The sequence below is a fragment of the Homalodisca vitripennis genome, chromosome 6 (assembly GCF_021130785.1).
Source record: "Homalodisca vitripennis isolate AUS2020 chromosome 6, UT_GWSS_2.1, whole genome shotgun sequence".
Taxonomy (NCBI): domain Eukaryota; kingdom Metazoa; phylum Arthropoda; class Insecta; order Hemiptera; family Cicadellidae; genus Homalodisca; species Homalodisca vitripennis.
This window is the reverse complement of record NC_060212.1, coordinates 90,324,261-90,396,349: the sequence shown is the minus strand read 5'-3', so window position 1 is coordinate 90,396,349 and position 72,089 is coordinate 90,324,261. Positions and strand designations below refer to the sequence as shown.

The 72,089-nt window shown below is 28.9% G+C and overlaps 1 protein-coding gene across 1 annotated transcript; it reads right to left on the bottom strand.

The window, feature by feature from the left end:
• Positions 1-22,052: 22,052 nt before the first annotated feature.
• Positions 22,053-67,914, bottom strand: LOC124364547. The gene is made up of 2 exons (XM_046820107.1): positions 66,100-67,914; positions 22,053-22,346 (listed from the first exon to the last, which is right to left on the bottom strand). The coding sequence occupies exons 1-2, from the start codon at positions 66,167-66,169 to the stop codon at positions 22,084-22,086; spliced, it is 333 nt and encodes a 110-aa protein (XP_046676063.1). The 5' UTR covers positions 66,170-67,914; the 3' UTR covers positions 22,053-22,083.
• Positions 67,915-72,089: the final 4,175 nt, after the last annotated feature.

The following is a 72,089-nucleotide window of genomic DNA, read 5'->3' as shown; positions in this document are numbered from 1 at the left end:
TAAATCAAACTTTATTCCTCTTTTTATGGTTACAATAAACGTCGTAGGTGCGAACGGTTTTAACTGTGACCAGCTGACAGGTAGTTACATCAGCTGTCATTGTATTTTGGTGTCTGTCTAATTTATTTATTTTTTGTTTATGTTTTGTTTTGGTTATTATTAATATAGCCAATGAAGTCATACTTAATTTTAGGAATAACCTGTAGAGGTTGGTATCGAGAATGGGCTGTGTATCCAACCATGATTAACTCACGTGAGACCTTGTGTTTATTTTACCAAGTTGAAGTTTGATAATTTATTTAATAGAATAACCAGTTTAGTCTCACAACCGAACAAATTCAACTGCAACATAAGCTGCAATTTGTATTCATAGCAGGTCCTTACCATAAAGTCCACAACCTCAAGGCTTGCCTTATTGTTTCAGACCGTATTGTTAGTGCTATCTTAACAATAACTTTGATAATTTAAAAAATCCGCAAATGGGATATTAGTACAAAATGGAATTTGAGAGTGCAAGATATAATGATTCTAATAATTAATATGTATGTATATATATATATATATATATATATATATATATATATATATATATGTATATGTGTATATATATATATATGTGTGTGTGTGTATATATATATATGTATATATATATATATATATGTATATATATATATATATATATATATATGTATATATATATATATATGTGTATATACAATACAAAAATAAATATGACTTGGTATATTGTATTAATTATAAAAATTATGAGTTTTATTTACATTTGGCGCAAATTTATACAGCTGCATCCTTTATAAAAAAAAAATATTTTTGGTTCTGTTATTTTTATTTAGTGGTTTCAAACAATGACTGTTAAGTATTAATTGTTGTTCTATTTAACATTTAAATTTCAAATAAATTTATTTATATAGCTGTTTTATAACGTATACATTCTTAAACTTGACTGCTCTGAGTTCAGTATAACGGTGTATTCTGAGAATGGAAATAAATCAATATAAAATTTCTAAATCCAATATTTATAGTGATTCCAAAGAAGTAGAGAAAGATAGGGTGCTATTAGTCGAACAGCAATGGAGCCATGTCCCGCTTAATTTTTAAGCCGTACTCACTCAAAAAATCTCTAGTTTTTGCACGTGGAATAACCATGTTCCATCACTTATGTGACAATAGAAGATAGAAAATGCGTGCCATAATGTAGAGGAAAATTGTGTGGGACTTGATTTCATGGAATAGCACAGGGTCAATGAATTCTTATCTTTCCTGATGGAAGCCAAATCTCTAAAAACACTTAGTGAAGATGAATATAGACATATCTGAATCCAATTCTGCATATCACAATACTCCAGAATCGATTGTGGACATTCTCGATAGAGGCTTTCTAGCCAAGATTTTAGTATTCGAAATAGGAGAACAGTAACTAAACAGAGACTTTGAAATGGACATGAAGGCAGCTATTGATAACTCTAGAGATATGCCAGTAAATATAAGCATGGAGTTGATACATGATCAATGTAAGCACCATGTTAATGTGTAAAAGGCATCACGAAGCAAAAATTCCTGATTAGATGTATTCCTTCCTACACATTACCATAAAGTCTATAATAAAAATTTCCTTATATTTGATCTGGTAACAGATACAACTTTATTCATTTAGTTCCATAACATTGCCTAAACGCTAAGCATGATGTATTCAACTAAAGACGGTAGTGTTGGAGCACACAGCATGAAAATTATTAATGTCATTGACAGTTAGTACGAGTTTAACACATCAGGAGCTACTGAAATCTTACACTGGAGGATATGGTAGACAGGGGCTATACGTAACTATATGTTACTCAATGATTACTACTGAATTAAATTTTATAAATAAAAAATTAATTTCTCCCGGTTACTTTAAAGAAGGTAGAAGGTTGTAGGTTCATTGATATTTTCATTCATTAGGTTCATTATTATTATTTGCTTATAATGTTGGCAATCGTCTTCATTGATATTCGTATTTTGCTGAAATTTGCTAATGCCAATGTTTTTCCTGTAGTCAGTTCATATAAGACTGAAAGTGATAAGGTTAATTGGGTGAAAAATGTACCTAAGCAGTATTAACTGAAAGAATTTTACGTTAATTATCATAGAAAAAGTGTGTAAAGAAGTATAAAACTTTCCCTTTAAATGAATTAGAGCTGAAATACTTTAAAATGAGAAGTGAATGAACCCTTAGAAAAATCGAAGAAAAGTTTTACTCTTACACGGAAAGTGCATTAGGCATGTGAACCGAAACATCTTAAAGGAATAACACAAACTTTCAAGCTACGTAATATTTTTACACATTGACAAGTAAAAGTATTTTTTACACATAAAATGCATGTATAATTCAGAGTAAAACGTATCTTTGAACTTAAGTTTTGAACATTATCGTTCTACCATGCTCAAAGCTGCTTTATAACATCAGGGGGCTCTACTACAGAAAACTTTACTTTGTAAAATTTGCATTAAGTTTTCGTTACAAACGAATAGAAAGAAGGAAAACATTTTAAATTTTAATACTTACATTAGTATAAGATCAAATATCTATAATGTAAAATTCCAGCACCAAACAAAGTCGTTAGTTAAAATTAAATCCTACATATATAACTATTAATAATTGATGCATTATCATTTATATTTAGATACATTTATTTATGGTGTACATAGTAATACAAAATTTTGCACGATCTTTCTCCTCGGCGTATTCGAAGATCACATTTCAGCTATATAGGAAATAAATATTGCTTTTCTTTACTTCAAGTAGCAAAAGCAACATTGGTTTTAGTTTGTACCCTAAATCACTTTCATATTATTCACATCCAGGCACCCCAGCGACTCGTATTGTTAGTAGCAGGATAAACGGAAAACTATAGCATATTCTCAGTAATATTTTTCCATCTTACTTGATTTTGTTACTTGATTTTTTTTAGATGAAAAGTAATTATTTTCATTGTGCCACTTTACAGTATGAACTCAGTGTAAATAAAATAAATTACCACATTACTTAAAGTGAGTTTATGAGATAAATAATGTTGTTTTTAGTTATTTAATCACTATGTATTGAAACTGTAAATTTTCTCGTTAGTTATACCTCTTTTAATTTGCTTATACTTTATATCTTTATACGAGTGGATTGAATTACCTTAAAACTGGTAATGATAGCAGTGGGTCTAGGTACTTAATTTATTTAGGGTAAAATAAAGTTACCGATTTGTTTTATATATTATCAATTTGTTGTGTTATTACTCACCCTAAGGTCACGGATGCTGACTGACCTATAATCTTCTCCTTTTGAGGAAGTTTTCTAGCCTAAAATTAAAACACCTATCAGAAATATTTGTCAGTATTAAAAGCAAGAATATATTGCATTTTATTGAAATAGTATTAGATGGTGATTTATATATTTGAATCAAAGTTTAACTATATTATTACTTGAAAGAATAATATCAACATTATTCTTGATACATAAACATAGCTAATAATAATAAATGTAGTCGTTGTGTTATTTTTTTATATATTTGAAATCTTGTTATTTTTTAAATGTTGCTCAAAAGGAATTGAATATTTATAAAAGACATATTTCCGTTTTAAGACAGTTTTTCAAATCGTAAAAATAATTTCATAGTAAAATTAACATTTATGTGGTCTTACAGAGTTTATTTTAGCTAGTTTAAACAAGATGAATATCTGTTATATAGAAACTACTTTATCGTCCATTCTATAAAGAGCGTGTTGTGAATTTTACCAAGGATAATATTAGAAAACAATCTGGATAAAATGTGAAATTATTATAAATAAAAGCGAAGTAAATTTATAGCTCGATTTTATATAGAACCAGCTTCAATATACTCTAAACTAAATGTCTCTGATGTTCGATTCAAATTTAAATGCATGAAATTATGACTTACTTAGCTTTCATTGTTGTACTTACAGTGACTTTTTATCTACCACGTCTACTGTATTAAACGTGAGAGCTATGATAAAAAAGAAGAAAAACGAAACTTTTAACTAACAATCAAAGATCATTCATTACATACAAAATGACAATTTTTCATAAAACAAACTCTTTTTTAGTTTTAATCCACTATCCTAAGACTTCTCGGTAAGAGATAGTCTTTACCACTAATAAAACATTATTTAGAGCCATAAATGTAAAATTGATATGCTTTCTAGTCACCCACAACCTTTTTTTAGAAATGTGCATATAGACTGTAACTGAAAGCGAAATATTTAGAAATAGTTAATGATTATTTCATATTTAAAGGATTAATGTGCGTGAATAATTAGTTTACGCTCTTGCAGATCCTGCATTATAACTCATATTTGTGATAAGCAATTTGTACCTGAATTATTTTGAAAAATGTTTCATTTTCGACATAACATTCGTGTACATGGTCGTCACCTCGTTGTATTGACATTCTAAATCTGACTTATCTACTTTGTACAAAATAATCAGGGTGGCTGATAGAATGAAAAATAGAAGACAGCTAACTTTTGTATTGTTGAAATGCACGTTCATGACAGTTAGGGGTATTTGGGTATGTGGTCTAAAGTTTTCATTGTATTAGCGGTTATCCGCGGCTTAACACGCAATTCCGTAGGCTTTGCATGTGTATGAGCACTTCTGTTACAATGTGTACTTCTGCTGTACATATTGAGTGTATTGTATTTTCGAAGCGATGTTGATTTTGCCTTGTTGCCATAATCAAGAAAATTTGTCAAAGAGTTATTTATGGCCTCTTTATATAGTCTTAGAATTTTTCGTTCTATGATTTTTGTTTCTTTGGTATTCAAAAACATATATACATAAACAGGATTGAGAAGCATGTATAAAGCCAACTAACATGGGTTTCATAACAGACTTTAAATTTATAGTAAAATTAGGTTGCAACTTTGAAATTTTTGCTCTATCTTGGTAAATCTACTGCATTAAGATTATCTAAAATGGACAGGTGAAAGGGCTTTTAATAAAACTTAATTTTACTATATGGAATTTTCCTTACTCTATCGCTGTGCTAAACAGCGATTGCACAAAATATAGAAATAAGATGTAATGTTACTATCAAGCTTACTTTATGCTTACAAACTAGTACGAATGTAATAAATTTAAAGATTGGTTATATTAATTAATAAACATATGTTGTACTGTCAGAAAACTATGTTTATACAGAACAGTTGGTTAAATGTAACAGGCTCTTTTAATTATTATTGGTTTGTTGTAATACAATTTTAGAGACCTTTAAGATTATCTAAAATGGACAGGTGAAAGGGCTTTTAATAAAACTTAATTTTACTATATGGAATTTTCCTTACTCTATCGCTGTGCCAAATAGCGATTGCACAAAATATAGAAATAAGATGTAATGTTACTATCAAGCTTACTTTATGCTTACAAACTAGTACGAATGTAATAAATTTAAAGATTGGTTATATTAATTATTAAACATATGTTGTACTGTCAGAAAACTATGTTTATACAGAACAGTTGGTTAAATGTAACAGGCTCTTTTAATTATTATTGGTTTGTTGTAATACAATTTTAGAGACCTATATGGTGTTTTTCGCAACTTTAGAGACCAGTGGGGCATAGCCCGGAAGAATTTTTGATATAAGAATAGGCCTATATGTAACCAAGGATCTTAAGAATGTCCATATAAAATTTCAACAAACAAACAATCACATTTATAATATAAATAGAATGTAGGTCTCAGAAACCTATTTAAGTGAAAGGGTTCAATTTCCGTCTCCTTCTTTGGGTATGAACTAATTCTACTTGTCCGTTTCGACCGTTTATATTCCCTCTGCCTAATTTATTTACGGTTGACCGTTAAGTTAATGTATTTATTTTATTCCAATGACCAAGAAAATAAATAAACATTTAGGTTTTAGGATCCAGATTTGATTAAAAGACTAATTTCTTCAAATATAATCTACTTCTGTCCTTTAAGTTCTGCTTCAAATATAAGGGGAAAGTGTGTCATCCTTTTGCTTTTCCGCTAAAGTAACTATTTATTAAGGTGGGTTTTATATCATCATTTACGAGTAAATAATATTTGCAAATTATTAGCTGGTAAAATCGTCTCTGATTTAATCTATATTAAAAGTTATATAAAAACTTTATTTTCAAATATACATTACACTACTGTGAAGCTCTATATTTAAAATATTTTGTAAAATGTAAATGTAGTCAAATAGTTCTGCCTCTTTGGTGAATGGCAGCTGGGAGTGTTACACCTGTTTTGTGTCAGTTAACAAATTAGTGTTATTTAACTTAATAAATACTGTTATTGTTATAAAGAGAAACACCATCCAAAGCCACAATATTAAAACATTTTTATTGTTTAAGAGGTACTTTGGGATTATACCGACCACACCCAGACATGAATCGTTATTTCACATTTCGTTTCTACTACTGATTACTAGATTAGCGTAGAACAATATTTCGTCAATATAAAACAGGAATTGTCTTATCGCAAACACCTCCCCATCCTCAGACAGAGGTCAAAGTCGAGCGTCTAGTAGATAACGTGATTGCAGAGTCTCGCCGCCCGTTCAGCTGGTGCATCGCTTTGTTGTACTTCCGTGTTTTACCTCTACATTTCTCCAAACACAAAAATTCAACAAAAACAAACATTTACCAAACTAAACTTTTTATTAAAAAAAAACACTCAAAACTTGTTTTTATTCTTGATCACATTCCGCCACCCAAAATGCGAGTGCCTCCGAAGGTGCTGCCGAAGCCCGCGCTGATGTCGACGAAAGAAAAACATCCCTCGAGATAGTACCTATCAGTAAAATATCAAATTCTAGAGGGGCTAATCAGAAATATAAATTGAATTGTAATGGAAAGGCAATGATGTACCGTGCAAATCACGTGATGCCGCGCGGCCTGCCGTAATCAGGATTCTCGAGAAAGATAAGATAACAGCGACAACAATACCGATCACAATACCTGGAAATGCTTGTAAGTTTGTAATTTTGTAATTGAAGAGTTGTTTTTTTCGTTCTATCATGTTTGTTTCTATAAATTTCTATTTTTGTGTTCTTCATACTGGTGTGGTCGGTATAATCCAAAGTACCGTTTAAGAATATCTGAAGAACTTATTGAAGCGATGTATTGTTACTGTCTTTGAATCAAGCTTAATAAACTCATGAAGTAATTACAGCAATTACAGTGTCACCAATATTTTTATATCACCTGTTTCCCGCAGCTTTGACCGTGTAAGTGCACTTGTGGTTAAGTGAATTATATTTCCAACGCCGATGTATAGTTTGCCTTGTTACCACGATCAAGAAAATCTGTGTAAGTCTACAGCAATTATATACGTCTATGTATAGTATTATAAGTGAAATTTATGTTAAACACAAACATTTATCATAACTTATCGCCTTCAAATACTGTTTGACTCTCTCGTAATTGCATTTTGTGTCCAGGCGCTTAGAAAAAACCATAAGAGATATAGGACAAACATTATTGCAAATGACATGTGAATTATAAAAAAATATTTGGTTTTGCTCAACGATAAATAATAAATTATATGTAATCTTTTAGATGGCAAACTTTAAACAACTGCTACCATGAAACCCTAAAATATAAATATGAGAAGCTGTTAAAATGCCTTAAAATTCAAATAAAAAGCATTTGAAATTATATACAGAAATATTCTTGTTAACACTTTTTGCATTAATGCGAATACATAACATCGTAAAAGTTTTAATTGGTTAATATTTACTAACGGACTTAAACAAGCTGTGTGACAATACTACTTTGTATCAATTTGAGGCAATATCTATTAAACATTTCGTTATATTGTTGCCAATGGCGTAGTGTAGCGGGTACGGCGGTTATCGCAAGATAACTAGATCAAGCAACGTCGAGCGTGGCTGCCGGTTGGATGGGTGACTGCTGAGCGATCCTGTCCTTGCAAGCAGCCCACCTGCCCGGCCATTGGTGATGGTTCGGAAATCACCTTTAAGCCGTTGGTCCCCAGGTTTAGTGTTAGAGAGGTCTTCTTAGCCCTAACATCGCCTGGTAAAATAAGACATTCTTTACTTTTTTTTAACTTTTTTATATTTAGTGTACAAAATTGAAATGTATAATCCTTTGTTTAAAGTTTGTTATTGAAGATGGGAGGTTTGACAGGATAAAAGGTATAAAGATAAAGTGGTAGTCTCACTGTCTCATCAGGTACGCAATTCAGTGCAATACGCTGCAATAAAAGAAAGGTGAACTGAAGTTAATCTCAAAATTCAATTAAATCAACCCTTCCTAGCATATGTGCGGTATGTGAATCTAATAAGAACCATTCACCTGCCAACTACACTTTAGTTATGACTGTCACGTTCAGTAACTGTAGTCTAAACACTTCAGTCTCGTAATCGTGATTGCATTTTCCTAACATCCTGATACGCTATCATTAAGTCATCAGAATTAAAATCTCCCTATAGCTCGTTTCCTTTATGGTAAGTTTCTAATAATAATTAGTTTATTTTTAGTATCTTTTATATTATATATGTAGTATACAGTAAACAGTATGAGGATTTGTAACATTGAATGTATGTTTGCACCGTTGATAATTATTTAGAAATACTGCTAAAAAATATGTGTTACGTAAAGTTGTGTTTTCTTTAAAACTTTAACAAACCCCAAAGAGCAATGGAATTCAGAAATTTAAGTAAAAATCATGTGTAACTTCAGTTAGTTCTATGAGTATTTGTATTCAGACGGATTTTATTAAAAATATAATAAATAAACCAATATTAAACTATAACTTTAATTTTTTAAAAGAAACGTAATGCATACATTTTAGGTTTTTCACTTTTCCGTAAATGTTTTTGAAAAACGTAAAGTAAGATATAAAGGGAAACAGTCTCACGTTTCAACGGATAGACCATATTACCAGGATTTTAAGACTTTACAAAATATTTTTTGGACAATAAAAGTGACCGTTGATTACTGTCAAGTCTTAAGTAAATCTCGCCCTCTCGTTATAGCCACTCATTCTGATGGTTATTCTCAGGATCTTCTAAAATACCTGTTCTAAATAATTTATTTTACCATATTTAATTTTCATTGTATATTACGATCCCCTTGTCTATTGTCGTTGGATGTTACTAAAATATGAAAATCTTCTTTTCACAATACAGCTGAACAAATAAGTTTGTAACATCGTTATTATTAATGAAAGGTGGGTTAAAAGTTTTATTAATTCGATCATGTCAAGCATAAAAAGGAGTAGAGTCGGTACAGGTCAAGGTCAATGCAGGTAGTTACCTGCTGCAATGGTTCCGAATAGAATTTTAACCCACGCTATATGTAACTCAGGTCTAATGTCATGTCTGAGGCTATAGACCATAAGGCAATTTGTGATCCCACTACGATATATTCCTTGGAAAGTATATTTATTCTTAACCTTTTTGTACTACCTACAGTAATTAACCCATAATTTCAAGTACAGTTACATACGAGTGAATATCGGTATTGGTTGTGCATCCCTACTTGATAAGTTTCCAAGCACGGACACTAAAGCTAAAATTAAGTGTCAAACGCCACAGAGACAGTAAGTAACTCTAGAGGGAGACCGGAATCAGCTGTCGCCAGCAGGTGGTGAATGACGTCAAACACTCTACTGCATCTTTACTAGCAGATAATTACAAAATCACTGAGTGTAAATTTACTTCCACTTGAGAATTGAGAGATTACCAAACAGTTTTGTGACAGTTGGTACGACTGTGTACAGCTGAATCCGTCTCTTATAGCTCAACAAATCTCCAAGTTGTTCTTTCATTTAACACTTTCTGAAAAAAATCAATTAATAATACAATTAATTGTTTCATATAAGATTTTTATCCCAGATTTTTATTTTTCCACTTATTTTCTTATTTGCTTAGCATAAATGCTTACCAATTTTACGTACCCTATACTTGCAACTGTGAATTGATACTCACAAGGTTTTAGTAGTGTCAGATGACTACAACTGCTGAGGAAAATGGGTTAAGAACAATTTAAGATTTGTAAACCTAATACTTATCCATAGACAACGAAGAGCTATACGTTATAACTTAATACGGAATCGAATCCAAACGTAAAACATGTTTATAATATTAAAAAAATCTAAATATTTTATAAACATTTTTGTATTGACCTTAATTGTATCAATACGTTTACAAATTTTTAATAGCACTCTAATAATGTTGTTTGGTCCGTCTATTTTGAATATAACTACACAAATTGGAATTAGATCCTTAAATAATATTCATAATGGGAGGGAAATAAAAAAACACTCTTTATCTTAGCAACAGCTGTCAGACCAAATGGTTTTTCAGCCACGAAATCTAACAATTTTATTAAATCTAACAATTATCCTAAAGCTTACTCTGTTGCTCTATTAAATATTGGTCAAGGAATAATATTTGTAGTAAATCTTTCAGTTATAACTAGTTATTCCTAAATGTGTGAAATACCTGTACAAGTGTTTAAAAAAGTGAGACAGTAAGAAAAAAGACGTAATGTTATAATATAGTATTATTATTATTGTTTTTACCAGTATGTATTATCAATATTTTAAGTTCTATGTCTAAAATCTATACTCCTTGGTATAATAATATATTTTAAATATGAAAGATTAGTCTTTTCCTTTATACGTGTTTTTTACCTCTGTCAGTCAAAGATATAATAATTTTTGTTACGCGCTTACTCTACGTAGATTACAAGAGGGGAAAGAATCGTCGAAGATTACAGATATATTTTCTAATGATTTTGCTCCTTTTTAAGCACGATGTGTTCAAAGTGTAACAAATATTTTCTCAGACGGGTTTTAGCAAACAGAGCGTGTTTCACAGTTTTATCCTTTTCATATTTTATGGGTCCGTAGTTCCTTATGATTTGGAAACGAAAATAGGCATACATTCGTCTGAAATATTACTTGTGTCTAAATTAACATTTGAACACAGTCGTAAACGGAAACTTTTGCATGAAAGAAGAATGAACAAACACAATGTTTGTTTCTACACAAGTTTATAACTATCAGGATTGGGACAAACGTCTATTAGCAAGCTAGGAGCACTAAATATGCGCAGCCATTAGGGTTATTTCGCAGAAACTGCCCGAAAAGGAAATTAAAATCGCCGTCGACCTGACTGGAGGTTGTAGTCTGGAGCTTAATGTCCATCTCTGCAGCCCTGTCGAAAATGGTAAACATCAGTTAATTTTAAGTCTTGATTTCGGTCTGTAAAGAATTACTCCTTTTACATTTATATTATGCCTAACTTATATGTAAAGAAATATTCGGAAGCAGACGAATTAAAAGATTTATATGACATTTCTCAGTTATGTATTTACAGAAGTGATTATATACACAATTTTAACACAACACGTTTATTTTTGAGTGCCCGTGGGGGTCATACATGAAAAGGGAAACTGGCTTTCTGTCACTACAATACTATATGAAAGAACGGTACAGTTTTGTTCATCGATGGAGAGAACAGTGATTGAGAAATATTTTTAGTACATTGTAATCTACAGTAATGATGTTTGGACAAAAGTGCAATGTGCAGGAAGAAAAATCGCAAAAAGGAAGTTCATTGACCAGAAAGTATAACGCAGATAAATAAAAATTTGGTAGGCATATTTACTAACTTAAATAACTACCTCGTAATATTTGGATGTTGTCAGTGTAGATGGAATAGTTTCCATTTTTCCTGCAGTAGGATGCCACATGTCAATCATTTTGTATGAATTGTCATTCACGCGACGTCATATTGCTTTACCCCTAATTACGTTAATATTTCCATTTTAAACCAATATCAAATAATGTATCATATATTGTACAATATAATGACAGTTTGTGCGATGAATGTAATCTTGATCTGAGATTTCAAGGAAAAGAGAGCCAACGTACATTTTTGAGGTAATGATATTTAGATTATCTGTGTGTGGTTTGTGTGGTTGGATTCCCGAAAAGAATCCAATATTCTGTGGGTCTACTGTAACGAGTAACCCCATGTTGTTACCAAGCTGTAGATTTTCCTTCCGCTGGAACTTGAATAGTACGAAAGTCATACGTATTTAAATAGTGTATGATCACAATTACCAAAAAATAGACTAATATTCATAGAAGAGCACATATTTTTTTCCACCAACATGCCTTAGAGCATCCATAGCTTCCAGCAAACTGAAACACTTATAGAGTACTAAGATATTGAAGTTATTTGATTTTTACCTTACTAAAATTATGATAAAAATTTAAAGAAAATTGGATATCCAGAATAATTACAATCCACAATCAGTTTCATTATGTTAGTTTTGTAGATTAAAGTAGGTGAGACACGCGAAGATAGCGCTAGGATAAAGAATGGAGATTACAATACTGCTCGTAATATTCGAACAAGCCGAAAGTCACATTTGTTTCTTAATGGCTTTACTTCTATTTTGATATTAAGTGACCCGAAGTTGAATGAACTGAGTTGTAGTGTACTCATTTGTACTCATTTCAATCTGTAGAACACTTTCTGCTTTTGTCTTCTTCCTCACCTTTTATTGATAAAATCTTCACAGAAAGGGAAATTATCCAATTTCTTGTAATTAAACAAAAATATTCCAAGGATACGTATATAAACAGTTTTAACACGTATCATACTTGGTTGAAAGCAAACGAGCATTAGTTTCATGTTCTACCTAACGTGAGATGTTCCTGGAAAGTAGATATTTGAGTATAAAAACTTCGTAGGAAGAACTTAAGACAAACGAATAAGTTTCAACTACATAACGTTTACAAAAAGATGAGGACAGTGACGAGTCAATGATGGTGCACTTTCACACCTCGTACTTTACTGATGACTAATAGAATCAGCTTTATTATTTATTGTGAGGGTGGCGTCCTTAGAGGTCTTAACAGGAGAGAGTACCGTCTGAAGTGCGATATACAATTTGATCGTGTATGCTGTGAATAACAGTTTAACCGATTGCACTGAACAAATTTAAATTGTAATTAAATTTATTTATTTTTCAAAGCGGCAGTATAAAATAGTCAGTGTATGATAAAAACTTCTGTTTCATTTGAATATGTAGTTGTAACCGATCAAAACTCCATATGGAAAGCGATATTTAGATGACAGGTGAATATTTTGTTCACATTAGCCACTATTAACTATGCCAAACTAACCCGCCTTTGAAACCACCGTCCCTTTGTACAGTTTGGTTGATATTTTGACACTGTTTCTCGCGTTACTAACCTGTAAATCATCAGGTCATTAACAAAATGGGATTTTAGTTTGATAAATTTTCTCCCTTTATGAAAAAACCTCTAATACGAAAATATTGATGATATCAATATGTTTTAATTGTTTTGATTAAATTGATTTGGTAGAAAAATTCCGTAATCTAAGGACATCTGTATTCCTATTGACAAGCCAAACTTACAGATATGGCAAGCTATTTATGTCTTGCTCGAATTGCTTGCTGTTATGACTTACTTGCAAATAAAATACCCACAAGCAAAAGATTAAATAACCATTGCTAATATATAAACTGACCAAATACACTGTAGTATTACACAGAGCCATGACTTTTCAAATATGAATGGAAAATTAAATATAAAAATTAATATAACTATACGACCTTATGAGGATTTACATCTGGCTGGTTTATACCTTACAGTTGAACCTACGTGTACCTATGTGTCACTTTCATCTAACAAACTCTATTGATTGCAAAGAGTTGTACATCTCAAATCTTAAATTTTGATATATTAGGGTGAAGGTGTTTGATGGATCAATCTACTTCAAAGGATGGCTACTGGAATGTGAGTATCTCTCTTAGGTTAAAGGCTTAAGAGGACTTAAGTGTAATGACCAGATTTCTCAGCGTCCTGAGTGAACAAAATAGCACGAAAACAAGAAAATCACGGAAGAATTATGTACCTTACTTTAATGTTTGCCAAATGATGTGATTGACTGTATTGTCACTTGTAAATATCACAGATCACAGCTGTTAACTGTTTTGTTAAAAATAATCAATAATATTGGGTCTTAGTAGGGTCAACACTAGCACAAGCACAATAATTGTTTTTGACCTATTTTGCTTGTTCTGCGTTTCTACCACACGGATTTATTGAAACATTTCGTTAGTACCTTAAAATAATGTTGAAATTTCATTTCACTAATATTTTTTCACATCTTGTAAGGTTATCATTACTTTTAAATTATGAATAAATCTTACACTTAATCTATACCCTAGAAAAAAATCGTCAAAGTAGATTGATAAATAAATTAAAGTTTAAAAACTTATTGATTTTGTCCTGCTATATTATCACTAGTCTTATTATTTAATATGGTGTAATATTCAATGAAATAAAAAGAAAGGTGTATAGCTAATTTTTAACATGAAATGTGTAACAGAAATGTGTAAAATTCGGTCTTCAGTAAAAGAAATTTAATGTTAACAGGATTAGGGTCTCGACCTATTAAATTACCAATATTGCATAAACCAATCTTAACCTCTAACTAGAGTATTGCAACTTTCATTGTAGCAAAGTAATGGACAATGAGACGAACTAAATCAGGACGTGGTATTTTAAATTAAAGCAGATGTCACTCTGAAACTTTAACTGCGAAACATTTTCTTCACAGATATAAAAAAAAACTAAACGTTTCCACTGTCACAAAAAAACTCGGCATTAGTGTTGTTATGGAGCTCTTTCGTAATCTTAGGTAAGTAATCTAAAAGGTCCTGTTTGCAATGTATAATTTTAAAAACACATTCAACTGATCAGGTTATGTTAATTTCCAGTGGCCGGTGCCTGCTCGTTTAAACGGGCATACATCCGGACTGTAAAGTGCAGTATTGTACTCGTACAGGAAGGAGGCAAGGCTTGACAATTATTAGCATTGCCAAGGTTTAATGGAGCTTTACGTATTTAGTCAAGATATGAAATAATAAACATCGAAGTAATTAATTTCTCACAAAGCAGAAATACTTCTTCAAATACACCCACCTTATTCTAAGTATACCTTATGACCAGTAAGTAAATTGGTAGTACAACAATCCTTATATAGACACGTATAAAAAACCCACTTTACTTATTCATATTAGAGCTTCTGAAAAAGTGAAGGGATTCACCTCATGGAATTTTGAGGAAGGCCCTCAAAATAACATCTTCTACAAGACAAAAGAAAAGTAGCAATGGATTTTACACAACATCCCACGAAATAAACTTAAAATCTTTTTGCCTTTCTATTGAAACTTCAACTGGGCATATATAACAGGTAGGGTTTAGTAATGCCACACCACTCGTTTCGCCTAACATTCATCGCTAAGTTTGCATGCAAAAAAGTGATTACTTATTTCAACAGGCTCCATGTTTTACTACTATGCCCCATCTTAAATGCCCCAAAGGTAAATGCTTAATTTGTTTATAATTTTAGTTATCCTCCTATGTTAACGTTACTATCATTATTAAATATAAAAACTACCTTAAATGTTATTCGCTAACCCTTGGCCAAATTTAACTGAGTGTGATGCACCATTATCGAATTAATGTTATGAAACATAACGCTGAATGCTAAATTTAAAATCCGTAGTTATTGTCTTTCTCGAGGTATCGTGCCCATATATACAGCACACAGAAACAATGAAATGACTAATAGGCTTTGCTTCACAAAAAATATAATCATATATTATCGAAAATTTGATAATTCTCAATAGACATTATGAATGGAATTGACATGATGGCTCCTGAGGCAGTGTCTTTGTAACATCTAGAGATGCAATATGAAGGTAACTGAACTTTAATAAGCTTCTTACAGTGTGATCGTGATAATTTTCAGCATACTTATTAATTGTCAAAGGAAACTATTAAGCCCACATCTTGAAAGCTGAGTAACCAAAATTTTTATATATCTGACATCTGATAAAATATAAACATTTAAATTTTATATACCAATGTGTTGCCTAGTAAAATATACTAAATTGAAGTACAACCACAGGTATTCTTTAATTACAAACAGTTTCACATTTTGAAGAGCTCTTTCTGTTTCCTGCAGTCAGTGATTTTGATACGACTAAAGTTGTCCAGAATTACAGTTTATTTTATTGTGTAGTAGTTTTGCAAGATCAGTGTTTTACAATCTACCACTGGGAATATAAAAAAATCAATTTTTTATTTAAACTTGGGCAACCATATGTATGGCTAGGAGCCGGTACATCACTAGCCACAAATGTCGAGATCCTGGGGTGCAAGGGCAATTCAATAGATCTAGTCTACTGCGGGAGATGACTGTTGGTGGGTTTTTTTACCTATGATTCAAAGGTTCTTGCTAGCCTAGACGTCAGTGTGTGCCAAGCCTTGACTGCTTTGACTGGAGATGCTGGTTCAGAGCTGGGTTCTACTTCTTTAGAGGGGACATGGCTTGAGATTAGTGCCGTAAATTATTTCTCATGGATCTCGATAGAAGGAGGCCCCTACCACCAAACTTACCCATTAGGAATATCCTGTCACTCCTCAAAACAGCGCAAAGGTCCTTATATGAAAAGTTGCAATTTATAAGCTTCTTGTCCTAAGAGAACAAAAAAAAGAATGATTTGTTTCGTAACACGTTAGCCATACTTAATTGGAGTAAATTTTTACCCTTTCAAATAATTGTAGAGCCAAATATATACTCTAATCCACATTAAAAACTTGAAATGCGTTATTAATATTCATATGCACTTAATGAAAACAGTTTAATTTGACATCAATTTCATTTATTTCTTAAGTGTGAGGGAAACAAACAGAAGTTGTACGATGTAATTTTGAGGGTTTCAGTTTATTCCTGTCGGAGACTTCAACACCCGGTGCCAGAACGTCGTTTGTATTTCGATGATTTTTCTTCTTGGGTACATAGTCTAAAGATCTCTGGCAGAGATTTAAATGTTGATAAACCGGATTTGTAGAGTGGTTTTTATTGATAGAAACATCTTCAATAACGACCGGAAATATTCTTAAGGTTTTGAGGTTTTCATTTTTCCCATTGCAGTTGTATTCAAGGCCGCTCCTCTGTAGAGTCATAACAGCTTCTGTTTCTGTAACAAAATTAATTTACTAATGTTAATATACGCATTCTTCAACATAAAAATGATATTATTACTGCATTTTCCGATTGGAAAATAACCAAACTGCTTCATTAGGTAATACTTTAAGTTAGTTTATACTTTACCGATTGTTTAGCAAAATTAAATTTCAGACAATTTGCATTTTAATTTAAATTATTAAAATCTTCTAAATATAATTGTAATTAACTATCAAACGGAAATAAACACATAAACACGTTTTAAGGAACTAATTTAAGTATCACAGTTGAAAACTTTATTCGCTCACACCGATATGTTTGGTAAAAATCTAACGATAACTAGAACTAAAACTTGCATTTTAAATATTTTGTGGACCTACAATAGATGTAATGCAGTAGGACTCAGTCCATGAAGAATATTTGTAAGTGTTATATAATCAGTGGTGTTATGTTGATTTCAAACAAAATGAGATTAATTAGGTTAAAAATGACAGAGAAATCCCACATACTCTGGGAGAAATCCCAAATCTTAGGGGAAAATCCCTGTGCTCAATAATCGGTTGTGCAAACGGAGTATCGGTTTCATGTTCTACATAACGTGAGATGTTCCCGGAAAATATATATTTGAGGATAAATATTTTGTCAGGAAATCTAAAGAAAAAGAACGAGTTTCAACTACATAACGTTTACGAAAAGATGAGGACAGTGACGAGTCAATAATGGTGCACTTAGCACTTTCCTACTTTACTGATGACTAATAGAATCAGCTATCACAGGCATTTATTGTGAGTCTGGCGTCCTTAGAGGTCTTAACAGGAGAGAGTACCGTGTGAAGTGCGATATACAATTTGATCGTGTATGCTGTGAAGAAAAGTTTATCCGATGGCACTGAACAAATTTTAATTGTAATTAAATTTATGTATCTCTCAAAGCGACAGTAAAGAGTCAATGAAATGAAACAACTTCTGTTTCATTTGAATATGTATTATTATCTGTTTGAGAGTATGGTCATGTTTTCTAGAAATAATTATAAAGTCTTTGTTGTAATCGATCAAAACTCCATATGGAAAGCGATATTCAGATGACAGGTAAATACTTCGTTCACATTAACCGCGATTAACTATGTCAAACTAACCCGCCGTTAAAACCACCGTCCCTTTTGTACAGTTTGGTTGATATTGTGACTCTGTTTCTCGCGTTACTAACCTGTAAATCATCAGGTCATTAACAAAATGGCATTTTGGTTTGATAAACTGTCCCCCTTTATGAAAAACCTCTAATACGAAAATATTAATGATATCAATTATTTTTAATTGTTTTGATTAAATTCATTTGGTAGAAAAATTCCGTAAATCTAAGGAATATCTGTATTCGTATTGACAAGCCAAACTTACAAATATGGCAAGCTATTTATGTCTTGTTCGAATTGCTTGCTGTTATGACTTTACCTTGCAAATAAAATACCCACAAGCAAAAGATTAAATAACCATTGCTAATATATAAAACTGACCAATTACGCTGTAGTATTACACAGAGTCCTGACTTTTCAAATATGAATGGAAAATTAAATATAAAAGTAATATAACTATATGACCTTAGGAGGATTTACATCTGGCTGGTTTATATCGTACAGTAAACCTATTACACAGAGTCATGACTTCAAATATGAATGGGAAAATTAAATATAAAAAACAATATAACTATACGACCTTAGGAGGATTTACATCTGGCTGGTTTTATATCGTACAGTAAACCTATTACACAGAGTCATCACTTCAAATATGAATGGAAAATTAAATATAAAAAACAATATAACTATACGACCTTAGGAGGTTTTACATCTGGCTGGTTTATACCTTACAGTTGAACCTACGTGTACCTAAGTGTAACTTTCATCTAACAAACTCTATTGATTGCAAAGAGTTGTACATCTCAAATCTAAAATTTTGATACATTAGGGTGAAGGTGTTTGATGGATCAATCTACTTCAAAGGATGGCTACTGGAATGTGAGTAGCTCTCTTAGGTTAAAGGCTTAAGAGGACTTAAGTGTAATGACAGATTTCTCAGCGTCCTGAGTGAACAAAATAGCACGAAACAAGAAAATCACGGAAGAATTATGTACCTTACTTTAATGTTTGCCAAATGATGTGATTGACTGTATTGTCACTTGTAAATATCACAGATCACAGCTGTTAACTGTTTTGTTAAAAATAATCAATAACTATCGGGTCTTAGTAGGGTCAACACTAGCACAAGCATAATAATTGTTTTTGACCTATTTTGCTTGTTCTGCGTTTCTACCACACGGATTATTGAAACATTTAGTTAGTACCTTAAAATAATGTTGAAATTTCATTTCACTAATATTTTTCACATCTTGTAAGGTTATCATTACTTTAAATTATGAATAAATCTTACACTTAATCTATACCCTAGAAAAAATCGTCGAAGTAGATTGATAAATAAATTAAAGTTTAAAACTTATTGATTTTGTCCTGCTATATTATCACTAGTCTTATTATTTAATATGGTGTAATATTCAATGAAATAAAAGAAAGGTGTATAGCTAATTTTTAACATGAAATGTGTAACAGAAATGTGTAAAATCCGTCTTCAGTAAAAGAAATTTAATGTTAACAGGATTAGGGTCTCGACCTATTAAATTACCAATATTGCATAAACCAATCTTAACCTCCAAATAACTAGAGTATTGCAACTTTCATTGTAGCAAAGCAATGGACAATGAGACGAACTAAATCAGGACCTGGTATTTTAAATTAAAGCAGATGTCACTCTGAAACTTTAACTGCGAAACATTTTCTTCACAGATATAAAAAAAAACTAAACGTTTCCACTGTCACAAATTATTCGGCATTAGTCTTGTTATGGAGCTCTTTCGTAATCTTAGGTAAGTAATGTAAAAGGTCCTGTTTGCAATGTATAATTTTAAAAACACATTCAACTGATCAGGTTATGTTAATTTCCAGTGGCCGGTGCCTGCTCGTTTAAACGGGCACACATCCGGACTGTAAAGTGCAGTATTGTACTCGTATAGGAAGGAGGCAAGGCTTGACAATTATTAGCATTGCCAAGGTTTAATGGAGCTTTACGTATTTAGTCAAGATATGAAATAATAAACATCGAAGTAATTAATTTCTCACAAGCAGAAATACTTCAAATAAACCCACCTTATTCTAAGTATACCTTATGACCAGTAAGTAAATTGGTAGTAAACAATCCTTATATAGACACGTATAAAAAACCCACTTTACTTATTCATATTAGAGCTTCTGAAAAAGTGAAGGGATTCACCTCATGGAATTTTGAGGAAGGCCCTCAAAATAACATCTTCTACAAGACAAAAGAAAAGTAGACAATGGATTTTACACAACATCCCACGAAATAAACTTAAAATCTTTTTGCCTTTCTATTGAAACTTCAACTGGGCATATATAAAAGGTAGGGTTTAGTAATGCCACACCACTCGTTTCGCCTAACATTCATCGCTAAGTTTGCATGCAAAAAAGTGATTACTTATTTCAACAGGCTCCATGTTTTACTACTATGCCCCATCTTAAATGCCCCAAAGTAATGCTTAATTTGTTTATAATTTTAGTTATCCTCCTATGTTAACGTTACTATCATTATTAAATATAAAACTACCTTAAAATTTTATTCGCTAACCCTTGGCCAAATTTAATTGAGTGTGATGCACCATTATCGAATTAATGTTATGAACATAACGCTGAATGCTAAATTTAAAATCCGTAGGTATTGTCTTTCTCGAGGTATCGTGCCCATATATACAGCACACAGAAACAATGAAATGACTAATAGGCTTTGCTTCACAAAAAATAATCATATATTATCGAAAATTTGGTAATTCTCAATAGACATTATGAATGGAATTGACATGATGGCTCGTGAGGCAGTGTCTTTGTAACATCTAGAGATGCAATATGAAGGTAACTGAACTTTAATAAGCTTCTTACAGTGTGATCGTGATAATTTTCAGCATACTTATTAATTGTCAAATGAAACTATTAAGCCCACATCTTGAAAGCTGAGTAACCAAAATTTTTATAACTCTGACTTCTGATAAAATATAAACATTTAATTTTTATATACCAATGTGTTGCCTAGTAAAATATCCTAAATTGAAGTACAACCACAGGTATTCTTTAATTACAACAGTTTCACATTTTGAAGAGCTCTTTCTGTTTCCTGCAGTCAGTGATGTTGATACGACTAAAGTTGTCCAGAATTACAGTTTATTTTATTTTGTACTAGTTTGCAAGATCAGTGTTTTACAATCTACCACTGGGAATATAAAAAATCAATTTTTTATTTAAACTTGGGCAACCATATGTATGTCTAGGAGCCGGTACATCACTAGCCACAAATGTCGAGATCCTGGGGTGCAAGGGCAATTCAATAGATCTAGTCTACTGCGGGAGATGACTGTTGGAGGTGGTGGGGTTTTTTTACCTACGATTCAAAGGTTCTTGCTAGCCTAGACGTCAGTGTGTGCCATGCCTTGACTGCTTTGACTGGAGATGCTGGTTCAGAGCTGGGTTCTCCTTCTTTAGAGGGGACATGGCTTGAGATTAGTGCCGTAAATTATTCCTCATGGATCTCGATAGAAGGAGGCCCCTACCACCAAACCTACCCATTAGGAATATCCTGTCACTCCTCAAACAGCGCAAAGGTCCTTATATGAAAAGTTGCAATTTATAAGCTTCTTGTCCTAAGAGAACAAAAAAAAAAAGAATGATTTGTTTCGTAACACGTTAGCCATACATAATTGGAGTAAATTTTTACCCTTTCAAATATATTGTAGAGCCAAATATATACTCTAATCCACATTAACAACTTGAAATGCGTTATTAATATTCATATGCACTTAATGAAAACAGTTTAATTTGACATCAATTTCATTTATTTCTTAAGTGTGAGGGAAACAAACAGAAGTTGTAACGATGTAATTTTGAGGGTTTCAGTTTATTCCTGTCGGAGACTTCAACACCCGGTGCCAGTACGTCGTTTGTATTTCGATGATTTTTCTTCTTGGGTACACATAGTCTAAAGATCTCTGGCAGAGATTTAAGTGTCTGATAAACCGGAACTGTAGAGTGGTTTTATTGATAGAAACATCTTCAATAACGACCGGAAATATTCTTAAGGTTTTGAGGTTTTCATTTTTCCCATTGCAGTTGTATTCAAGGCCGCTCCTCTGTAGAGTCATGACAGCTTCTGTTTCTGTAACAAAATTAATTGACTAATGTTAATATACGCATTCTTCAACATAAAAATGATATTATTACTGCATTTCCGATTGGAAAATAACCAAACTGCTTCATTAGGTAATACTTTAAGTTAGTTTATACTTTACCGATTGTTTAGCAAAATGAAATTTCAGACAATTTGCATTTTAATTTAAATTATTAAAATCTTCTAAATATAATTGTAATTAACTATCAAACTGAAATAAACACATACACACGTTTTAAGGAACTAATTTAAGTAGCACAGTGAAAACTTTATTTCGCTCACACCGATATGTTTGGTAAAAATCTAACGATAACTAGAACTAAAACTTGCATTTAAATATTTTGTGGACCTACAATAGATGTAATGCAGTAGGACTCAGTCCATGAAGAATATTTGTAAGTGTTATATAATCAGTGGTGTTATGTTGATTTCAAACAAAATGAGATTAATTAGGTTAAAAATGACAGAGAAATCCCACATACTCTGGGAGAAATCCCACATCTTAGGGGAAAATCCCTGTACTCAATAATCGGCTTGGCAAAAAATAAGACACGCCACCAAATCGGGGCGTATAAATCATTACACCTAAATTTCCCAGACTGGGTGAGCCTCGGTAAATCGTTGGCACTCATCTATTACACAAGTATTATAAGAATTTTCATGACATGAAACTTTAGAACATCCGGTCCCATTTTAAAACGAACGTCTAGGCTGCGTGGTAAAATTTAATTAATAAGACATATGTTCATTTATTATTGAGATTAATCAGCTGTATTTAAAAATAAATTAAAATATTTGTTAATGTTTAGTTTAGTGTCCAAGGTACAAGAAATTAATAAAATGTCAAGAATTAACATCGTTTTTGTTTCAGGTAATGTAAAAACTAAATTAAAAATACTATGATAAGTAGTTATTGAGCAGATTTACCCAATTATTTGAGGCGATTAGACATAGTTTGATATTAGAAAGTTGAAAAAAACGTGTTGAAGGCAGTATAGTAGAATAAACTTTGATTATAATCAATTAAAGTTTAAATCAAATTTAAATCGAAAGGTTTCTAAAAATGTGGTCCCCATTTCTTTGTATTCAGTTAGAAGTGGTTTTTGTAGACATAAGGATCAAATTATTATATTTTTCAGTATTTAGAATTTCTTAAAATTTTATATTGACGTTATAATGAACCCATATTGTATAGCCTATAAAAAAATATTACCGACCTCATTCTAACTTTTCTATCGCTATATACGATGGCCAATACCTGCGATATTAAACTATGTTTTTTCTAAAATTTAAATAGCTTTAAAAAGCTTAAGATAAATTAAAAATATGTTACTAACTTAAATTAAATGTAACTACTTAGTACTTCTAAATATGCGTTACTTTTGATCGTTGCTTCGGAGTAACAAAATAAAATGTTTTCTCACAATCATAATATCGCCAAATTTAATTTTTATTGATTGATAGTGGCTAACAAACACTCTTTATATGTACTGTTTAGTATCTGTATGAAGATTAGTTTGGATATCTTCGAAATTATGGCAGCTATCGCGTTCAACCATATTTTCTCAGTGTTACTGATTACTTCTCACAACATTCTACAACCGCTTGGTATTACAATAATACAATACCTTTTTCTCTTGTATACCTAACAACAGCCCATTGAAATGTAAAAAAGTACGAGTGAATATGGCTTTAACTAAAACTATTTGTACGTCGTAAAATATTTTTCATAAAAATATGTCACAAATCAAAACGACGCAACTTTATAGTTAGTAAATAAACAATTATACAGCTCTCGATACGTTTCCAATCCTTACAAGTCAGTATTACTGCCATGATTTTCATGCTTTTTTGACTACAACACGGCTTTTTTATGAAGGCACCTTTTGTGGACAGAATATAGTAGAATAATGTATTAACAAACTGAATCTAGTATAGTTTTACTTATTTTATATGTTTCTTTTCTCTTGGCAATGTATCATCCACCGTTGAATATACAAAAAATTATACTAACCACTTCTTTCCTTGATATCTCTACTCTGTTTAACAACTTTAGCTAGCTGAACACATTATTTTCAAATGTACCCTAAACTGTAATAACAGAAACCTGATTTAATTGTTTAACGATAACCTTATTTACCTCCACGAGGGTTCAATTCTGGCAAGTTTTACATATAATAAGTACAGCAAAAACCGATGTATAATTTTTATTTGACCCCATTATAAATTTTCAGAAGCTAAACGCTTCATAGCTAAACGCAAATTTCGAGATATTAGGATGCAAGAGTACATCGAAAGGTTTAGTTTATTGTGGGAGATTAATGTTCGCGTTCATGGGGCTATTTAAGTGCTAAGGTCTATACTAGCCTAGATATAAGGGCGTGCCACTCCCTACCTGCTTTGACTGAAAGAATGGTATAGAGCCTCCCTCCTGCTGCGTCTTCTTCATACGAGACATATCTGATTAACTTCCAAAATCTTTCCTCGCAGATCTTGAAAAGAGACGGCCCCTAGCCTCCACAGTACCCTTCCAGAATATTCTGTAATCCTGAAACAGCAAAAAAGTCCGTTATATACTAATAATATCTCATGATCATGCCTTAAAGGTAAAAAAGATTAATATCAAATATATTGACTTATATAAAGGAGATATAAATTAACTTTATACCAATAAAAGTCTAAAAGGATTTTTTGGTAACATATATTATTTATCTTACCTTACCTTATGTTAGTGTGGTAAAAAAGTTTAAGTGTAATTTTTTATTGCACTATTTGATTGTATGTTTCTCAATTCATTCATATTTTTTAATACTCCCCATTTACAATCCTTAACGATTCAATATTATTTATACGATTTCCAACATTTTATCCCTAACAGAATAAAAAAGGCCTATTATATATAGGTATTACAAAATAAATTAAATCTTGTGTTAAAATTCATTGTTTAAAACTTGATGATTACTTGAAAAAAATTTACATAATTACTCTCTCAGTATACAAAAAGATTGTAAAATTGTCAATTAAATTCTTAACCAGGAGTTTGATTTCACCTCCCTTTACACCAGGAGGTACAAACAGCATTTCACATTACAGAAATGATAATAAAATATTTAATTGAAAATTATAATATTAAATAATGGTTTAGGGTAAGTAGACTACTTATCTTTTCCTAAGACAAAATATTTTGAATGTACTAATTAAAAGAATATATAAATACCATATTAATACATGCATTACTCTATCTATTTACATTTAAGATATATAAAATACAATCCAATAAAATGGAAATAATTAAATAATTTTCACGTTATTAATCTGCAACAGAAGAATACTATCGTATCCATGTTTTATATATTCTACTATAAATTAAAACAAAATGGACAATATATGTTATAAATGTTTACGTTATTAATAAAAAATTAATACATTCTTTATCTTTGAGTTAGTTCATAGATATTTAGTTTAATTTTACAAACATATCACCTAGTAAAAAAGATTATTATCTGTATTATAAAGAATTTACAAAAATCATAAATTTACTTACCATAAGAAGTGTTATTAACGTACTTCTTTTACGTAATATATTTAAATGAAATCATATTTTTCTGGCTATCAAAGACATTATAAGGGTTTTCCATAATATCTCTTTTTATCATTAAATATATAAAAGATTTTATTCAAGTCATTTTACAAACCATACCTAGAACAGAGAAACATACACAAACCCGCAAATTTCATGTTTTATACCTTCCACTATAGATTAAAACAAAATGGACAATATATGTTATAAATGTTTACGTTGACGAATTAAATTACATTTAGACTTTAAATTACCAAATAATACTTTAAGTATAAATTGGAAAATTATAGTACTTATCTTTTTTGTTGCAATATAAGGTTACCGTTTACATTTGGATTAATATTATTAACCAGCAGAATAGTTATCCCCGCTCTCATATTTTGAAATTATCCACATTTCCATTTCTTCATAGTCAATAATAACTTGAAAATGTTAATTTCTTTAACCTGAAACTAAATAAAGACGAATGTATAGTTCAGAATCTATTGCACACCTTTTTTCTTATCCTCTTTTTCCTACAATCACCAGCCATTATAAAAATTATAAATATTATTAATGTTAGGCTAGTTCCTTGATATTTGTTTGAATCTTACCAACATACTACCTAATCAGAAAATTATTATGTATATTATACAAAAATAAACCACAAAATTATATTAAGTTACATAATATAATGTTATTAACGTACCTCCTTTCGTACCATGTTTACCTAAAATCATATTTATTGTGGCCATCATGAATGATCTTATTTGAAGTTTTCAAAATATCCACATTTCAATTCCTTAATATTCAATAATAACTGTAAATTGTCTTTAACCTGAAACTAAATAAAGACAAATGTGTAAGATATTTATTATTACAGTCAAGAATGTGTTGCACACTTATTTTCTTCTCCTATTTTCCCTACAAACACCAGCATTAAAAAAAAATTATAATATTATTCTTAACCTAGTTTCTAGATATTTGTTTTAATTTTACCAAAACCCCAACTAATCCTAAAAGATTATTATCTCTATTATAATATCATAAAGCACAAAATAATATTTACTTACCATAAATAGTGTTATTAACGTACCTCGTTTCGTTTTATGTTTACCTAAAGTCATATTTTTTGTGGCCATCAAAGGCATTATAAGGATTTTCAATAATATCTCTGTTTATCATTAAATATAAAACATAATTGTATTCAAGTCATTTTATAAACCATACCTAGAACAGAGAAACATTCAGATACCTGCAAATTCCATATTTTATACCTTCCACTATATATTACAACAAAATGTACAATATGTGTTATAAATGTTTACGTTGACGAATTTAATTACATTTAGAGTTTAAACTACAAACAATTATTTTAAATATGAACTGGAAAATGATGGTACTTATCTTTTTTGTAGCAATAAAAGGTTACCGTTTACTTTGGATTAATATTATCAACCAGCAAAATAGTTATCCCCGGTCTCATATTTTGAAATTATCCACATTTCAATTTCTTCATAGTCAATAATATCTTGAAAATGTTAATTTCTTTAACCTGAAACTAAATAAAGACGAATGTATAGTTCAGAATCTATTGGAAACCTGTTTTCTTGTCCTCTTATTCCTACAATCATCAGCTACTATAAAAAATATTACAATTTTTACTGTTAAGCTAGTTCCTAGATATTTGTTTGAATATTACTAACATACCACCTAATCAGAAAAATTATTATGTATATTATAAATAACATAAACAACAAAATTATATTAAGTTACATATTATAAAGTTATTAACGTACCTCCTTTCGTACCATGTTTACCTAAAATCATATTTATTGTGGCCATCATGAATGTTCTTATTTGAAGTTTTCAAAATATCCACATTTAAATTCCTTAATATTCAATAATAACTGTAAAATTTCTTTAACCTGAAACTAAATAAAGCCAAATGTGTAAGGTATTTATTATTACAGTCAAGAATGTATTGCACACTTATTTTCATCTCCTACTTTCCCTTCAATCGCCAGCCATTATAAACAATATTGTAAACATTATTCTTAAGCTAGTTTCTAGATTTTTTTTTAATCTTACTAAAACACCAACTAATGCAAAAAGATTATTATCTTTATTATAATAAAATGAACCACAATATAATATTTACTTACCATAAATAGTGTTATTAAAGTACCTCATTTCGTAATATATTTACCTAAAGTCATATTTTTTTGTGGCCATCAATGACATTACAAGGGTTTTCAATAATATCACTTTTTATCATTAAATATATAACAATTGTATTCAAGTCATATTATAAACCATACCTAGAACAGAGAAACATACACAAACCTGCAAATTTCATGTTTTATACCTTCCACTATAGATTAAAACAAAATGTACAATATGTGTTATAAATGTTTACATTGACGAATTCAATTACATTAAATGTTTAAATTACCTACTAATACTTTAAGTATAAATTGGAAAATTATAGTACTTATCTTTTTTGTTGCAATATAAGGTTACCGTTTACATTTGGATTAATATTATTAACCAGCAGAATTATAGTTATCCCCGCTCTCATATTTTGAAATTATCCACATTTCCATTTCATCATAGTCAATTATTAACTCGAAACATGTTAATTTTTTTAATCTGAATCTAAATAAAGACGAATGTATAGTTCAGAATCTATTGCAAACCTTTTTCTTATCCTCTTTTTCCTACAATCACCAGCCATTATAAAAATTATAACTATTATTAATGTTAGGCTAGTTCCTTGATATTTGTTTGAATCTTACCAACATACTACCTAATCAGAAAAATTATTATGTATATTATACAAAAATAAACCACAAAATTATATTAAGTTACATAATATAATGTTATTAACGTACCTCCTTTCGTACCATGATTACCTAAAATCATATTTATTGTGGCCATCATGAATGATCTTATTTGAAGTTTTCAAAATATCCACATTTCAATTCCTTAATATTCAATAATAACTGTAAATTGTCTTTAACCTGAAACTAAATAAAGACAAATGTGTAAGATATTTATTATTACAGTCAAGAATGTGTTGCACACTTATTTTCTTCTCCTATTTTCCCTACAAACACCAGCATTAAAAAAAAAATTAATATTATTCTTAACCTAGTTTCTAGATATTTGTTTTAATTTTACCAAATCACCAACTAATCCTAAAAGGTTATTATCTCTATTATAATAACATAAAGCACAAAATAATATTTACTTACCATAAATAGTGTTATTAACGTACCTCGTTTCGTTTTATGTTTACCTAAAGTCATATTTTTTGTGGCCATCAAAGGCATTATAAGGATTTTCAATAATATCTCTTTTTATCATTAAATATAAAAACAATTGTATTCAAGTCATTTTAAAAACCATACCTAGAACAGAGAAACATACACAAACCCGCAAATTCCATGTTTTATACCTTTAACTATAGATTACAACAAAATGTACAATATGTGTTATAAATGTTTACGTTGACGAATTCAATTACATTTAGACTTTAAATTACTAACTATTACTTTAAATATAAATTGGAAAATTATGGTACTTATCTTTTTTGTAGCAATAAAAGGTTACCGTTTACATTTGGATTAATATTATTAACCAGCAAAATATTTATCCCCAGTCTCATATTTTGAAATTATCCACATTTCAATTTCTTCATAGTCAATAATAACTTGAAAATGTTAATTTCTTTAACCTGAAACTAAATAAAGACGAATGTATAGTTCAGAATCTATTGCAAACCTGTTTTCTTATTCTCTTATTCCTACAATCACCAGCTACTATAAAAAATATTACAATTATTTCTGTTAGGCTAGTTCCTAGATATTTGTTTGAATCTTACTAACATACCACCTAATCAGAAAAATTATTATGTATATTAAAAATAACATAAACAACAAAATTATATTAAGTTACATATTATAAAGTTATTAACGTACCTCCTTTCGTACCATGTTTACCTAAAATCATATTTATTGTGGCCATCATGAATGATCTTATTTGAAGTTTTCAAAATATCCACATTTCAATTCCTTAATATTCAATAATAACTGTAAAATGTCTTTAACCTGAAACTAAATAAAGACAAATGTGTAAGATATTTATTATTACAGTCAAGAATGTGTTGCACACTTATTTTCATCTCCTATTTTCCCTACAATCACCAGCCATTAAAACAGTATTGTAAACATTATTCTTAAGCTAGTTTCTAGATATTTGTTTTAATCTTACTAAAACACCAACTAATGCAAAAAGATTATTATCTCTATTATAATAAAATGAAGCACAAAATAATATTTACTTACCATAAATAGTGTTATTAAAGTACCTCATTTCGTAACATGTTTACCTAAAGTCATATTTTTTGTGGCCATCAAAGACATTATAAGAGTTTTCAATAATATCTCTTTTTACCATTAAATATAAAACAATTGTATTCATGTCATTTTAAAAACCATACCTAGAACAGAGAAACATACACAAACCCGCAAATTCCATGTTTTATACCTTTAACTATAGATTACAACAAAATGTACAATATGTTTTATAAATGTTTACGTTGAAGAATTCAATTACATTTAGAGTTTACATTACTAACTAATACTTTAAATATAAACTGGAAAATTATGGTACTTATCTTGTTTGTAGCAATAAATGGTTTCCGTTTAATCCGGATTGATATTATTAACCAGCAAAATATTTATCTCCAGTCTCATATTTAAAAAAAATAAACATTTCAATTTCTTCATTTTCAATAATAACTTTAAAATTTTAATTTCTTTAACCTGAAATTAAATAAAGACGAATGTATAGTTCAGAATCTATTGCAAACCTGTTTTCTTATTCTCTTATTCCTACAATCACCAGCTACTATAAAAAATATTACAATTTATTATTAATGTTAGGCTAGTTCCTAGATATTTGTTTGAATCTTACTAACATACCACCTAATCAGAAAAATTATTATGTATATTAAAAATAACATAAACAACAAAATTATATTAAGTTACATAATATAAAGTTATTAACGTACCTCCTTTCGTACCATGTTTACCTAAAATCATATTTATTGTGGCCATCATGAATGATCTTATTTGAAGTTTTCAAAATATCCACATTTCAATTCCTTAATATTCAATAATAACTGTAAAATGTCTTTAACCTGAAACTAAATAAAGCCAAATGTGTAAGATATTTATTATTACAGTCAAGAATGTATTGCACACTTATTTTCATCTCCTACTTTCCCTTCAATCACCAGCCATTATAAACAATATTGTAAACATTATTCTTAAGCTAGTTTCTAGATTTTTTTTAATCTTACTAAAACACCAACTAATACAAAAATATTATTATCTCTATTATAATAAAATGAAGCACAATATAATATTTACTTACCATAAATAGTGTTATCAAAGTACCTCATTTCGTAACATATTTACCTAAAGTCATTTTTTGTGGCCATCAAAGACATTATAAGAGTTTTCAATAATATCTCTTTTTATCATTAAATATAAAACAATTGTATTCATGTCATTTCAAAAACCATACCTAGAACAGAGAAACATACACAAACCCGCAAATTCCATGTTTTATACCTTTAACTATAGATTACAACAAAATGTACAATATATATTATAAATGTTTACGTTGACGAATTCAATTACATTTATACTTTAAATTACTAACTATTACTTTAAATATAAATTGGAAAATTATAGTACTTATCTTTTTGTAGCAATATAAGGTTACCGTTTACATTTGGATTAGTATTATTAACCAGCAGAATAGTTATCACCGCTCTCATGTTTTGAAATTATCCACATTTCCATTTCTTCATAGTTAATAATAACTCCAAAATGTTAATTCCCTTAACCTGAAACTAAATAAAGACTAATGTATAGTTAGAATCTATTTCAAACCTTTTTTCTTATCCTCTCTTTTCTACAATCACCAGCTATTATAAAAAATATTACAATTATTATTAGGCTAGTTCCTTGATATTTGTTTTAATTTTACTAAGACACCACCTAATCGAAAAGTCTTTTATCGTTACTATAATAAAATGAACCCCAAATTTATATTTACATACCATAATTAGCGTTAAAAACGTACCTCTTTTACGTTATATATTTAACAGAAATCATATTTATTGTGGTCATTAGAATCATTTATTAAGGTTTTATATAATTTCCGTTGTTATCAATACTTTGAAAACAGTAGTATTCAATTTTTTATAAGGAATGCCTAGAACAGAGACATACAAAAACCTGCAAGGTCCACGATTTATATCTTGAACTATAAATTACAATAAAATGTATATAAACCTTTATTACCATGAAAAAAAAATAAAAATGTTGTGTAATTAACATCAGTTTTACAATATGTGTTATATATCCTCACGTTGAGCAATTAAAATATATTTAGAGTTTAAATTACTTATTATTACTTTAAATATAAATGGGTAAATTATCGTACTTATCTTATTTGTAGCAATAAAAGGTTACCGTTCATCTTTGGTGAAGTATTAATATCCAGCAGAATATTTATACCTGCTTTCATATTTTGTAATTTTCCAAATTTCAATTCCTAATAGGTAATATTAACTCCAAATTGATATTGTAATATAAATTAAAATAAATGTATATAAACTTGTATTACTTTAAATGTAATAAGACTTAGTATTTATATTTTTTTGACTGTCAGGTAACAAAAGGAATAAGTAGTAATCCACATTAGAAGAAATTAAAAATGAATTTTGATATACATTAAAAAGATTGGTTAGGTGAGGTGCACTAGCTATCTTTTTCCAGTTATTATCGTTAATTGACCGTTTTAATAAGAAATATACGTAGTTTCAGTCCTATTATATCTTTACCGAATACAGTTTATTAGTAATTATCATTTCATTTCCCGGTCGACTGTATATACTTCATTTGCAAGTTCCTTATTTGCAACAGAAATAAGGCCACTATTGTACACAGACAATGGTAAAATAATTAATACGAGTAATCATTTTACTTTATCTCAAATTTTTTTGGAATGAAATTTATTCATACTGCATTGGACATAAAAATATGAAAGATATTCTTTTCCTTTTTTGATGTGTTTACTCATTTTAACGAAATATAAATAAATATCTTATTAAATGTAATTACTACAAATTGTATCCACATTTTTATTACCATTAATTTAAATGAAACGTTTATGTAAGTTCCATAAATTTAAATGTGAATAGGTAAATTATATTACTAATTATTTTGTAGTAATAAAACGTTACTGTGTCATTTTAGGAGTTTTATTAATAATCAGAAAAATAGTTCTCCATGCGTTCATATTTTGTAATTATGAACACTTTAATGTCTTAATAAAAAAATGACTGAAAAATGTTTTTTTTACCCTGAAACAAAATAAAGACGTATGTCTAAGATACTTATTAGTATATATAGCCTAGTGCTCAACTACATTCCCCCTGTTTTTCCTTCAAACGCAATCCATAATAATAATATTACAATTAGTAATGTTGTGTTAGTACTTAAATATTTGTTTCTTACCCACTAACTTACTAGCTAAAAGAAATTATGTTTATTCTATATAACATAAAATAAACTACAAAAATATATTTACTTGCAATGAATAGTGTTATTAACGTACTACTTTTTGTAATATAGTTAGCTATAGTTTTATCGATATTAATAATTAATTGAATATTAATGCCTCATTCTTAAAAAAATATCTCTATAAAATGATTAAATTTATACTGTTGATATATTTACTTGTTATTTTATTATATCTTAACATCCTAAATAGTTGAGCACTTCATTCTCTAATTTAAAAAACTTTATGAGCACATGATACGAGTAACATTCAAATAAATTGAATTGTTTAATATCAATAGATAAACAAACATAAGCTGTGGAATATGTATATACAATTTCTAAAGATAAGTGAATTTTAGGTGTATATATATAATTGAATTTAAAATTGAAATAGATCTTAACAAAAAGATTTAAGGCAGATAAATACTTTATAAACAAGGTGAGTTTTAAAATGAGTATTAAAAATTTCTATTAATGTCTCGAAATTGTCACTTACTTGAGTTATTTCCTCGGTTAAAGTTCTGAATAATGTTTCAGCTAATTCATGGGTGTTAGTTAATATTTTGAAACACTCTAATCATTTTAAATTTGGTTGCTATGTAATTGTTATGAAACAATGAAAATGTGTTTGTTTTGTTGTTTTTGTTAAAATACTGATATTGAAGTTTTACATTTTCCAAGGGGGTTTCTCTCTTATAAAAGTAAAACAATATGAGTATGAGCGGTACACCGCAAGGCATGCCGATGTTACAGAAGACATATGAAAGAGACTTGATGCCATTGACGACAGTAAGTTACGAAATGGAAACTCACAGTGTTCAGTGACATACTCTGACACACACTTGGGGAATTTATAAAGAAGTAGTTAATACAAAGCGATGTTGGTTATTTTATTTTATTTTAGGGAAAGTTGAGTTGAAGAAGATTTAGGATTAATATAAGTAAAATATAAAGGAAGCACATGTTATCTTTTACATTTAATTTGTACAAACATAACGTTGTTTTAAAATTACTTATAATTTTGTATGACTTTTAGAATGAACATTTTTTATTGTTATTTAATAATGTAAATGTATGTAAATAATGTCTCATCGAATAAAATGTACACCATTTCATGGTTCATTAAGAAGTAACATTAGGACATGATATATTATGCAATATAATGTAGTTAAATACATTTTGTGGCATTTTTATGAGCCGTACGTAAGGTTGATCAAAGATTTTAAACGACATTTGTATGGAATAGAAAATGACACTTCAGTATCAGAGTGTTTATATATTATTATGAGGTAATTTCTGACAAATTTATTACAGAACATATAAAAATTTATTTTCCATTTTTTTACTGATCTCGAAATCTATAGATAGAAGAATCTGAACTAGCACAATGTTATAGATAGGAGCATGTTATATAAGTCATGTTTATTTCACTCTGTACTTCCCGCTGCTTCCGAAATCATAAGGATTGCTATAGTTGGGGATAACGACCGCCTCCTGTTATTATTCCACGTTATAATTAACAAAGAATAGTGAGCACAATTTCAGTAATGTCACATTCGAAGAAAGCTATATCTGTTCTACTACCTTCCAGTTAAAATAGGTGGAGGGCTGTAATCTCTCATTTTTATATAATTAAAAAACCTTCTGTTAATAATGGAGCACATCCCACCTCTTAACTCATTCACAGTAACTTAGGGAGTGAAGGATATATAGCCATCAACCCTTTTACCTCAATATCATGTGTGGTTAGTAATGAGGCGCTAATATAAATTCATTGGGTTGTCTAGATGTGGGGGATACATCTAACTTTGCTGTACCCAGTATGGGTTCTTCTGGCTTATATAAACCTGCAAGAAGTGATCTTCCTTGCAGTTACTGATATATTACAGACTGTAGTCAATACATCGTTCTAAGAATCGAACTTACCTTTCCCTGGTTGATTGATCAGATATTTTGACTATAATTTAGTCCTATAATATAGCATCGTCAATGCAATATTCACTAATTAATCCTTTTTTATTTAGTCTCTCAAATCTATACTCTAATAACGAAATCTAATAGTGTCTGTGTGTTCGTGCATATGTTACTCAATCAAGTAAAAGAATACTGACTAATTACACTGACATTTTACAGGAACATTCTCAGAATCCCTGGTTTACATAAAGACCTATTATTACCTCTAAAATACATCCCGCTATACCGAACTGGTCTCAAAGGTTGGAACAAATCTTGGTCTGTAAATTTGCGAAAAAATAATTGAAAGAGAATATTAAATGTAATCAAATGTTTTACAACCTAATAAAAAATTTGCATTTTCGATACCCATGTAGTAATCATCTCCACATCTATTGGAGAGCTATGCTACTTTCTAAATTAACCACTTTATTCTATAAATACAATAGAAACTCTATATTTTTTCAGTTTCAAAAATTAAATAATTAACTGAAGTAGATCTTAAAATACATGATGACCATAGTTTCACATACTTCATTTGGTTAGACTGTTGCACAGTTTCTGTCTACTATAGTTCTTATACTACGGACAATAATTAGTCTGTATAATCTCTTACTTATCCTGACGAGAGTTAATCCTTACGCGATTAAATACTGTACTTAACAGACTAATACTAGTACCTCAGTGTACAGGTTGATCCTAGTTTTAACTAGTTAACTTGGTCAGATATTTTTAATACGATATAGCCTCTGAAGAGGAATCATGTCGTTTAATTTTGTTGATGAAGTAATTATTGACATTCAGGACATCAGTCTTGATTAAAACCCACTGTAAATATCAGTTTTTATTACCGCTAGGTGTGCATAATATGTTATACATTTTTAAAACAATTTTTACTTGACATAGTTGTTTATTTTGGAATTCCTCTTGAAATTTGGTTCCAATATTTATAAAATATGTTTTTAATTTAGTAAGGATAAAATTGAATGATCGCATGTGACTACAAATTTCAGATTGTAATAAAATATTTGTATAAATTAAATTATAGTAATCCTCAAAATCATATAAAAACATTTACGAGTTCTTTGTATTACATAAAATTATAATGTTACCAAAAAATATGATCATTCGAAGATTAGCTTATAATAATTTATCAACATGGAATTTTTGTCCATACCACATAACATGTTAAATGCATATAGAACATTTAGACATGGGTAATATTTTTAAAATTATAATTTATAACATGTAATTTTTATAAAAAAAGCAGTTGTATATGTATATCTATATACTACTATATCTATTAATAAAATGGTATCAACGAGACAGAATGCTATTTTAAGTTGAATATTTTGCTGTATATAATTATTTTATTATTTACAAAAATAAATAATTACATTTTGAAACAAATGGTAAGCAAGAGGCAAAAATGACTTTAAAATGGGTAATATTTAGATACATTGTGGTTTTTGCAATACAATCATATTTGTTTCGACGTTCCTTTACAAACATATTGCTATTAATTTATTGTTTTCAATAATCGATATTGAGAATGGACATGGAATACAGAACTTTCAACAGGAAATCTAAACAACACTCTAGCACCTAAGTTTTACGTCATTGTTTGTTTCTTACCAACATTAAATGTGTTTTCCCTCATGCTCATTCACGCTATATTTGACTGCCTATGTAGCATGTTGTTTGTGTTGACGGGGAGTAGAAACTCAATCACTATCAAACAACTCGTGTGCTCTCCTTACTTTCTCGATTGCAATGTTAGTTAGTTTCTTTGATGTTTATTTTGTAAAACTTTTTGGTCTTTAGTGTTCTTCGCCACTGAATTAAATTGCATTGTAAGTTTATGATTATATAAATAAAAAATAGTTGTTTTATTTACATTACAATTAGGTTATTATTTTTAATAATCGATATAGAGAATAGTTAATGGACATGGAATACAGAACTGCCAATAGGAAATCTAAACAAAACTGTTAAAAGAAAATTGTATTAGGACCTAAGTTGTACGTCATTGTTTGTGTTTTAATAACATAAAATGTTTTTTCCCTCATTTTTTTTGTGTTGACGAGGACTGAAAACTCAACCACTATTAGTAACAGAGAAAGTAACTATTAAAAACACTCGTGTGTTCTCCTTACTTTCTTGATTGCGATGTAGTTAGTTTCTTTGATGTTGGATTTTTTTTAAAACCTTTCAGACTTTAGTTTTCTTCACCGCTGAATTAAATTTTCATTTTAAGTTCACGATTACATACATTAAAAACTTAGTACATACAAGTTTTGTGACTATAGCAATAAATTTTTATTTAGATTTTATGTTTTATTCGCCTTATTATATTTATTACACTTGATTTGTTGAACATTTCCGGTACTTTATGAGCTTATTGTACTATGAAATGTAACGAAAATAGTTCATATAAAGATAAGAAATGGTTTCTTACTGAGTAACGGCCAACAAAAGATTTCACGCACAATTTAGTGTCCGAAGTTAAATGACCATTTGCTAGGAGTTTGGGAAGAGGTATTTAGAGAGGTATGCAGTTTTTAATTGATAAACTGAATAAAGTTTGTTTCAAAACTGTATCTATTATTGTTGAAGACGTACTAGTTAAACACAAAACATAGTATTCGAAAATAGTTACTTAAGATTTCCTATATGACATCCGTGACTGACAATTATTTAATAAAGGCGAAACTCGTCTCACAACTATAAGGAGTATTTTAATGTTTAATGAATTATTTATATAATTTTAGCCATGTGTGATGTTTATAAAAGCCAACACATTAGTGCTGTTTAGCTCTTATTAATTCATGGTGACAATCAGGAAACATGTTACATGTGATAAAAAATATCTAAATACTCACAATATGGATTAGTAGGATCATTACCATTCGTACAACGAAACAGGTACATTGTGCGACAGTTGCCGAGAACAGATGAATAATTAAAAAAATACAAAGTCCTCAGGCTTATGGTTCTTTAGTATTCATTAGTCTAAATTCAACGCAATACTTATACTAAAGTGTTTGTGAAAATATTTAATCTTAATGTTTATTATAACTACTAGAATAGATTTAAATCAGGCTTAAAGACTGAAAAAGGTTTTTTTAACTTTATAATTGTTTTATATAGAGGGCTGAATCAAAGAGGGTCTACAAAGGGGTAAATATTTTTGAAAATTATTAAAGCTCTTTATTGGAGGAACAGAGAATTGAACCTCAACGAAACAACGCAGCAAAGGCTTTTGACCTACGGAACGGCACTTTTTGGCCTTGGATATCACAATTAAACAATTTATAGTATACGTGAGTGGCGTAGGTACCTTTATTTCTTGCTATGTTCTTCGGTTTTTTGATAGCTTCAGAGGTACAAAACTGATTTAAGAATAACCACGAATAACTAAAAGAAGTTTTTTTTGTGCAACAATTAACATTGTTAGTGACAAAAATTTTGTAGCTTTATTTGGCACAAACCCTGAGGGGTTTGATGGACTACGCTATCGGAACAACTGATCACTCGAGAAGTTACGGAAACAAAGCGACGTTACCTGTCTCAGTATAGATTAGGGGGATCCGGCCGGTTGCGTTCAAAATGTACCGTTATCTCAGACCACTTATTGACAAGAGTAGAGACAGGTTATCTTTGCAATCATCTGTCAGTCTATCTAATTGGAGATATATAAAACTAAATTTATGTAACACAAGTTAATATTAGATAAAATTATATTTAAAACAATTTTATAAATTTTATGCAGTTGTTTTTAACGACAGTTAAATTATGAGCACACAATTTTTCTGAGTTGATTTATTTGAAACAAAATTTAATATTTTAATTCATTCTATTTTAATTGGTAAATGCACAAAAATTATGGTATTGCTTATCTTAAAGATAATGCTTTGAAGTATACAAAACCGTTTTATCCCATATATAGACAGTTGTTTATCCACGCCGAGATATTTTACAATACAAACACTCACTTTCATACTCATCGTCAACGCATAAGCTAGCACGACCGTTATATTTCAACACTTGTATAAGACAGGAGCAACAAACAACTGATACCTCTCAACTGTGACATGTTTGGTTCCCAGTTGGAATTGTTATACAAACTTTGAAATAACTGATTATAAATGTTTTATAACCTATATAAAACAGCTGATGCTTATCAAAATACAAAATGTTTGCTGCTCCCTTCTTGTGTAAGCGTACCGTAAACGTGGTCATGCTCGCTTATGCATTAACACATTTCTTAAAGACAAGTACCGTTGGAATTGTAATTATATAATAATATTTTGTTAAATAAAAAATACAAAATTGTGGTTAGCAGCTAAGCAATACATTTCTAAAACTATGTATGTTAAATGACATTTTTCGTTTGAAAAAGTAATCTTTTTTCATTACGAAATATGTTTTCATCCTAACATCCACAGACGTTTGAAAACCCTTTGGTGAACACCCTGTATATTATAGTTTGAGTCAAGCAACTTGGTTAATTATTATTATACTAACTTTTACAAAGTAACAGAAACAATTTTAAAGAATCCATAAGGTTTTTCCAAAAATGTTGTCTAAATGATTATAGAAAAATATAAGAATTACAAAAAAAGTGTTCTAAAATCGTTTAAATTAACATATACTTAGTATATAGTATTATGTATTAAAATTATGATTCCTTGAAACAACAAAAAACAGCTTTATTTCTCCAATTATTGTGTGAGGAAAGACATCCTTTACACAGACTTAATACTCACCTCTGACCAGTGTGCGTCATTCTAGTTTTTACTATAATATTTGGTATATAGACCAGAATAGGATTTAGCTATTTGTAATTCACAATAAAACATCACCCTGCTTAATTGTTGTTTACATTAAATGCAAATTAACGTGTACAAAAACTTAAATATTAATAAATAGTAAATGGTAATGTGGATATGAGCATTACTACCACTGTTTTCACAATCTCGCGCATTACACACTCTAACAGTTGATAAGTAACACTCAACTGTTTATTGCATCTTTGATGTTAGATTTGAAACTGACAGAATTTAAATTAATTTCCACTGAAGGATAAAGGGGTTTCCCATAAGCTTATTGATAGTTGGCGCGACTTTCTGCAGCTTCATCATTTATTTATAGTTAACCTAATATTCTATGCAATTTTATTGAGTGTTTTAAGTGACAAGATATTATGTGTTCTATTTTTAATAGCAATTTAATTTTAAATAAGCTTATTTATATTGTATTTTTTAACTTATGTTGTATAATTATTGTAATAATTTTTAAACTTGACTGTGATCTCAGTTGATCATTACGGTATATTCTGAGAATGGAAATAAATAGTGTTAAGAATTCCTTAATCCAATATTTCCATTGGTTCATACTGCAGTATTAATCTGATTCCATGCAGCCAAAGAAGTAGAGAAAGACAGGTTGATATGCAGCCAATTTACAATTGAAAGTTGTCGTGCTCACTCCAAAAACCCTCTAGGTTTTTTCAGGTGGAATAACTAAGTCTTATTTCTCATGAAAAAGTATAAGATATAAAATTGATTCTGTAGTGACGTCTAGCGATAAGTTGTTGATTATAAGAGTTATTAACGAAGCGTGAAATTGTAGTTTCTGTAGCAGTTACGGACATCTGTATTAACTTTCACATAGTAACATACGATTATATAACACATCCTTATATGAGGATATATTATCAACCCTGAAGGGAGGCAAAGTACATAACACATTTCGTGAGGAGAAATAATTAAAATCTATATCCAATTCTGCATAACATAAAACTCAATTATAGGTTTTCAACATTCTCGATAGAATCTTTCAAGTTAAGTAGTTTAGTATTCAGAACAGAAAAATAGAAATAGAAAAATGACAGCTATCGCTTACTGAAGACATAGACCTGTATAAGTATTGAAGTGGTTTTAGCACAGACATAAAGAAAGTGAGTATAAGAAAATAGTGTACAGTTTTTTTAAATGCCACGATCACTGATTAAATTCATTTCTTCCTGCCCCTTTCTTACAAATCCATAGGAAAATTTCTCATATACGTTATCTGGAGAAGGACATCACATTGATTCGTGAAGTTCCATAACTTTACCTAAACACCTAGCACAATGTAGTCAAGCGAGGGTTGAATTTTAAATGGTCAGAGATTTACCACACAGCATAGCTATTATTTAGATCATCAATACAGAGTACGAATTTAAAAATTAGGACTCTGCTAACATCATTATAAAACAGTCCATAATAAACGTGCTAAAAGATACTCTTGAGGAATACCTGATAAGGAATAAGTTATACCGTATATCCGTTAAATTTAACAGCTTGTGTTCTAAGATTTAGATATAAGGCTACAAAAGAAATTATATTTCCGCATACCCCAAGAGCCGGAAGCTTAACTAAGTGACTACGACTGCGATCAACACCTTTGATTGATTCAAAAGAAGTAGTCTACTTGTCGATGCTCAGACGCAGCCTTAATCACAAATTTGCAAAATAACATAGTCGCAGTCATATTATTTTACCATTCTTTCAAAGACCTTTAGTATCTCTTTTTAATTTTAATACTGATACAATGTATGAAAATTTTAAGAATAAGGGCTTTCCATAGGAAAGGATATTGTTAAAGCAGACTGCAAGGTGTATTGCAAATACAGAGCTGCAGTACTGAACTAGGGATAAGATCGAGTCCAGACCCTAGGTATAATTGAGATTCTTGATTTCCTTCAATAGGAGGAGTAGTGGAAAACCTCCATAAAGAAATTGAAGTTGAAGGTTCATACTGAAACACTAGAGAATATAGGAGACAGGTGATTAAAACTAAATACGCAGCAACGCAAAGCTTATTTCCTACAAAATGTCATATTTTAATCAGTAATTAAATATTTGGCATCATATTTTACTCGATACCTCCTAGTAGACACTAATGTTTATAGCTCCCTAACGAGTGAAGGTAGTAAAACGTAATGTTATTGTATAAACCGTACTACGTCAACATGATATATTATGTTTTACTGCAAGCTATACAACAACTTTACTGACTAATTTAAGTTTACTACTCAGGCTGCCGTGATTACTTAATGAAGGTGATCTATATGCGCGGAACTTGCTCACCCACTCATTCTGTTTTTTATCTGTGCAATCAGACCTTTAGTCTTTTAGGAATGAGTATAAGGGCCATATCTAGATGTTTATAAGAAATTTCAAATTAAAATTAATGTTTTAAAACAGAGATATAAATTGTGATTTTTAAACGAAAATCTGATTTAACATAAGAAAAATGTCTTTATTTAGGAAAATACCAGAAAATATGTACCATTATGCATTCCATACTGGAACAGTAAATCTTTCCAAATACAAAAATTATGTTTATATCCAGCTAATTCCAAGAACGGAAATAGTTGGCTCCACTCCATTCAGCTTGCCAACTTGTATTGTGCTCCAACTTTGTAACTGGAGGCCTTGTATAATAATAAATTTATTTAATTAATACAAAATATTAAAAGATAAATAATAAAATATACGATTCAGATTTAATCATAGCTTTACATTATTTTAAAGTTGTAGCCCATGTTCCCATCTTACAAGTAAACAAACGAAATTTAGAGGTCTTATTCAAAAAGTATTAGGGATATAACGATAAACGATAAATTCTCAATAAAAATCATTATAGCCAACTCGCTGACATTTATTTTGACTTGTTACTTATATGTTCTGAATTTACTTTGTTTTGTGGATTACAACTTTAAAACGAAGACATAGCTAATCTCAAAAATCTTAATTTTATGTTATAGCAAATTACTGTCCAGCAACATGTCTTTAGAGAGTATAGATCAGAGTTTAAGAAAAAGAAATCAATCGTCCGTAAAATAAATCTCTAATGCAGTGATTTAGAGTCATTTATACAATTATGAAGGAATAATGCCTCATTGTGTTCGTAACCAAATCACCTAATGCGATGATTTTTGGTCTGCAAGAAGAGGTTTTTTGCCTTTATACTGAAGTACAGGTAGTACATTATTGAATACAATCCATCAGCACTGATAGTAGTAATTTATTACAATAATTTGATTCATAATACTGAAAATTTGCTTGGGTTATAGTTGACTGACTTATTTATACAGACAAACATGTTTCTAATCCAAAAACGTTTTGATGATTAAATTTCACTTGGTCGAAAGATAGGTATGTTGCTGCCACTTTGAAGATTTACACTGAATATATCATAAATTTTTAGTTAGGATAAATTTTTTAGGTCAGGAGTGTTGTTTACCTTGCACAACACTAATGGTATGGATAACTGTCATTTTTGGCTTGTTCCTACTCGTAACACTTTTAAATATGACTATAACGACTTGGATTGTAGATACTAATATTCCAGAATATTAATATTTAAATTATCAATGAGACATCCAAGACGATATAAAATATTTTTTTATTAGTAAGCTCCGAGTGAATATTCAGTATAATTTATTACTAAATTGTTAACCATTAAATTATCTGGTTTGTCTAAAATAAAAATCACAGTTTTAAATAAAAACAATGGATTTATTTTAAACTGGCAAATTACTAAGTTCAACGTTTCAGAATTTTCATCACTCTATTTTTCACAAAGAATTGACAAACAATTTAAATTTAAAAGTTAATTTTCCAAGAAATAAAAATATTAATCACACATATCAAACTAAAATCAGAGCTCTCTTCTAAAATAAAATAATAAAGTGTTAAAATAAAATCAAATACCACTTGAAAATAACTAAAACAAAAATTTTCACTTCTAAGTACACTTACAATTCAAAAAAATAAAAATTTAAACTTCTCTTTCCACTTGTTGAACCTTATCTTTCAGTTTTCTGCAAATAAGATTACAACTGTCTCAAACCATTATTAAAGTTCAATAATTACCAGTTAAAAATTCACAATAAAATAGTTCCAATTAAATATTAATAAATTACTAAATTTTTAAATTTCAATTAAAGTTATTGACAACGTTTAATTTTTCTTCACTTTTATTGAAAGTTTGAACCAAATGTAGCTTGTATGATTCTATTATGCTCTATTGTTCATCGAGAATTAATTATGCAGATTGCTCTGAAGTTTCTATGATTTTAATTTTTCCCATAAAAAATACAACAAAATTAATTTAATATCTGATCTGGAAGACTGTTTCAATAAAATGTACAATAAATTTGGTGCTTACCTCAAAGTCCCTCGTGGAAAAAAAAAATTAATAAACACTGCGCACTGTAATCAACTTAATATACGAAAATTACCAAAAGAAGGGCGAAAATTATGAGTTGGCACTTATATAGTCCCCCCTCTAATCAACTCTCCTAGACATCCGCGGTGTTCTCTCACTGGTCCAGCTGTATCATACAATGAGAACAATAGTCGTAACAAGACAAGTTCTAATCAATTCAAGGCAGTCAACCGCCTTCCCAACAATTTAACTACCAGTGCTAACTTGCCAAAGGATTACATGTTCGGTTTTACCCTGACTTTTCACAATCTAATTTAAAATTAAATCCCAATATTTCGTTCCCAAAATATTTATTCAATTTAAGTTTCAATTTAAAAAATAAACCAACGTAGCTTTAAAAACGATACAATGACATATGACCCAACCATCCTGAAACCTGAAAAGATAATATTCGCTAAACGCATTTAAATTTTGTTGTAAAACGTTAGATTGATTTAATGGCATATTAAAGAAAATTAAACACAGCTACTTATAAGTGTATACAACATTTCGCCACTGTCTTGAAACTTGAAGGTTTATTAAAAAGTTGTAAGAACACAAAATGTGTAAGATATTATGAAATATTTATAAAAACTGTAAATTTTTATTATATTCTTTAAAACCTAAAATAAAAACTGTATATAAATTAGAAGCCCAGCAGGGTCTGTCATCTTCAAACCTTTTGTTGCTCGAGCCTAGGTGAGGAACTTATTGAAGTGTTGTGTTCTGTTTTTGAACCTCGTTTAATTGTTATCGTCAAGAAATTAATGTAATTCAGGTTTTAACTAATATTTTCACATTGCTTCTTTGTTTGAAGGTTATTTTTCGTTTGAACGTAGTGTTACTGATTTATTGTTTCACTGAACGATGGTAAATGTCCGGAAAAATCCGGTTTCCTCTACATTGCTGCTGTACATTAGTCAAAACATTGTATTGATACTATCTAAAAACCGTAAGTGATATAAAAAAGCACGTAAAAACGAACATTATTCTAAATGACTTGTGAATTCTAAAACACGTCTAGGATTTTTTGTAAGATACCTAATTTTATATAAGACATATATTTGTTGTCTCTAGTAGGACAATATGGAGCGCACTACGATATTTTAGACATGATCTATAAGCACCGCGGAGCAATACATTTCTGCACGTAACGTAGTTATCATGGGAAGAGTCAATTTAATGTAAATGTTCAGTATAGCTCCAGTTCATGAGTAATGAGAATACCTTTTCTCCTACTTTACACTTTATATCATAGTATAGATTTATCTGATATCGAAGCGATATAAATAGTTTTTTATGAGCTTCTTCGTCAGCGACAATTTTAGGATCTCTTCAGACAAACATTACTCCAGATTCCTGGGGGCAAGATTGTGACAGCGTCATGATCCACGCTCATCTAAGAGTGAATTGAAGCTAAACTCAATATTGACATTGAATCAAAACTTACTACCATAGCTAAGTAATGTATATGTGCATTATAATTATTTCAACACTTTGTAAGTATCTTAATTTTTATACAAAATTACAATAAACATGTCGCACTCCCTTAAGACTTCCTGCCCTGTCCTTGAAAACAGCTAAATACGGGCTTGATTATATATATCGATAATAGTTGTATATCATTAGCCAATAAAACTTTCCAAGCAAATAATCAGAAGCTAAGATTAATTTTCAAAAACGACAGAAATAACTGTAGAGAGATACCGGAATCAGCTGTCGCAGCAAGTAGTGGGTGACGACCAAACACATTACTGCGTTTTTACTGTTGCCAAAATTACAAAATTACTGAGTATAAATTTACTTCCACTTGAGAAGCGGGAGATTTTCAGAAAGTTTTGTGACAGTTGGTACGACTGTCTACAGCTGCATCCGTCTCTTACAGCTCAACAAATTTCCAAGTAGTTAATTTAGCATTTTCTTAGAAATTCAGTTGTTAGTACTGTTACTAATTTGTAGGATTTATAACAAGGGCCTTATTTCCTCTATAACAATAATAGAGATTTGATTGAATTATAACCACATTAACTTAAGTTATCAACGTCCATAACTAATAGGCCTACAAAAAGATTTATTAGGCATATATTCTATTAATATCTTTATATTCTAAAATAAATGTAATTACATATAATTAGTATAACCTGCGAGATATCTATTTATTTTAAGATAAAAAATCATTAACATTCATTAAATGTTCATCTGAAATTTTAATGCAATAATTTGCATAAGATTTTGTTCCATAAACTCAATCACTGGTAGAATGTCCTAGACAAAGAGTTCTCGGAATTCATTTGAATTATTCATTACCAGTTTCGAATTAATACATTTTATAACAAGTCTGTTCTTAAACCTAACTCCCACTAGAGACAGAAGGTTTCTAAATAACTTAAGTCTCTGTTTCTGAGGTCTGGGGATTGGAATGCATCCGGCGCTGTAATTTTGGTAATCTCTTCTCTCAAAGGATTCACATTGATTTTTTTGAATGCAGTATTGTTTCTAAAATATATAAATATGGCAAAGTCTGAACTTCGTGTTTTTTTAAAGAAGATTTACATTTCCCTCTTAATTGTAGTTTTAAATGAATCTCATTGATTTCTTTGAAAATGTAATAAAAGCGTAATTACTCCTACCTTATCAACCAATGTTAGAGATAACAGAACTGGTACTTCTAAATTTTAACTTAATGTCTTCTCAAATCCTACAATTCAAGCAGTTTAAAAGTGGGCTTAACTTTTATTTATATGCATCACATTTACTTACCATATACTCAAATTCGCAATTGTGAACTGATAAAACATGGTTTTGGTTGTCACAAGATCAACCATTGACAGCTAAAGAAAACTGGATAAAACTGTTTCTGTATTGTGAAACTTGTACTGTTACATAGACAACCCAAACTTATACGTCAAAACGTAATATAAAATAGAACTCAAAAATATACTAAGTTTAGAAGAATTTTATAACTTTTTAATTAAATTTAATTTTCGTGATTTAAGTAAATGTTATGGAATACAAATAACTAAAACTTGTATCTTTTAGTTTATTTTAGTAATTATTACATTAAAACACACCTAAACATGTGGTACATCTGATTAAAAATCGGATTTAAAACCAGTCCACTCTTATGTCAATACATCTTTTTACCAAAATATAATATTCTTATTCACCTGATTTTTGTTTTGATTAAACATTAGAACAGCCTTTCCATGTACTTATATTTATGCCTTTACAAACATTGAGTCATAAATGTCTCTTTTCGAATTTTAAGAGGGCTAGTGGGGAAGTAACAATTTATAAAATTCCGACCCACATGTTTGTTCACGATATAAATCATAAGCATTCTTTGTGAAGATAAATAGACAACGTCTGACCTCAGAAGCTCTGATTTATGCAACTACCAAAACCACTGACATTTACAGCTTTACAAATATTTTACTTACATTTGAGATTTGAAGTTAATTTTTCTTGCATTATTATGTGGAAAAAATTAAACAATGTTGCCTTTTACATTACTATAACTGTATAACTATTGCTAGAAGTATAATGGTACAGAATATTATCTGTATAGCAATGATGACAATCATGTCTTTTTACAGGTGGGTTTGCACAAAGTAATAAAAATAAAATTAAGAATAGTTTTCAAACGAACTTGTTACAAATTCGTTAAGAATATGTGATTTATAAAAGTGTATTATTGAATAAATATGTACATAACAGCTGTGATTTGTGTTTTATATTATTCACTACAGATATTGGAATACAATAGAATTAGATATTGAATACAATTTTCATCGAGAGGGAAATTCTTTACCATATTAGTAAAACTTTCAGAAAATATGGTTTTACAGCCACGTATTCTGACAATTTTATTTATTATACCCTAAACGTTAATCCATTAAATCATGGCAAAGAAAAAAATGTGGCAACAGTTTTAGTTCTAACTAATTAATCCAAAAGGCCTAAGAAATATTCCATAAATCTAAACGTGTTGAAACAAACTGAAAGATAGGTTATTGTATGATTTTGTTATGAGTTATAAAAATTTAGTATGATAACAGCAACATTATATTAAGTTTTATATTCAAAATCTGGCACCTTGATGTAATAATGTAATTATTACATTAGATATTAGTCTCTATTTCATGGTTTTAATAATTCAGTGAGAGAAATAATTTTTTTCCACATGTTTACACTACATAGATGATCAAGCGAGAAAACCATTTTTTATAATAGATAAACCTTTTATAACAGGACATATAGCAAGGTTTTACTCGGTTTTAGGATTAAGAACCACGTTTAGAGGTCGGTTCTTTTAGACATTAAATAAAATATGTGTTAATTTTCACTTACTACTTGTTGAGTAACGTGTGTTTAATGTATAAAATATTTTCTCTTTATTTGGTTTAAAAAATTTAATCTTGTAGTATTTTTAGTGTTTTAAAATATTTATGAATATTTCTTTATATCTTCTTAATATGTATCCTCATCCGAACAAAAGTTATTACCAGTTGCTTCGCATTCAATATTTTTGTAATATCAGTTTACTAAAACACTCGTCTAAATTAACGTTTAATAAAGTCGTATACGGAAGTTTTTGAAATTTAAGAAGAATGAGCAAATAAAGCTTTTCGTTGATTACTGTTATGATTAGAAATATTCTTTAACTATGAGTTAGGAGCATTATGTATCCGCAGCCATTGGTATTATTTCCGAGAAAATTCCCGAATATATGAATTAACATTGCGTCCGATATGCCTGGTGGATAAAGGGTTACATCTATCATCTCTACGTCGCTATCCCAAATGGTAAACATCAGTCTATTAGAAGTATTGATGTCTGTTTGTCAAAAGTGACTCTTTTGACATAGGTGTTATGAGTAACAGTGTTGCCAAGAAAACAAAACACTGAATAACAAACACGCTCGTAAGCAGAAACATAAAACATATGCGTTTCACAGGCATTTATAAATGGATGGGTTGGTTTTACAAAAATATAGACATTTGAACTTAACCTCTAAAGTTATTTCAACAACAAGCTATAGATTAAATGACATTTTCAACTCATGTTGTCTGGGGATTACTTACAGAAAGTGGAATGGATTCATGCATGGTAGTTAACTTCTCAGTTAACTCAGTGTCCTGATTTATATAGCAATACACACGCACGCACTTACACACACACACATATATTACAACTGAAAAATCAATGCGTACTTATTATTTTCTTTTCTTTATGACGTAAGTGGTCCCGGTTTATGTCTGCTTGTGTATCGAAAATGTGTAATGAAATTCGACGGTAAATGTATTGATTGTAAAATCGAACGTCGTCCTCAACTTACCAGTACTAATAGACGACAGGAACAGACTCATATTTAAAATTAGCCACCACACATTTTATTTTATTAACCAAGTGTTTAGCAGTGTCCCACACCAGCTAATGACCAGTTTACAACCTCACTTATACTAAATTTTTACAACAACGCAAAATTTTATCGTCGTTAAAATGGGTGTCTCACTTCCGACCCGCATACTCGTATAGTCCAATGTAGAGCGAGCACGAAACCGCCCACGATAACCTGGCGTGCGTTTTACCAGGTATTACCAGTCTTCAACTTTTAATCTATATATTCTTTCAAAATAAAATATAATCTTAAGAAATTCATTTCTCAATTTTACTATTCAAGTGCTATGTGCATATCTATCACGACTTACGTATTAAAAAAATATTTTATTTAGGGGTGCCCGATGGTGGTTCACGCATGGAAAAGGAAGATGGGTTCTGTCACTACCATAAAGAGACAATAGAGAACGATTTAGTTGATAGGGAGCACTGTATTTTTAAAAATATAATTAGCATATTGCAATCTGGTACGTATTATAAGTTAATTAAAATTAACGCACGTATAATGAGCGGGAAGAAAATATGTGACAAGAAAGTTCATTATTTAGATAGAACATATAATGAAGATAAATAATAATTTGGTAAATATATCTAATGGCCTAAATAACTACCTTGTAATACATAACAAATTTTCAGTGTGTATGGGCAAGGATTTCCAGTTTGTCACATGTCAATCAACCTGTATGAGTTGTCAATCACATGACGTTGTGTTGTAAGTGAGTGAAATGTGGCCATTTGTAAATAAATACCATTTTTATATACACTTTTCCATTAATTATATAATTATTTATAGAATAATTATATTTATAACAATAAAAATGTTAAATAAATAATAATTTCTGAATTACTAAGTTGACTGAAATTAATTACAAACATGCTTATAAAATAAAGTTAACTTTTGAATTTAAATGGAAATTAAACAGGAATAGAAATTAAAAAAAATTTCATATTATTATATCTATTTAAATTTTAAGCAGTTGTTATAGCGGTTTTATTTTATAAGTGGGATGATATTGATTACATAGAGTGGAAAAACCATTAGTTGTATACAATTAAAAAATATATTTAGATACGTATTCAGTAACTTAAACTATAAGAGCTACTGTCAATCCAGCTTTTTTTCTTTTTTTAAAGGACAAACAGAAATGGTTTTAAATCAAGTAATACCTAAACGTATACAATCATGTTTGAACACGTTTGCGATAGATAATGAAACAAAAATAGATTATTGACATTTGAATTAAGCGTGACTCAGAATACATATATATATATATATATTATATATATATATATATATATATATATTTGTATATATATACATATATATATTAATGTAATGAAAATAACTAAAACCCTTTAAATTAAAACTTTTTATTACATACACGTGTTTTATGTAATACCAACTCAAAATGACAAATCCAAAAGCTCCTACTCTAAAAGGTCAACCAAAGACCCATAAACCAGATATTCCAATTAGACCAGTAGTAAACTTTCGTAACTCTCCTACTTACAAGGTATGTAAATTTTTAAATAACAAAATAAAAACCCACATACATTTTGAAAATAATTACAGTATATCAAATTCAAGTAATCTGGCAAATCATATTCGAGATATTCAAATTCCATTAAACTCTTTCTTCATTTCTTTTGATGTTAACAACATGTACTCAAACATTCCAAAACAAGAAACAATACAAATCCTAATAGATAATCTAATAAAATACAGTAAACTAGATATAAATGAAATTGACGATATCTTGTCATTGACAAAAGCAACTGTTAATCAAAATTATTTTCAATACAATAAGGACTTTTACAAACAAGAAGATGGGTTGGCAATGGGATCTCCTCTTTCAGGCCTTCTTGCAAATATATATATGCAACATTTAGAAAAGAACAAAATAATGAGTGACATTAATCCATTTAAAGACAAAATAATTTATTGGTTTAGATATGTGGATGATATGTTATGTCTTTTCAATGGAGATGAGAACCAGGCAGAACACTTTTTTAACATTTCTCAATTCTATATCACCAACAATTAAGTTTTCTAAAGAAATCCAAAAAGTCAAAATTAACTTTCTTGATATAAGTATTTCTAATCTTAATGGAAAGCACTTATTTGAAATTTATAGAAAAACAACCCAAACAGATCTTCTAATACCATCATCCTCTAACCATCCTTGGAAATACAAATTAGCAGCATTTCACTCAATGGTAAACAGAATGTTAAATATACCAATGAGTGATGAAAATAAAAATAAAGAAATAAAAATAATAAAATACCTAGCTGTCAAAAATGGATATCAATCCCAAATTGTAGACAAAATGATTAAGAAGAAAACAAGAAAAATTAATAAAACCAACAAAATACTACCTAATCATAATACTACAGAAATTCAAAAATATATATGTGTACCATTCAATACTAAATTAAACAAAGCTGTTCGAAAAACCTTTCAAAATTCAAAATTCTCCATCAGTCACCAAACAAGAAATAATACATTTAAACTTATTGAAAACAAAGTCAACCAAAATGATGACAAACAGGAATTATACAAACAATCTGGAGTATACAAAATTAACTGTAGTGACTGTGAAAGCTATTATATTCGGCAAACTGGAAGAAATTTTAATAAAAGGTTTAAAGAACACATACAAGCTTTAAAAACAAATAACATGTCTACAATAAAATCAAATTTTGCTGAACACCTATTGGAGACTGACCATAACTACACAAATATTGAAAAGAACATGGAAATTTTAGATATCGAAAGGAAAGGAGAGATGTTAAACACAAAAGAAGAATTACACATTTATCTAAATTATAATAAAGATCCTCATAACATTTTAAATAGTAATCTGAAAAATAAGACAAATCCAATTTTTTAAAAAATTAAAATATTAAATACAGATTACTAATAAGAAAATTACAACTGTTTCATTTAAATTTAACATATGTTTAAAAGGTCCACATGTGTATATCTCATTGTTTATTATTTATCTAATTATTTAGAGGTTAATGTACACTGAAGATGGTTAAAAACCGAAACACGTGTATGTAATAAAAAGTTTTAATTTAAAGGGTTTTAGTTATTTTCATTACATTAATATAAATAGATAACCCTATAAGTGGAGTTAATAACATAACATATATATATATATATATATATATATATATATATATATTTATTATTATATATATTTGTATATATATATATATATATATATAGGTAGGTAGGAAAGTGCCGATTCTAGGACACGTTCGGAGCCAACAGTAAATCAATGGAAAATACTGTTTAAAGGACAATAAACGAATCTGTAAATCAAACAGTAACTCATGAATGAAAAATTACCGAATCTATAGCTGTTTGCTTCTACTTTCTTGAGCAGTTTTAATGTAAAATCTCCTTAGAATCATTGTAAAGTCTTCGAAATCTTTTATTATACAAAGTTAATTGTAACACAGTCTTTATCTTTAATAGTCATCTTTCCAGTAACAACCAAGTGTAATTTATCATGTTTATTCAATTCTTTAATCTTTTTTTTTCATCCAAAACACTCAAAAATCTGTTCGGTAAGTGTATTTTATAATCTTCCAACTCGGCAATTATTGTCATCCCAAATTTAACTTTCATTTTCAAAATTTTGTATTTTTTATTTTCTTCTAAATAAATTAATTTCTTATATTTTTTGAACTTTAAATCATCAACCTCATTAATTTCCTTTAGTAGCTCCATTTAAATAAGAAAATTTCTTAACTAAGGTTTGTAGGAGGCAATTTAATTTCTCTATACTATTTTTTCAATAATTTTAAGTCTTAGTTTACAGATTTTTCTATAATAAATAGAAGAATCTATCACTGTTTCACCAGACATTGTGCTGATTTCTGTCAAATTTAAGTAAAAATCATTTCTTTTCAAATTCTAAAATTATTGAATTTTTCTTATTTAAATGGCGTGCGATAAAATATCACATCCGTTCTGCAAAAAAGAAATTTTAAGAAAAAACTATAATCGACATTATGGCTCCAAAATCCATGCCAAAAACAAAAAAATTTACGAGAAAGAACTGCATTTTTTAAGACAATGGGCTAAAGAGAATCAAATCGATGGTCACGAAAAGATGTATAACATAGAAAAATTGCGTGAATTAAAGAAAAGCTTTAAGGAGGATAAAAAAGATCTCAATCTATTTAATGATGAAAAAATTCAATCAATCGCTGAAAAATTGTCCATTGAAAGAAACGATAAAACTAAGTCTGAAATGATCGAAGAAATTGACAAAACTCTTAATGAAAACCCTAAAAATATCATTGATGTAGAAGTTTTATCCTCAATACACGGTCTTTTCAAGCAATGCATTTTAACAAACTTCAATGACAATTCCATGTCAATTTACAAATATCTATCAATTATGAGGCCAGAAATTAAATGTTTAATAGAAAAATTTCAAGAGAATGTTAAAAATATGAAGGGTTATCTCTCTTTGGAATGTGAATATGAAAGAACTTTAGTGAACGGTGAAAAACAAACGTGTCCAATGTACTTTACTATAAAAGCAGACGAAATCTTTGACGTAAACAGACTTTATTACTAAACAATTTAATAAATTAACACATCAAGAACAGACAAAACATCCAAATAGAGGTTCTGGATGGACATTTAAAAGTTGTAAACAATTAGTTTTGAGCCTCAATAAACACGAATTTATGAACGCAGGATCATATATCGATTTACCACAAGAAATCAAGGTAAAAAAAGCTTGTATAAATATCAAAAAATAAAGATGATTATTGCTTTATTTATTCTATCCGATGTGCTATTGAAAAAACCCGAGACTCATGTTGACAGAGCAAAACAATATGAAAAATTTGTATATGATGAGATATTTTCGGGCTTTGAGTATCCAATGTCTTTGAAAGATATACAATTATTTGAGAAACGAAGTTACAATTCCAAGTACAAATATCCAAAATTGTCTATCAATGTCTACAGTTTTGATGAAAGTATTAAGGTTGTTCCGTTACGAATTTCTGAAAAATATGATGCAGAATTAAATATTGATCTACTGTATGTAAAACAAGAAGACAAATCTCATTTTGTTTTGATAACCGATTTAAGTAGGTTAGTGAGTTCTCAAACATCCAAACATGGGCATAAAAATTTTCTATTTAGAAGGTGTTTAAGCCATTTCTACAAATCTGGAGATTTAGAAATTTGCAAGCAACATGAAGTTTGTAAACCAATCATGCCATTTCCAGGTCAAACAACATCATTTACTAATTATCAAAAGAAGTTTAGCCATCCGTACGTTATTTATATGGATTTTGAAAGCATATTAGAAAAAATTCCAACATGCAAGAACAATCCACAAAAATCTACTAAAACCAAGATTCAAAAGCATATTCCTTACGGTTTTACTCTACATTTAGTTTCGAATGTAACTAATCGCATGTATAAACCTATATGGTATCGAGCCAAAAGTGAAGACGATTTGCCTAATGTTCCTGCAAAATTGTTTGAAGAGCTTAATAAATTATCGAAATACATAGCTAAAAAATATAATTCAAGGAACATGAAGCCTATGAAATTAACTGAAGAATAAGAAATTTCCTATGAAAACTCAAAAGTTTGTCATATCTATGAAACAGAAGGTTTTGATGGTGAAAAAAGATTAAAAGTAAGAGATCATTGTCATTTAACAGGTAAATTTCGAGGCGCAGCTCATTCATGTTGTAATCTGAATCTCAAATTTCCTCAAGATTTTCCAGTTTTCTGTCACAATATGAGTAACTACGATACTCGTTTGTAAATAAAAGAATTGGCTAGACAATACGGAAATGTTGATTTCATTGCAAACACCGATGAACGATACATAAATCATTCTGTAAATTCTGGATATGGCTATGAGTTTGACAATTATAAACCTAGAAAATTTATCAAGTTTTCTTTCGTAGACACATTTAGATTCATGGCGTCATCTATTGAATAATTAGTGAAAAATCTAAAGAAAGAAGACTTTAAACATACCAATCATTTTATACAAGATGGTCTAAATGAAATTCTAAAAAGACAGCCAAATGACGAAGAATAAATCTTTAAAATTCTATCTGGAAAAGAAATATTTCCCTATGAATTTATCGATAGTATTGAAAAACTTGATTACACAGAACAGCTGAAAATTGAAGATTTCTATTCACTTTTGACAGATGAGAGCATATCTGTGAAAGATTTTCAACATAACTTGAGCGTTTGGAACAAATTAAAAGATAAAAATCTTGGAAATTACTCTGATTTGTACAATATCCAAGATGTACTATTGCTCGCTGATATATTTGAAAATTTCAGAAACATTTGTCTAAATTGTTACAAACTTGATCCAGCACATTATCTAACAGCTCCAAGCCTCGCATGGGATGCTATATTAAAATTAACGAAAATAGAATTACAATTGATTAGTGATTATAATATGTATTTGATGATTGAAAAAGGTATTCATGGAGGTATTTCTCAATGTATTAAACGATATGTTAAAGCAAATAACAAATATTTGAAATATTTCGATAAGACAAAGCCCGAAAACTATCTGTTGTACATCGATGCCAATAATCTTTATGGTTATGGTCTTATGCAAAATTTACCATATGGTGATATCAAGTGGATGAATCCTAAAATATATACAAAAGAAGAATGGCAAGAAACATTTTTGGAACTCACTGGCGACGAAGATTATGGCTATATTCTCGAAGTTGATCTAGGATATCCAACAAATTTACATGAACATCACAAGGATTTGCCTCTTGCTCCCGAACATTATAAAAACAAACTTTGCACAACTTTACTGGATAAAACTGAATACATTGTTCATTCAAGAAATTTGAAATTTTACCTCGAACAGGGGATGGTGTTGAAACATGTGAATAGAGTTATAGCATTCGATCAGAAACCTTTTATGAAAAAGTACATTGGTTTGAATACCAATATGAGAACCAAAGGTACAAGTGACTTTGAGAAAGATTTTTATAAGCTCATGAACAACTCTGTTTTTGGAAAATCTATGGAAAATGTGCAAAATAGATGTGATATCAAACTAGGAAATGAAGAATTTTCAATGAAACAAGCTAAGAAAACAAATTTCAAATGCTTTAATATCTTTGACGACAACTGTATAGCGAGTCACATGTACAAACAAAAGGTTAAATTTAACAAACCGATCTACATAGGATTTTCAGTTCTTGACCTTTCAAAATTGTAATGTATGAGTTTATTACGATTAATTAAAGAAGTTTGACCCAGATTTGAATCTGTGTTACATGGATACAGACAGTTATTTCCCAGAATTGAAACGAGATCCTTTTAAAATTATTAAAGAAAATATAGATGACTTTGATACAAGTGATTATCCAAAAGATCACGAATGTTTCACTACTAAAAATAAGAAGGTAATAGGGAAATTCAAAGATGAGTTAAATAGCGAAGTTTTAGAAGAATTTTGTGGATTGAGATCGAAAATGTACTCGTACAAATATCTAGACAAAAATCCAGTAAGCTGTAAAGGAATTAAGAGAAGCGTTGTAAATAAAACAATAAATATCGAAAACTTGAAGAAATGTTTGTTCGAAGATAAAGAAGAATTTAGGGAGATGACAGTAATCAAAAGCTACAAACATGAGTTGTACACTGTTACTATAAACAAGTTAGCACTGAACGCTAAAGATGATAAGAGAATTGTCCTAGAAAATAAGATCGATACAGTACCGTATGGATATAAAGGCGAAATTAAAACAGATATTTTAGAAGAGTTAAACAAAGTTGGAAACTTTGATATATAAATGGAAGATGATTTAATTCACTGCCACAAATGTAAGAAAAAAAACGAAAAATATAGATTCTAAAATTGTTCAAACTCAAAACGGATTGTACAGTATAGAATTGCAGCAAAATGTTCAAAATGTAAGACAAATAAGAGTAAATTTATAAAGAATCCTTATGAAAAACGAGTAAAGAAAGAATTGAAGAATAAAGAAGAAATAGAGATTGAAGCTAGAGAAATTCATGCACCAGTACGAAAAAAGTTTAAAAAGAGAAAAATTATAACATTAGGAATTGGCGATTTATGGGCAGCAGATTTAGTTATAATGTCTAACTATTCAGATCAAAATGATGGATTTAAGTATATGTTAAATGTTATTGATACTTTCTCAAAATATGCTTGGTCAAGAGCTATCAAAAGAAAAAACGGCAAGGATGTTTCAAAAGCTTTCGAAGATATAGTAAAAGATGACATAAGGATCAATCACAAACCTCCAAACCTACTTCATACAGATAAGGGTTTACAGTTTAAAAATAAAGAATTTAATGATGTTTTGAGAAAATACAACATTAAGATTTATCATACTGAAAACGAAGAGAAATAAAGTATTGTAGAGAGATATAACAGAACTCAAAATGAGAGAATGAAAGTAATTTTTGAGATTATTAAAAACTTTAAATGGATCGGTATTCATCAAAAAATCGTAAACAATTATAACGATACAGTTCACAGTAAAATCAAGACGAAACCAAAAGATGTGGATAAGGATGTAGAAAATGAGTTATTAGAGACCGTTTTCAAGTATGTTCCACCAGAAATTCACACGAAAACTAAATTTAAAATCAATGATCATGTAAGAATTGTTAGTAAAACACAAACATTTTCAAACAAATATAAGAACAATTGGTCAAGAGAAATCTTTGTGATTTATCAAATTATTAACACAGATCCTGTGACTTATAGTATAAAAGATTTAAAGAATGAAGAAATAACCGGAAAGTTTTATGAATATGAATTGAGAAAGTCAAAGCTACAATTTTTTCTATATAAATGGAGTCTCAAAAGAAATGTACAAAGTGTCAAGAATTTAAAGATTTCGAAGCTTTTTATAAAAACAAGAATAAAAAAGAAGGATTAGGGTCTATGTCTAAAGTTTTTCGTAGTAAATACGAGAGAGAATTATTCGATAAAATAGAAAAATTAACGTTAGAAGAGAAAAAATGTAGCGTTTGTAAAGAAATTAAGGATATTTCCAAATTTTACGATTGGCATTATAGTAAAGATAAAAAACATACACATTGTAAAGATTGTGCTCAAAGAATTATTCAAAAAAGTCAAAAGAAACCGACTCTTTGCGAGTGTGGATGAATCATTCAATGGTTACCTTATCTTCAAAAACATTTACAGACAAAATATCATAATTCGAGAGTTTAATAAAATTTAGTAATAATTTCATCGTGTAATAATTTTTTCTATATAAATGGAGTCTCAAAAGAAATGTACAAAGTGTCAAGAATTTTATAAGGAAGAGAATAGAATAGACTGTTATTGTAAGGATCGTGATAAAGTATATGAAAGTGAATTATATGATAAATAGGACAAATTAACTTTAGAAGAGAAAAAGTGTTACTTTTGTTAATTTCAGCGAAAGTTATAAAAACGAAACGCCTTGTGAATATGAAAAAAAAATTCTACAATGGTTACCTAGTTATGCTAAACATTTAAAAACAAAATATAATAATTCGAGAGTTTTTAGTAAAATTTAGAAACATTTTCATCGTGTAATTTAGATATTCGATAAATCAGTCGAGATTCTGTCATATTTGTGATAAAATGATTTCCGTTGTATAAAATATTTAAAGATTCTTTCATTTGATTATAAAGATTTATACTATTTGGATCTCCATGTCTATTTCTGGGTAATCAATTTCAAGTTCTTTCAAACTATTCGGTATTTCTCTCTTTTGAGCTCTGATAACGTAATAAGGATATTCCCACATTTGATTCTTTTTCATTAATACAAAAACATGGTGTTTTTTCTGATCAAAATCTTTACAAACAAGGTCTGGTTTCATTAAGTCAATTTTTACACTTTGTTTTGCGATTATTTCCGTTTTTATTTCATCTTTAATTTGCAAGTGTTAAACTTCGTCCTCTAATTATTTAATCTTGTTTTCAAGTTTGTACTCACCAAATTTACGAATGCTTGGTAAAACCTCTTCTAAAACCCAATCTTGAAACATTTCTGCTATTTTCGTTTTTGATTTCAGTATTAATGAATATAATGTGCCCGGTTCATTAATGAAAATAGTGTTTTTTTGAAAGTTTGAAGGTAAGAACGATTCGTTCCCCCCTTCTGAATCTATGTTTTCAAAGCTTATTTTATATTTTTTCTTTAACATGATCTCTAATCGCTTTCATCGTATTTTTAAATTCCAATATTTCTGCAATATCTTTTGCTTTAAACCAAAATTCATTATTTTCGTCAACAATCGTAAAAATATGTTTGTTTTCAAATCTAAGTTGATTATTGAGTAGGTCTACAACTGACTCCATTTAAATAGAAAAATTTTAACCAGTAATTTTTATTTTGAGAATAAAGTCCAGATTCATTGATAAAAACAGTGTCAGGATGAAGATTGTTAAGGGGCTATTCGAATAGCCCCTTGTTTTTTGAGTAAAAATATTGAATTTTGTCATCGTCATCAACATTTAATTTAATTTCGTTTTTTGTTTTTTCATAACCTAATATTTCACAAACATCTTTAGCCTTAAACAGGTTACATTGTTTTCGTCTACAATCGTTACAATATCTTTATTATTGAATATGAGTTGATTATTGAGTAGATCCACAATTGCCTCCATTTAGGTAGAAATAAAATTTACGTAGTAACTTGCAATCTTAAGTAAATTGTTGTTTTACTCTCATTATTCAATAAATTTCCTTGAGAGTCTTGAATAGTTAGACGATTTTTTGAATTCTTTTAATATTTTTTCTAATTGGAATATAATCGATTTCATTCGGGTTTTCACTGATTTTTGATCCATAAGCAACATTTGGGAAAAACATGTATAAAATTTCAGATTCTTTGTGAAGATGTTCAGAATTATTTTCAAAACTAGGTTCAACGAGATTACAATGTACTTCAATTACATTGAACGGTCTAAATTTTGGCGTTTTATTTCCTAAATATACCTGATTTGGCTCAATAGTTTCTTGAACAAACCCTAATAAATCTACTATAATTGCTGAAAACATTATTATTACTGGTGATTTTATTTGAATTTTATTAGAGACATATTTTTTTTGCATTTCCAACTTGTTTTCGTCAAAGTTTAAAGATTTATCTGATTGTTTGAATGTTTTCAGGTAATTTTTAAAGGAATTTTTTATTTTATCGAAGGTATAATATCTTTTGTTTAAACCATAATATTTTGTTATGTTTTTTTCACTAAAACCTATACAATAAGGAGAACTTTCACTAATATTTATTACAAAATTATCAGAATCAAAACCACTTAATCCGATAAAATAATTTGATTCTTCCTCTAAACGAATAGGATGTTCCAAGTTTAAAACTAATTTAGAGCTTTCTGAAGTCAACTTGAACAGCTTCACTTTCGCTATTTAAATGGAGAAATTTATAAAGCAAAAAGATCAGATAAATCTTCAAACGTTTGAAGAAAATAAGAAAGATCAACCAATCAGATTGTTAATTGTTGGTTCAAGTGGATGTGGAAAAAACAACTTTATTATTGAATTTTATCTACAATACGTTGATTCCTTATTCCAATTTGTATGTTTTTAGAAAATCTTTAGAACAAGACGCATACAAAAAATTACAACAAAGATTCAAAAATATTGAGAAGAACTTAAGCAAAGAAATATCACATTTTTATAATGCTTCTGAGGACATAGTTCCGTTAAGCGAATGTAAACCCAATTCGTTAATCGTTTTTGATGATTGTATTTTGGAAAATCAGGACGTTATTAAGGAATATTTCGTATTGTCTCGTCACAAAAACATAACTTGTATCTATCTTTCTCAATGCCTTTCAAAGATTGATAAACAAGTTATAAGAAATAATTCGAATATGTTGTGTGTTTTTAAGCAAGATGATCACTATTCGAGAAAAATTTACAACAATTATGTGGGATCTGATATGAGTTTTAACCACTTTAATGAGTTGTGTGATAAAATTTGGAAAGAAGACTATGGATTTTTAACTATTAATCTAACTTTGAAGCCTAAAAATGGTAAATATTTGAATAAGTTTTCTAATATAAACGTGTAATAATCTCGTACGTTTTCACGTTTTTACGTTCCACGGTCCACGTTTTTACGTTCCACGTTCATGTTTTCACGTTCCACGTTTCAAAATTTTTCTAATTAAATGGTGAACGTAACTTCTGAAGAAGCGAAAAAACTTGATTAAATGGAAAAGAAATTAATCAAAGAATTTAAAGAACAGATTCGAATTGATGAAAAAGAACAAGAATTTATTCAAAACATTAATCACCCTGTAACTTCTGCAATTAAAAATGTTGAAGGTAAAATTGAAAATGTTTTAAGCGATAATCAAAAATTGATGAATTTGGTTCCAGTTGTACGACAATTTGCTGATATTTCGATTCCAGAATCTGAAGTAGAAGAATTTGAATTACTAAAACTACCATCTTCTACACCATTTAGACCCCCAATCATTGAAGATTCTACAATAGTTGAACCAATAAGTCCTGGAACAACGGATATAATAATTGGTGAAATTGGTAAAAAATTCCTTCCTAGAGCAAAGGATGATAAATTTGGTTTGTATTGGAATAAAAAAAGAAAAGTTATATGATTGGAAATTTACCCGTTAATTTTGAACATAATATTATTATTATTAATGAAAAAACCTATGAATGTACTCAAGGATTGTGGAGATTAATAACTTACCTTCCAATGATGTTCCAAAAGAAGATTTATATTCTGAAGAAAATTTACAAAATTATACTGAAATTTTATGGAAATCTGATTCAATTTACAAAAATAATGATCCATCCACTAAGAAGCCTAAGTCAAGTAGAGGTAAAAAATATATGAATTTAATTAAAGGAATTTGGGAAAAACGAATCGAAGGATCAGGTGTGAGAAAATACAGTGATAATAAGATTGAATACAGATATATCGACGATTTGACAAAACTCGATGGAATTATTAATTATATTTATGCTCAAGAAAGGCTGGAAACAACAACTTTTTGAACGAAAAGAAAGCGATTAAAGATTTTATTTCGAACAAACTTGATAAAATGATTGAAAAACCTGATGGAATTAAATATTTAAAACGAATTTTGCCGGCAATAAGTTCATCTATGATTGAGGGTAGTGGACTTTTGAATGATTTTATCAACAATTTACCTTTTGAATTACACGTACCAACTTATCAGTATCTGGGGCCTGGCACAAAACTCGAAAAAAGACTAAAAAGAGGAGATACTGGTGTGAATAAATTAGATCAAGCTGCAATGGAGCACGATATTTTGTATGCAAAACATAGAGACACAAATTCCAGACATATAACAGATAAAATTTTGCAAGATAAAGCAATGGATAGATTTGTATCAAAAGATGCTAGTTTAGGTGAAAGATTTGTTGCGCTTCCAACAGCTGGAGCAATGTTTTTGAAAAGAAAACTAGGAATGGGAATCGAAGAGAACTTGAAATTGTAACTATATAAATAGAGGTGAACGTAAATTTCAGCAAAAATCAGAAAGAAAAATTAAAATCCGCTTTTAAGAAAAAAATTCCTTTTAGTATTTAATTTAAAATAGATCAACTAAAAAATGGCGAAGATAAGATATGTTTAACAAATATACAATACAATAAACTCGAAAAAAATAAGAAAAACAACAAAAGAACCAGAATAGAATTTTCTTATAATCAGTTGAAAGAACTTAAAAATGGTGGACTTTTGAAAGATTTATTAGATTTTGGAGAAAATATTCCAGTTGTTCAAAATGTCGTTCCTTATGTTCGTAAAGCTGCTCCAATCGTTAAAAAAGACGTTATTCCTATTGTTCGAAACATTTTAAATTGGTTAGATAAAGAGTTTGAATTACGTGAAATCAAACATTAAAAAAAATTTGAAATCAAACAATTAACATTCGGGGAATTGGAAGAAATCTGCAAAAATATTAAACATTTTAGAGGAATCTTCATGAGGGATACATTACCTGAAAAAGTTAAGAAATTTGAGTGTGGAATTGTGAATTTAGACTCGATAATGGGAAGTGGAACGCATTGGGTTTGTTATTATAAAAATGATAAGAATGCATGTTATTTTGATTCGTATGGAAGAATTGAGGACAAACCACCTATAGAATTGATCCAATATTTGAAAAAATCATGCGTCTACTACAATGATTCTCAGATTCAAGATAGAGATCCACCAATTTGTGGTCATTTATGTGTTTTTGTTTTGAATGAACTGAGTGATGGTACAGATTTTAAAGAAGTTGTTAACAAATTATTACATAATAAATATGGATTTACAAAATATTGTTGATGTATTTGGAACACAAATTAAAACAGAAAAAATTCAAAATGTAGATAATAGTTTGAATTTTGCTGGTTTGAGAAATGAGTTTGATAACAAGTTAGAAAATGTATTACAAAACCTTCCAGATTCAGATATGTTTGCTGTCGAGACTGAAGATTTTAAAGCAGAATATGATAACAAACTTGCAAATTTCATGAGTTCAAATGAAGTTGCTGATAAACTAAAAACATTGAAAAAAGAATTTGAAGATGGCGCAAAAGAAATATTTATCAATTTTATGTCTCATATCGAAAAAGCTGATAAAATTACTGAAGCGATCAAAGTTGAAAAGAATTATGTTAGTTTGGCTAATAAGAAAAGAATTGTCGGTGTTCGACCTGGTATTGACCAACATGATGTTGTTGTTAAAGAACAAATTTTAAAACCTCTAAAATTATCAGAAAACATCGATATTGTTGATTTAAATGATCCGAATGTTAAAAATGCCTTAGATTTTAAAGGAAAAAGACTTAGCAGCGTTAGTAAGGGAATTTATTCGTTTGATGTTGTTGTAATGATTCAATTAGAAGATCATATTAAAATGTTTAATGAACTAAACAAAAATTACGAGAATCATAAACAACATGTTAAAGATTTTACAACAGAAGTCTATGTCAAGTTAGAAGCCAGAAATAGAAGATCAGTAGACGATGTTGGTGAATTACTTGATAAAGTAAATAAACTAGAAGAAAACTTTAATAAATTTAAAGAAGATGTTAATAAAACTTTTGAAAATATTGATAAGAGATTTAATAGATTAGGCGGTTATGATGATTCATTTTAAATTATTCCTTTATAAATGGCGCTCATATACTGTGTAAGGTGTAAGGCAAAAACTGAAACAAATGATATAAAATACTATGCAAATAAAATATGTCACAAATCAAAACGACGCAACTTTATAGTTAATAAATAAACCATAATACAGCTCTCGATACGTTTCCAATCCTTACAAGTCAGTATTACTGCCATGATTTTCATGTTTTTTTGACTACAACACGGCTTTTTTATGAAGGCACCTTTTGTGGACAGAATATAGTACAATAATGTATTAACAAACTGAATCTAGTATAGTTTTACTTATTTTATATGTTTCTTTTCTCTTGGCAATGTATCATCCACCATTGATATACAAAAAATTATACTCACTACTTCATTCCTTGATATCTCTTCTCTGTTTAACAACCTTAGCTAGCTGAACACATTATTTTCAAATGTACCCTAAACTGTAATAACAGGAACCTGACTTAATTGATTAACGATAACCTTATTTACCTGTACGACGGTTCAATTCTAGCAAGTTTTACATAAATAGGTACATAAAAAACCGATGTATCATTTTTATTTAACCCCCATTATAAATTTTCAGAAGCGGCACATAGCTAAACGCAAATGTCGAGATATTAGGATGCAAGAGTACATCGAAAGGTTTAGTTTATTGTGGGAGATTAATGTTCCGAGTTAATGGGGCTATTTAAGTGTTAAAGTCTATAGTAGCCTAGATATAAGGGCGTGCCACTCCCTACCTGCTTTGACTGAAAGAATGGTATAGAGTATAGAGCCTCCCTCCTGCTGCCTCTTCTTCATACGAGACATCTGCGATTAACTTCCAAAATCCTTCCTCACAGATCTTGACAAGAGACGGCCCCTAGCCCCCACCGTACCCTTCCAGAATATTCTGTAATCCTGAAACAGCTAAAAAGACCTTTATATACTAATATCTCATGATCATGCCTTAAAGGTAAAAAAGATTCATATCAAATATATTGACTTATATAATGGAGATATAAATTAACTTTATACTAATAAAAGTCTAAAAGGATTTTTTGGTAACATATATTATTTATCTTACCTTATCTTATGTTATTGTGGTAAAAATGTTTAAGTGTATTTTTTTATTGCACAATTTGGTTATATGTTTCTCAATTCATTCATCTTTGTTAATACTCCCCATTTACAATCCTTAACGATTCAATATTATTTATACGACTTCCAAGATTTTATCCCTAACAGAATAAAGAGGACCATCATATATAGGTATTACAAAATTAATTGTATCTTGTTAAAATTCGTTGTTTAAAACTTGATGATTACTTGAAAAATTTTTACATAATTACTCTCTCAGTATACAAACAATTTTATAAATTGTCAATTAAATTCTTAACCAGAAGTTTGATTTCACTCCCCTTCACATTACAGAAATGATAATAAAATATTTAATTGAAAATTATAATATTAAATAATGGTTTAGGGTAAGTAGACTACTTATCTTTTCCTAAGACAAAATATTTTAAATGTACTAATTAATAGAATATATAAATACCGTATTAATACATGCATTTCTCTATCTAATTACTTTTAAGATATAATAAAATACATTCCATTAAATTGAATATTACTTACATAATTTTCACGTTATTAATCTGCAACAGAAGAACACTATCGTATCCATGTTTTATACCTTCCACTATAATTAAAACAAAATGAACAATATACGTTATAAAAAAATAATACATTCTTTATCTTTGAGTTAGTTTATAGATATTTATTTTAATTTTACAAACATATCACATAGTCAAAAAAGATTATAATCTGTATTATAAACAATTTACAAAAATCTTATATTTACTTACCATAAGAGATGTTATTAACATACTTCTATTACGTAATATATTTAATTAAAATCAATTTTTTTGTGTCTATCAAAGACATTATAAGGGTTTTCAATAATATCTATTTTTATCATTAAAATAAAATGGTATTCAAGTCGTTATATAAACCATACCTACAACAGAGAAACATACACATACACAAATTCCACGTTTTATACCTTCAACTATATATTATAAAAAATTTACATTATGTGTTATTGATGTTTACGTTGACGAATTCAATTACATTTAGAGTTTACATTACAAAGTATTACTTTAAATATAAATTTTTGTAGGAATATAAGGTTACCGTTTACATTTGGATTAATATTATTAACCAGCACAATAGTTATCACCACTCCCATATTTTGAAATTATCCACATTTCCATTTCATCGTGGTCAATAATAACATGAAAATGTTAATTTCTTTAACCTGAAACTAAATAAAGACGAATGTATAGTTCAAAATCTATTGAAAACCTGTTTTCTTATCCTCTTATTCCTACAATCACCAGCTACTATACAAAATATTACAATTATTACTGTTTGGCTAGGTCCTAGATATTTGTTTGAATCTTACTAACATACAGCCTAAGCAGAAAAATTATTATGTATATTATAAAAATATAAATTAGATAATTATATTAGGTTACGTAATATAATGTTATTAACGTACTTCCTTTCGTACTGTGTTTACTTAAAATCATATTTATTGTGACCATCATGAATGATCTTATTTGAAGTTTTAAAAATATCCACATTTTAATTAATATTCAATAATAACTGTAAAATGTTTTTCACCTGAAACAAAATGAAGAAAAATGTGTTAGATATGATTTAGTATAGTTAAGAATGTATTACACACTTATTTTCTTCTCCTATTTTCGCTACAATCACCAGACATTATAAAAAATATTATAAATATTATTCTTAATCTAGTTTCTAGATATTTGTTTTAATCTTACTAAAACACCAACTAATCCAAAAATAATATTATCTATATTATATTAAAATGAAACACAAAAGTATATTTACTTATCATAAATAGTGTTATTAACGTATCTCAGTTCGTAAAATGTTTACCTACAATCATATTTATTGTGGCCATCAAAGACATTATAAAGGTTACAATCATACATCATACAAAAACACCATGTAATTTTAAAATATTATTATCTCTTTTATACTAAAATGAAACAAAATAATATTTACTTACCATATATAGTGTTATTACCGTACCTCATTTAGTAAAATGTTTACCTCAAATCATACATTTTGTGGCCATCAAAGACATTATAAGGGTTTTCAATAATATCTATTTTTATCATTAAATATAAAAAAATTATATTCAAGTCATTTTATAAACCATACCTAAAACAGAGAAACATACACAAACCCAAAATTTCCATGTTTTATACCCTCCACTATAGATTAAAACAAAATGGACAATATACGTTATAAATGTTTACGTTGACGAATTCAATTACATTTAGACTTTAAATTACCAACTAATACTTTAAATATAAATTAGAAAATTATAGTATTTATCTTTTTTGTTGCAATATAAGGTTACCGTTTACATTTAGATTAATAATATTAACCCGCAGAATAGTTATCCCCGCTCTCATATTTTAAAATTATACACATTTAAATTTCATCACAGTCAATAATAACTCGAAAATGTAAATTTTTATAACCTGAAACTAAATAAAGACGATTGTATAGTTCAGAATCTATTGCATACCTTTTTTCTTATCCTCTTTTTCTTACAATCACCAGCCATTATAAAAATTATAACTACTATTAATGTTAGGCCAGTTCCTAGATTATTGTTTAAATCTTACTAACATACTACCTAATCAGAAAATTATTATGTATATTAAAAAAAAAAACCAAAAACTTATATTAAGTCACATAATATAATGTTATTAAAGTACCTCTGTTAAAGTTCCAGGTTATATACCTTCAACTATATAATACATCAAAATGTACAATATTTGTTATAAATGTTAACGTTGACGAATTCAATTCCATTTTGAGTTTACATTACTACCTATTACTTTAATTATGAACTAGAAAATTATGGTACTTATCTTTTTTGTAGCAATAAAAGGTTACCGTTTACATTTGGATTAATATTATTACCAGCAGAAAAGTTATACTCGCTCTCATATTTTGAAATTATCCACATTTCCATTTCATCGTGGTCAATAATAACATGAAAATGTTAATTTCTTTAACCTGAAACTAAATAAAGACGAATGTATAGTTCAAAATCTATTGCAAACCTGTTTTCTTATCCTCTTATTCCTACAATCACCAGCTATTATAAAAAATATTACAATTATTCATTTTTCGCTAGTTCCTAGGTATTTGTTTAAATCTTACAAATATACCGCCTAATCAAAAAAATTATTATGTATATTATAAAAAAATTAACTACAAAATTATATTAAGTTACATAATATAGTGTTATTAACGTACCTCTTTTCGTACTATGTTTACCTAAAATAATATTTATTGTGGCCATCATGAATGATCTTATTTGAAGTTTTCAAGATATCCACATTTCAATTCCTTAATATTTAATAATAACTGTAAAATGTCTTTAACCTGAAAAAAAAAATAAAGACAAATGTATTAGATATGTATTAGTATAGTTAAGAATGGATTGCACACTTATTTTCTTTTCTTTTTTCCCTTAAATTACCAGCCATTATAAAAATATTATAAAGATTATTTGTAAGGTAGTTTTTAGATAATTCTTTTAATCTTACTAAAACGCTAAATAATTAATTATATTATTAATCCTTTTATATTGAAGTAAAACAAAAAATAAAATTTACTTACCGTAAATAGTGTTATGAACGTACCTCATTTAGTAAAATGTTTACATAAAATCATATTTTTTGTGGACATCAAAGACATTATAAGGGTTTTCAATAATATCATTTTTATCATTAAACATAAAACAATTGTATTCAAGTCATTTTATAAACCATACCTACAACAGAGAAACATACACAAACAAATAAATTCCACGTTATATAATTTCAACTATATATTATAACAAAATTTACAATATGTGTTATTATTGTTTACGTTGACGAATTCAAGTACATTTATTGTTACTTTACAAACTATTACTTAAAAAATAAATTGTATAATTATAATACTCATCTTTTTTGTAGGAATATAAGGTTACCGTTTAAATTTGAGTTAATATTATTAACCAGCAGAATAGTTATCCTTGCTCACATATTTTGAAATTATCCACATTTCCATTTCTTTATAGTCAATAATAATACAAAATGTTACATTCCTTAACCTGGAACTAAATAAAGACGAATGTATAGTTCAGAATCTATTGCACACCTTTTTGCCTATCTCTTTTTCCTACAATCACCAGCCTTTATAAAAAAATATTACAATTATTAATGTTACGCTAGTTCCTACATATTTGTTTGAATCTTACTAATATACCGCCTAATCAGAAAAATTATTATGTGTATTATAAAAAAAACACAATATTATACTAAGTTACATAATATAATGTTATTAACGTACCGCCTTTCGTACCATGACCTGAAACTAAATAAAGACGAATATATAGTTCAGAATCTATTGTAAACCTGTTTTACTATCCTCTTATTCCTACAATCACCAGCTATTATAAAAAATATTACAATTATTACTGTTAGGATAGCTCCTAGATATTTGTTTGAATCTTACTAACTTAACGCTTAATATAAGGTTACCGTTTAAATTTGAGTTAATATTATTAACCAGCAGAATAGTTATCCTTGCTCACATATTTTGAAATTATCCACATTTCCATTTCTTTATAGTCAATAATAATACAAAATGTTACATTCCTTAACCTGGAACTAAATAAAGACGAATGTATAGTTCAGAATCTATTGCACACCTTTCTCCTATCTCTTTTTCCTACAATCAACAGCCTTTATAAAAAAATATTACAATTATTAATGTTACGCTAGTTCCTATATATTTGTTTGAATCTTACTAATATACCCCCTAATCAGAAAAATTATTACGTGTATTATAAAAAAAACACAAAATTATATTAAGTTACATAATATAATGTTATTAACGTACCTCCTTTTGTAGCATGTTTACCTTAAATTATATTCATTGAGCCATCGTGAATGATCTTATTTGAAGTTTTCAAAATATCCACCTTTCAATTCCCTTATATTCAATAATAACTGTAAAATGTCTTTAACCTGAAACAAAATAAAGACAAATGTGTTAGATAATTATTAGTATAGGTAAGAATGTATAGCACACTTATTTTCTTCTCCTATATTCCCTACAATCACCAGACATGAAAAAAATATTATAAAGATTATTCTTAATCTAGTTACTATATATTTGTTTTAATCTTACTAAAACACCAACTAATCCAAAAATAATATTATCTCCATTATATTAAAATGAAACACAAAAATATATTTACTTACCATAAATAGTGTTATTAACGTATCTCATTTCGTAAAATGTTTACCTACAATCATATTTATTGTGGCCATCAAAGACATTATAAAGGTTATTAATAATATCTATTTTTATCATTAAATATAAAACAATTGTATTCGTCATTTTATAAACGATACCTAGAACAGAGAAACATACACAAACCCATAAATTCATGTTTATACCTTCAACTATATATTATAACAAAATTTGCAATATGTGTTATTATTGTTTACGTTGACAGGTTCAATTACATTTATAGTTACATTAAAAACTATTACTTAGAACATAAATTAGATAATTAAAGTACTTATCTTTTTTGTAGCAATAAAAGGTACCGTTTACATTTGGATTAATATTATTAACC

What these genes read in the sequence shown, in the direction of transcription:
- LOC124364547 (XM_046820107.1), bottom strand. Translation starts at nt 66,169, where the DNA reads ATGTCTCGTATGAAGAAGAGGCAGCAGGAGGGAGGCTCTATACTCTAT. An exon ending in CATTCTTTCAGTCAAAGCAG is followed by an intron (nt 22,347 to 66,099) that starts GTAGGGAGTGGC and finishes ATTTTGTTACAG; the next exon opens with AAACAGAAGCTGTCATGACT.